The following is a 60,627-nucleotide window of genomic DNA, read 5'->3' on the forward strand; positions in this document are numbered from 1 at the left end:
CCCATGTAATACCATCCCCCCCCCCAAAAAGCCCATGGAGGACCCTCCCCCCACACACAAAACCAAGGAGGCGCTTGCCATGGAACTACGCAGCCCGAGCCATGGGAAAAGGGAGGGGGGGAGAGAAGCTGGCGGAACAGCTTCGCGCATGCGCGGCAGGTGTTGCCTTCCCTCCACTCCTCCCCCCCCCCTCACCCCGTCGTGGCTTCCCGGCGTCCCCCGCGCGCTGTGGCGTTGACGTCACCGCCGCCCGGTCCCCGCCGCCATTGGAGTTGGAGGGTCTCTCGCTCCATCCCGGCGCCGGGCCAGCGGGGGGTGGGGGGGACGGGACGCGGAGCGAGCGAGGGCGGGCGGGGATGTGAGGAGAAGGGCCGGCAGGCCGAGGAGCGAGCGCACCCCCATCCCCCCTCGTGCCTGGGGGCCTTGCCTGAGGAGAGACCCCCCCACACCCCGGCGGGACGCAGCGGGGACCCGCCCTCCACGCTGACCCGGCCCGGTCCCGCGCGCCCCCTCGCAGGCCCAGGCGCTGCCCCCGCCCCCCCAGGAGGGGCCCGGCCTTCTCCCCGTGCTCCTCCCCTTTGCGCGGAGGGGCCCCGCCCCCCATCACGGGGCCCTGTACATGAATTATGTCTGCCACAAGCGTTGACCCTCAGGTAAGTGGTGGCCACCTCCCTCCCCGGGCCTGAGGGCTTCCCCCCACCCCGAGTGGCCCTGTTCTCCTTCCTGGGCTCCCCTGTTAACTCTCCCATACTCTGCCTTCTCCCGGTCAGTGGCCTTGTCCAGGGAAAGCTCTGGGTAGCCCTTAATAACAACCCTACCCGCCCCCTCTCTCTAGACTCCCCCCCCCCCCCGTGGATATTCCCCACCCACCCTGTTCCCCATTGAGCCAAGAGCGTTTTCCAAGACTAACTTGCTGGCTTGTTTTTATTTTCCTCTTGGCAATCCTGCGCATGGCATTGCAGCGACCGAAAGGACAAGATAATAAAGGTAAGGCAAGAGTTGGGATCATTCCACTTAAGTTTTTTACTGGTGGAAGCAGAGGAATCAGGCAGGCCATGATGCGTGAGCCAATAGGTATTAGTTTAAAATTTGGGGTGAAATATGGAGAAAAGTGAGTGTTTTTTTTTTTTAAAGAACCTAATTCCTAAGGGTTTACATGCCGTTAGTGTCACTGTTCATGAGATTGTACAGTACTGTTTAATAATAAAAACATTTAAGAAAAGCAAATTGTTAGTTATTTTTACTCTCTAGGAGATTCATTTACTTAAATTATTGGTTACTTTTTAACCTAACTTTAATTTTCTACTGTGTAATTACTCTTCTGTTACTGAACTAGTTTTGGCAAATGAGAGTTTATAGATCATGACAGGTGTCATGCAGGTTTTTCCATTAAATAACTTCAGTCTTAAGCAAACCAAGTTTTCTCTGATAATGTGATATGCTTTTAGGGACCTCTGCAGTACAGTGTGTCAAATTAAACTTCAGAAGCAAGTTGTCTTTTAAGTAAATGCCCTTCTTTATAAACTGTTATGCATGTTACTATAACTGCTACCAAATACATAACTGTTTAAGAATAGAAAGGAATCAGATATTCCCATCACTTTACGTGGGCACACTTTTCAGTGTTGAGGTTATTTGATTTTTGCTTCATCAGTGTGTTTCAAACAACTATAGTCCCAGTGAGCTCTTATTTTTCCCATTTTATAAATACAGGCTTCATATTATGCATGCATTTTCCTGGCAGAATCTTCTTAACATTATTTTTCTCTTACAGACTTCTTTGAAATCTTAACTTTTAGTTTTAGTATAATATTTCTTTTTCCTGTAGCAATATTTTTAGTTTAGCCCTCCTGTAAAAGTCTTGAGCTACTATCCAAAGACTTAATGAATACAATGTGACTTATGCTTCAAAACAAATGATGGAAATTAAGAGTAAAGTGTAATAATTTATTTATATAACACCTTTCGGCTGTGGAAGTCAGGATGATTTACAAATATTATTAATAACTGAGTCTCAAATAACTCTGATTTAGTGAAATTTCACCCCCCTTTTTTGAACAGGAAAACCAAGGCTTGAATTTAAAATTTGTAAATACTATTTGGATATTAAACACTTAACAGCCACCATTTTACTGTTCTACCTCTGATATGATTTATCTTTACTTTTTAAAGAGGCTGCTTAGCTTTTACAGAAGATCTTGCTATGTCCTCCATTTCTTCTCATGAGCTCTTGTCAAGCATTGTCTGTTTGGTTTTAAAATATTTTATGGGGAAAGTATAAATAATGTTTACTAAAATTGCGAGATCCTCTGACTGTCATTCAGATCTGTTTTGTAAGCAATAGTGACATTTAGAGTGCATGTGGGAGTTTTCATTCTGGTGAAATCTGACCTCTTTGCCTCCAGGGATTATTAACAATGCCACAAGAAGGAAGAGAGAGAACTTATTTTTGTCAAGTTACTCTAGGGTGATTTTCTTTATTGAAACGTTGTCAGGCAATATTATAATGTGTTGCAACTTTTTGTTGTAGTTCAGAATGGTTCATTGCACCAGAAGGACGCAGTTCATGACAACGATTTTGAACCTTACCTTTCTGGACAGTCAAATCAGGTTAGTGCATCTCTGTTAATTTTGATGACTCTTTTTTTATTTTTTTATAAAGGGGTGGCGGGTAGTGTTGTAAAACAAACACAAATATGCCTTGCTTATGCCCAGATGGATCATGGTTTTAAAAGGAAGTAGAAGCTATAGTGCATGAAGTGTTACTGAGTAATGGCACTACTGTTTTAGTTAAGAATACTGGTATACATATAAATTAATAATATATACATTAATAATAATCTGATTTGCTCACATGTGGAAAGCAAGTTAGTGCTCCCATCTCAGTTTTTGCTGGGCACTTATAAAGTGATACAATTCCTGCAAAATCTGACATAGCTGGTAACCTGCCAAGGGCCCTGCACTGTCAGTTCTTTAATAGACAGCTTACTCATTGTTGCAGTCATTGGAGTTCTGTTTCTGTAGGACTGGTGGAAATAATGGTAAGTGACCACCAGCATTTATTTGAAGCTCTTAGAGATGCTATGACAAGGACTCAAACTTTAAGGCCAGAAGGGACCATTGTGATAATCTAATCTGACTTCCTTCACATCACAGGCCACAGATCCTCTCCCACCCATTGTTGTAGTAGTGGAGTTACTAATCTCTAGTGGAGTTACTCAATTTCTCAAATCTTACCTCTTTGCAGAGGCATTATCTAGAGATGATTAATGACAGCTGAACTGCTTGAGGGCGTTGTAAAATTAATGTAGATTATACATTAGTATGTAACCCAAACCAAAAGTATAAATTAAATTTTTGTTATGAATCCTATGACACGTGGAAATTTTTAAAACAATATAATGAAAGATTAAATGTGAATAAAAATGTAGAAGCTGATTTTAAGAAATGTACATTGAGCTTTAAAAATAATGCTTAAAGGTTTAAATGCCCACAAATGTAGGAAAATAGCTTTCTTCTATCTTTCCTTCTCTGTGTAAGAACTCCACACAATTGTGCACACTTTTTTACCAAAAAAATGTGGGTTTCCTGTTTGGAATAGTAGTGATTCTTCAATGTGAAAACTGAGCTACAATATTAATTGTAGTTCTTGATACTAATATCAGGCCTTTATTGGTGGGCATTGCAGTTGTGCAGCATTCCAATACAAAAATGAAGACACTAGTCCAAGCATACAGCCAGATAGAACCAGAAGATCAGTCATAAATGGTAGACCAAGGAAAATATCTGAAGGTACATAATCTGTTCCCAGTTAACACAAAGGGTTAGCAAAGAAAACTAGAGGAGGGACTCTAAAAAGGTCAAGGATAAAGCTGTTGAAATATACTGAACTAAAAGACTTCCTTCATGATTTCTCTTACACCCTCTGGCATAAAGCCAAACAAAATAGACTGAAAGCTTTGTTGAGATGTCTGGTGAAATTATTCTGCTAAGATTCATGTGGAAACTTTCCACACTTAATGCGTAGATGGTGAGAGTCCAAGGAATTTGGTTAGGATGGCTCAGAGAACATACATATTTCTGGAACAAAACACCTGTTGATTTCAATCAGTTATAGTCAAGGGCCCTTCTAACTAGAGCTATAAAAGATCTGAACTGTCACAGTGTATGGGGATGATACAGATCAGCTAAGAATGAGAGTCTGAAGTGTTGGTGGTTTAAAAAAAACAAAAAAAAAACCCACTTCCATTTTTGCATTATTGGTGCTTACATTTTTGAAGACAGCAATAATACTGTGGTGTAAAATAAGACATTGATGTTAGTGTCAGAGAAATTAATGGGTCTCAGAAAATGTCTTCATGTGCTGAGTATTTATTCCTTTAGTTGACTCCAGGAGGTTTTGAAAATCCAGGCACAGGAAACACTACTGCAGAAAATACAAAACCAGAATTGAGTGTGTTTTTGTCTTTTAGTGAATTTTCTCAATTGTTAAAAGGCTTAGTGTATACCTCTTAACATAAGAGCTCTGTGGATTAATTCTTTACATGGTGATTTCCCCATGATTTGGGATGCTGTAGGAGTCATTAGGAGGACAACTTGAAGGATGCTCACTCTGTTCACTGAATCAGATTTGGTATTCAGCACTAGTCTTTTTAGCAAGAAATTTCTGTGTAGGTTTCAGAATGAGTTTATAGAATCATAGAATAATAGGACTGGAAGGGACCTCGAGAGGTCATCGAGTCCAGCCCCCCGCCCTCAAGGCAGGATCAAGCTCCGTCTACACCATCCCTGACAGATGTCTATCTAACCTGTTCTTAAATATCTCCAGAGAGGGAGATTCCACCACCTCCCTTGGCAATTTATTCCAATATTTGACCACCCTGACAGTTAGGAATTTTTTCCTAATGTCCAATCTAAACCTCCCCTGCTGCACTTTAAGCCCATTACTCCTTGTCCTGTCCTCAGAAACCAAGAGGAACAAATTTTCGCCTTCCTCCTTGTGACACCCTTTTAGATATTTGAAAACTGCTATCATGTCCCCCCTTAATCTTCTTTTTTCCAAACTAAACAAGCCCAGTTCATGAAGCCTGGCTTCATAGGTCATGTTCTCTAGACCTTTAATCATTCTTGTCGCTCTTCTCTGTACCCTTTCCAATTTCTCCACATCTTTCTTGAAATGTGGCGCCCAGAACTGGACACAGTACTCCAGCTGAGGCCTAACTAGTGCAGAGTAGAGCGGCAGAATGACTTCACGAGTTTTGCTTACAACACACCTGTTGATACAACCTAGAATCATATTTGCTTTTTTTGCAACAGCATCACACTGTTGACTCATATTCAACTTGTGGTCCACTATGACCCCTAGATCCCTTTCCGCCATGCTCCTTCCTAGACAGTCGCTTCCCATCTTGTATGTATGGAACTGATTGTTCCTTCCTAAGTGGAGCACTTTGCATTTCTCTTTATTAAACCTCATCCTGTTTACCTCTGACCATTTCTCTAACTTGCTAAGGTCATTTTGAATTATGTCCCTATCCTCCAAAGAAGTTGCAACCCCACCCAGTTTGGTATCATCTGCAAACTTAATAAGAGTACTCTCTATCCCAATATCTACATCATTGATGAAGATATTGAACAGTACGGGTCCCAAAACAGACCCTTGAGGAACTCCACTTGTTATCCCTTTCCAGCAGGATTTAGAACCGTTAACAACAACTCTCTGACTACGGTTATCCAGCCAATTATGCACCCACCTTATCGTGGCCCTATCTAAGTTATATTTGCCTAGTTTATCAATAAGAATATCATGCGAGACCGTATCAAATGCCTTACTAAAGTCTAGGTATATGACATCCACCGCTTCTCCCTTATCCACAAGGCTCGTTATCTTATCAAAGAAAGCTATCAGATTAGTTTGACATGACTTGTTCTTCACAAACCCATGCTGGCTATTCCCTATCACTTTATTACTTTCCAAGTGTTTGCATACGATTTCCTTAATTACCTGCTCCATTATCTTCCCTGGGACAGACGTTAAACTGACCGGTCTATAATTTCCTGGGTTGTTCTTATTCCCCTTTTTATAGATGGGCACAATATTTGCCCTTTTCCAGTCTTCTGGAATCTCCCGTCTGCCATGATTTTTCAAAGATCATAGCTAAAGGCTCAGATACCTCCTCTATCAGCTCCTTGAGTATCCTGGGATGCATTTCATCAGGACCTGGTGACTTGCTGACATCTAACTTTCCTAAGTGATTTTTAACTTGTTCTTTGTGTATCCTATCTTCTAAACTTACCCTCTCTCTGCTTGTATTCACTACGTTAGGCACACCTCCAGACTTCTCGGTGAAGACCGAAACAAAGAAGTCATTGAGCATCTCCGCCATTTCCAAGTTCCCTGTTACTGCTTCTCCCTCCTCGCTAAGCAGTGGGCCTACCCTGTCCTTGGTCTTCCTCTTGCTTTTAATGTATTTATAAAAGGTCTTCTTGTTTCCCTTTATGCCTGTAGCTAGTTTGATCTCATTTTGTGCCTTTGCCTTTCTAATCTTGCCCCTGCATTCCCGTGTTGCTTGCCTATATTCATCCTTTGTTAGTTGTCCTAGTTTCCATTTTTTATATGACTCCTTTTTAATTTTGAGATCATGCAAGATCTCCTTGTTAAGCCACGCTGGTCTTTTGCCATATTTTCTATCTTTCCTACACAGCGGAATTGTTTGCTTTTGGGCCCTTAACAACGTCCCTTTGAAATACTTCCAACTCTCCTCAGTTGTTTTTCCCTTCAGTCTTGCTTCCCATGGGACCTTACCTACAAGTTCTCTGAGCTTATCAAAATCTGCCTTCCTGAAATCCATAACCTCAATTGTGCTGGTCTCCCTTCTACCTTTCCTTAAGATCATGAACTCTATTATTTCGTGATCACTGTCCCCTATACTGTCTTCCACTTTCAAGTTCTCAACTAGTTCCTCCCTATTTGTTAAAACCAAATCCAGAACAGCTTCTCCTCTGGTAGCTTTTTCAACCTTCTGAAACAGAAAGTTGTCTCCAATGCAGTCCAGAAACTTATTGGATAGCCTGTACCTTGCTGTGTTAGTTTCCCAACATATGTCTGGATAGTTGAAGTCCCCCATCACCACCAAATCTTGGGCTTTGGATAGTTTTGTTAATTGTTTAAAAAAGGCCTCATCCACCTCTTCCACCTGGCTAGGTGGCCTGTAGTAGACTCCTAGCATGACATCACCCTCGTTTTTTACCCCTTTTAGCTTAACCCAGAGATTCTCTACACAGCTATCTCCTACGTTCATCTCCACTTCAGTCCAAGTGTGTACATTTTTAATATACAAGGCAACCCCTCCTCCCTTTTTTCCCTGTCTGTCCTTCCTGAGCAAGCCGTACCCTTCCATACCAATATTCCAATCATGCGTCCCATCCCACCAGGTTTCTGTAATACCAATGATATCATAGTTGTATTTATTGGTTAGCAATTCCAGTTCTTCCTGCTTATTACCCATACTTCTCGCATTTGTATATAGGCATCTAAGATACTGATTTGATCTTGCCTCCCTGTTGTGCCCTGACCCTCCTTTCTCCTTGCCATTATAGGCCGTAGTCCCCCCCATTTCCAACCCATCTCCCAGTCCCGCACATTCAGCACTTACCTGTGGGCTTTGCTCACCTGCCCCCGACAAACCTAGTTTAAAGCCCTCCTCACAAGGTTAGCCAGTCTGTGTCCAAACAAGGCCTTCCCGCTCCTGGAAAGGTGAACTCCATCTCCGCCAACCAGTCCTTCCTGGAAGAGCACCCCGTGATCAAGGAAGCCGAATCCCTCCTGGCGACACCATCGTCGCAGCCAGGCATTCACCTCCAGGATGCACCTCTCTCTGCCCGGGCCCCTACCTTTGACAGGAAGGATAGAAGAGAATACCACATGCGCTCCAAACTCCTTCACCCGTACTCCCAAAGCCCTGTAGTCACACTTGATCCGCTCAGTGTCACACCTGGCAGTATCATTTGTGCCCACGTGGATGAGTAGCATGGGGTAGTAGTCAGAGGGCCGGATAATCCTCGACAATGCCTCCGTAACATCTCGGATACGGGCCCCTGGCAGACAGCAAACCTCTCGAGATGAGCTGTCAGGGCGACAGATGGGTGCCTCCGTTCCCCTCAGAAGAGAGTCTCCAACCACCACTACTCTACGTTTCCTCCTCGCAGTGGTGGCAGGAGACTGCTCAACCTTGGTGGTGCAAGGCCTGGTCTCCTCCACTGTGGGGGGTGACTCCTTGTCTCCTGCTGAAAGTAAAGTGTAACGGTTATTTAGAAAGAATGATGTTATGGTGAAGAACTAGAAAATAAGCTTCCACTGGAAACTTAGTAAAGACAACTGTTTTTCTGTCAAGCTATAGTTAGGATTCTAAACTTGTAGTCTTTCAGTTTCTTTTCATGAATCTTAAAATACTCATAAGACTAAGGAAGGAGTCAGGACTAAGGCTCTTTGATTCTTGCTTATTTGTGACAATAAGTTGTATGTATCACTCTTTAATGCTTTTGAGTTTTCCTTTGAATAAATTAGGAAAAATGTTAACCATTATATTTCTTTCATTGAAACATTCTTAGTAGTAACTAAAGCTGTCAGACTTAAACTGAATGCATAGAAGCATCTGCCATTAAGATGAACACTTGTCTACCTAAAAATACCGCCTTTTCTTCTTTCTCTCTGTTTTAATGACAGAGAGAAATTTCAAAGGAGTCATGTTATCTTATTCACATTTGTCCACTCTTTTTTACATGTATATTTGCTATAGCTGAAGTAGACCACGGAGGGGGGAGAGAACTTTTTCCAGTTGTGCTTTATGCATATAATATCACTGTGTATAAAGATTATTCTTTCCATTATATACTCAATTTCATCTATTTGGTTACTGAAGCAATTAGGAAAAGAAAAGAAAACCAGAAAAGCAAAATTTATTGCAAAACTGCAACAACTGACCAGGGAAGCTCAGAGGCAGGTGTAGAACTTAAAAATCTTCAATGTGAAGGTTAACCTTAAATTTTAGTGTGAATGTAAAATACACATATTTGCAAAATCTGACTATCGGAATAGAAGTGACAAATCAGAAGAAACCCTTTCATATTTGATCTTGTGTAGTAATTTATTTTATTTCCATATACTCTCATGTAATATAGTTTTCATGGTAATTTCAAGTGAATGTGAGAAGCCATAGAACTAACTATCCTTAGAGTCTCTTCATTCTTTTGGGGAAAAGCAATGATTTTTTTTTTGTCCTTACTTTTGTGGCACTAAATAGTTTTTTCAAGACCTATCTTGAATTAACAGAAGCAAATACACTAGGGGTATGGTATGTCTATACAGCAGTACTAGGGGTATGGTATGTCTATACAGCAGTGCTAAAGTCGAATTGAGCTATGCAGCTTCAGCTATGTCAGTTGCATAGCTTAAGTCAAAATAGCTTAACTCGGCTTGTGGCGCTGTCTATACAGCAGGAAGTCAAAGGAAGAACAGTATTCCTTCGACTTCCCTTACTACTCATGAAATGAGGGTTAACGTGAGTAGGAGTGTAAAGTCCTCCAGCTCAACATTATTTTGAAATAAAGGCTTGTACTGTAGATGCGCGTTATATTCCTTTGGAATAATGTCAGTTATTCCAAAATAACCCTGCTGTGTAGCCATAACCAATCATGCCCTTTGCTCTGTAGTTATGGAATCTTCTCTATGAAATCAGTCTCAGCTCATTTTAATACCCGTCTTTTTCTCCTCTTTTCCAAAAATGCATGTTGTAAAATTCCTAAAACATAATTTTCTTAACATTTTTTGTATGTTTGCAGAAATGAAGTTGGTTTTGGTGTTCTTTCCTTTTTTAAAATAGATGTTTGACTCAAACAAATTTAAGGGTCAAAGGTTAAAGAAAATAATTTTTAGCAAAAACAAGTTTAAAAAATATTTTCTTATCCTTCATAAACTAAGGATCTGTTTGTCTCAGAATGCTAATTGCTGCACAACTTGGCTTAGCCCCTTGGCACAAAATGCTAATGCAGTGTTTTGCAGTCTAATGCTTCTCTTGTCTTCAGTATGTAAAGTATCAGGTACATAAAAAATATACCCTTCTTCGAAGAACTTAATTTTTTGTATGCATTGTCGGGGTGGGGAGAGAAATGAGGGAGAATATTCTTCTCTTTCAGTTTATCCAATATTTTGCCGCCTTCTGCCTTGTTTCATTTCTCAGGTCTCAGCTTTTTGCTTTGGCATATTAAGTAAAATGGGTGGCTTCCACTGTCCATTATTTTTAAGTGTTACATCTACATTTTTTCCTATTAACTTTTAATTTGCTGCAGTTGAAGCCCCAGCACTGACTTTCAAACCCATTTGGCTAGGACGTGCTATAGCCTGTTACCATGCCTAGACTTATTTGCAAGAGAGGTAGGTCCACAAGAGATGACTTGTGAACAAGAACCAAGAAAAGACTTGCATCACGTTGAATATTGTTATTATTTTAAGTCTCATTTCTCTGTAATTGTTAATAGTGACTTAGTCTTAAATTTACTACAGATTTTTAATCTTTATTTGTACTTCTCAATTATTATGTGATGAGGAGTAAAGAGAGTAAAAAGAACCAAGTCATTTGAACACTTGGTAAGCGAATAGAAAGGAAAACCTTGAATGCCAGATCCTAAAAAGCAGGCAAGGAGGTAAAGGGGACACATGATGAGTCGGTCCCTGGAACAGCTTTAAGGCAAAAATCTGTGCTGCTACAATACAGTTGATTTTTTTATAGGGTTCTAAAAGATGGTCAGGCAGATTAGGGAAAAGCTGGTAGGAGGTGATCCAAGCATCTGTAACTGGACTTCTATGTTGGGCAATGAGACCTTTGTGGGAAAGATTAATCGGGCTGTCTTGGACAAAACCTGAGTGCTTATGTCAGATGCAGAATTTGTTTGATATGTTTGTTTGTGACATACCAATACACTCTAAACTGAAATGTCTTGACACAAAGTGTTATTTAAGCAAGCCTCCAATCTCATCCCACTCATTTTTACTTATGTCCTCCATCTGGTCTCCCACCTAAGTTTTCAGAAAGAGAAATCCAGTGGACTAGTTATTGCATCTGTCAGCAGTTCACTTATGTTTTACTTTTTGTTAAAAACAGAAAAAATATCTCCCTTATTTCTTGTCTGTTAGAAATTATGAAGCCATGGTAACAACTCCATAGTCAAGATTGTAACCAGCTTTTTATTATTTGTTTCACCTTAACAAGTTAAAACCGCTGTACTTAACATTTCTTCTGCATGGACTTCTGCCAGAAGATCTTTTTATAATATTTCTCAATCAGGAAAAGGAGTCAATAAGATGGTTCTGAAAAATTGGAGGTATTGTTCTACTGCAGTGTTTCTCAACCTTTTTGTGTAAAGTACCCCTTTAAAAAATAAAATAAAAGTACCTCTCGTTTTCCCCCCCTCCCCACTGTAACCCAATGCCCTTCTCCTCCCCCAGAGCCAAGCACCCCCAGCCCTCCTGCTCTAACCCAATGCTCTAACAGAATGCCTCTCCCCTCTCCTCTCCCAGAGCCAGGCACTGGACATATGGTAACCCTACCTTTGAAGTGCCCACTCCCGCTACCCGGCCCTGCCTCAGCAGCTTGTCTGCAGGGAACAAGTGGCCTGCCAATGCCGGAATCACTGCCTGGGGCTGTGCTGTCCCACCCCAGCTTGGTCTCCCCCTAGCGTGGTGCCTGGGGGCAACTGCCCCCCCCCCCCTCGCTACACTATTGATGGGGTCCTTTGGAGCAAAGCTTATTGTGCTGCTTCACCACCTTTTAGCTCCCTTCCACCGCGCCCTTCCCCGATCCCATTTGCTAGGCAAAATCCCAAACATTTTTTTCCAAATTGCGCTTGTGTTGATGTACCCCCCCCAGACTTCTCTCATGTAGCCCTAAGGGTATGCGTAGTACTGGTTGAGAAACACTGTTCTGCTGTACCAGTTTCCTAACATCTCTTAATGGTCTCTCTACCTGTTTAATCTACAAACTCCATATTAACTACTTGGCCACTGAGAGGACTGTGGAACCTAAAAACTGAGTGTTCACTTAAGTGCAAGTCTAACATTCTGCATCTGTGATTGGGATCGGATGTCCACTTTTCATGCGCGTGGCCAAGTTTCCTGCAATCCCATAAAGTTTATTTGTAGCCACCAGTCCTAGCTCTTAGTGTTCTGTGCTGTTATTTAGCCCTAATTTACCCCCTAAATATCCTCTCTCAGCCCTGTAAGCTGTGGAAGTGTTGGTAATGCTGCTAGACAATGTTGAGATCCCATACAATTCTCTCGTTTGGAACCAGCCAGGTCCTGAGGGTGTTGGACTAGAGAGGTTCAACCTGTACAAACTATTGTGTAACTCTTCATATTCAAATCTTCAATCTTGCATGGTTTCTAGATCCTATTAATTTTTGAGACTTGGTCTTGCTGCATTTCATAATTTTTCTATAATCATTGCATACTGTTGATCTGCAGTGTAGTAAAAGTGAGTTTGAGGTTATGGGGTCAACTACTATTTATCTGAGAGTGGTAGTCTTAGTTTAAAACTCTGTGGCAAGTGCAGAAAGAGAATATTCCTATACAAGAGAAGCATACAAGATGCAAAGGTATCTTAAAGTCCATGGAGTAGTGAGTTGTGTAACTTGGAGTTTGAAAGAAAGGTTACTAATAATTTTTCTATTTAGTAGTATGCAGATGTTTCAGTTATTTATGAAAGTGCATATATCTGAAATTATTTTTCTTTTCTTTAACAGAGTAATAGCTATCCATCAATGACTGATCCCTATTTGTCCAGTTATTATCCACCTTCTATTGGGTTTCCCTATTCTCTCAGTGAAGCACCGTGGTCTACTGGAGGAGATCCTCCTATCCCATACCTTACTACCTATGGACAGCTCAGTAATGGAGACCATCATTTTATGCATGATGCTGTTTTTGGACAGCCTGGGGGTCTGGGGAATAACATCTACCAACACAGATTTAATTTTTTCCCTGAAAATCCTGCTTTCTCAGCTTGGGGAACAAGTGGGTCCCAAGGACAGCAGACTCAAAGTTCAGCTTATGGGAGCAGTTACAGCTACCCACCTAGCTCACTGGGTGGTACTATTGTGGATGGACAAACAGGATTTCATAATGATACTTTAAATAAAGCCCCTGGAATGAATAGTATTGAACAGGGAATGGTTGGACTTAAGATTGGTGGAGATGTAACAACTTCTGCTGTGAAAACAGTAGGTTCTGTTGTCAACAGTGCAGGAATGACAGGTGCTCTCTCTGGTAATGGTGGATCCAGTGTGAACTTGCCAGTATCTAAACCAACCTCCTGGGCTGCTATTGCCAGCAAGCCTGCAAAACCGCAACCTAAAATGAAAACAAAAACTGGGCCTATAATTGGAGGAGCTTTGCCTCCACCTCCTATAAAACATAATATGGACATAGGTACTTGGGATAATAAAGGTCCTGTAGCAAAAGTTCCTGCCCCTCAGCAAATCCCATCTCCTCAGTCTGTCCCACAGCCACAGCAACAAATTGTTCAACCTATTCCAGCTCAACCTCCTACATTGACCCAGCCACAGTATCAAAGCCCTCAGCAGCCACCCCAAAACCGCTGGGTAGCTCCCCGCAACAGAAATTCAGCTTTTGGCCAAAGTGGAGGAACTGGTAATGATAGCAACTCAACTGGTGGTACACAGCCTAACTCTGTTCCAAGTGGTGAATCCCATCCCGTTCTTGAAAAACTGAAAGCTGCTCATAGCTATAACCCGAAAGATTTTGAATGGAACCTTAAAAATGGACGTGTGTTCATAATAAAGAGCTATTCTGAGGATGATATTCATCGTTCCATTAAATATTCAATTTGGTGTAGCACAGAACATGGCAACAAACGCTTGGACAGTGCTTTCCGTTCTATGAATAGTAAAGGCCCAGTCTACTTACTATTCAGTGTTAATGGTAGTGGACATTTTTGTGGAGTAGCAGAAATGAAATCACCTGTGGACTATGGCACCAGTGCTGGCGTCTGGTCTCAGGACAAATGGAAGGGGAAATTTGATGTCAAATGGATCTTTGTGAAGGATGTGCCCAACAACCAGCTCCGACACATCAGACTGGAGAACAATGACAACAAACCAGTTACAAACTCCCGTGACACACAGGAGGTGCCCTTAGAAAAAGCAAAACAAGTGCTTAAAATTATTGCTACTTACAAGCACACAACCTCCATCTTTGATGACTTTTCCCATTATGAAAAGCGCCAAGAAGAGGAGGAGGTGGTGCGGAAGGTAAATTTGCTTTTTTAGAAAAATAAAAATTGACATGCATGGAAAAATGTGAATGCTGCCATGTGTGTGTGTCGGGTGGGGGGAGGGAGCTGAGAATTTCTGAGTAAGAATTCTAAAATATTTGTAATATGTCCAAACATGGTTTTTCTTAAGTGTGTTTAATACCAAAACAAAAACTTGTGCTTCAGTTCTGTTTGTAGTTTTCATAGTCTCAAGTAACATTTTATTTTTAAGACAGAAATTAAATATACAAGTAAAGTATGTTGCATCCATTTCTACTGGAGTTGGAAATTTTATTTTGGAATTAAGGGGTATAGAGAGGGTATGACTTTTTCAGAGTTTGCCCAGATTGTTGATTGTCACCTTACAGCTCTTACAGCTTTTTTGAATGAATAGGTATCAGTCCAGTTTCTAGTCAGATTATCACAACTGGCACCTTTGGTTGCATCTTCAGCTAGGAGGCTAAGGTTTGAATAGTCACTGAACTATTCTCATCCCATTGACTAGAACAAGAGTTGAGGAAAATTATAGCGTGAGGAAGCAGTAAAGTGTTGGGAGGTTGGAAACCTCCAAACAGAATTCCATGGTAACTAGCCTGTTTAAATATGAAAGTGTGATTATGAAAAGACTAGTTATCTCCTTGACCTTTGCCTCAAGTGTAGTTCAACCAGGTCCAGGAATGGGACTCAACTGTAACATCAAAGGACTTTGTATTTACACTATGGGTTGACTAAGTAGGAGGTGTTGGAATGTAATGGTTTGATACTGATGTTAGTGATTCAGTGTATAGTTCTCTCTACAGCTCCTTGGAATTGTGCAAGTTAGCTAATTCAGCTTAGTGCATTTACATGCGCTTCAAAATAAGCACAGGCCAAGATGTAGTGCCCTGAGTAAAATGGAAATTGCACTAATATGAGGCTTTTCCTTTATCACCATTTAAATTGCTTAAAGCTGTTTGGTTAGAACCTACCCTTACAAATTCAGGCAAATTCAGATTTAAGGTTTCATTTGATTTTTAGCACCACTTTTTTAATCTAGTCATTTTATAGTATATGCACATGTAAATTTGAGGCCTGTAGTACTTAGCCTTGATGGGGAAGACCCTCAGTTCTCTGACTTTGCTTTTTATATCCTCTGTGGGATTTTTAGAGCAGATTTTTTTTATCCACATCCCAGCAAGCTATTTGCCTGCTGAAAATTGTTTCTTCTCACTTTTTCCCCAACCACAACCTTGAAAAGGAGCAAGCAATTTGAAACAGTGGGACAGAATACAGGGCTGGGAGTCAGGAGGTTTGCATTGTGTTCCTTAACCACAGGTGAGATGGCTAAGGCAAATCACTTAGCCCACCAGGATAATGCTAAGATTTTTTTTTTTTTAAATCACCACCATCATCCTGCAGTGCGTCTTTGTTTCAACCACTCACTCAAAGTAGTTTCAGGCCCCTCTTCTCAGGATTAAATATTTTCTCTTGAACTCAATCGATCCATGCTAGCTTTATGAATGGGATCATATAATGGCACGTGAGTTTAGCTCTTTTATAGTAGCTCACTATACTGGCACCGAACTATTGGACTGTCCCCACCTTGGCATTACTTTTAGTGTGGATTTACATTTTCTACTTCTGTTTTAAATTAAATATGTAACCAAAAGTGCTTATCCAGAGTACTACTTTCTAACAGGATCAAATTCTCAACAATTAGTGCGTATTTTCTGCTTCACTTAATATTGAGGGAATGTTGGGTTTCAGTTTAATTACTAATACATTAGATTGATGGTTATATTTTCAGAAGGTATCATGTCTTTGATATATCTGAGTAGCTTTCAAAATTGAACTGTTTATAAACAATAGGAACAGGCTGAGGAATAGGACAGATGATACAGTGAAAAAAATACTCAGACCGTGTGGCAGTCAATGTAAACTATATTCTGAGGTATGAATCTATTTTTAACCTAGGTGTAAACAAATTTTGGCAGTACAGTAGCTTGCTATAAGATTTTCCTTTTAAGGTAAATGAAGAGTCAATTTTTTTATTGTTGAATAGCAGCTGTTGTTGAAATTTAACATAGTCGATAACGCTGTTTTCAACAGACTTTTTTTCATTAGAATTTAAAGCAAATATATACAGGAATCTTTTTTTGCCAAGTAAAGTAATTTTCTGTTATGGCCTTAAGGATTTGCTTTATGTTAGTAAATATATACATGTATGTCACACTGAACTGTAGAGGGGTTTCGGACTGCTGTATCCCTTTATTTATCTTATTTGGTTTAATGGTTAAATCGTTTAACATTTATATTATCATAATTGCATAAAGATGGCTTTTTTAAAATCTGCAATTCAAATGTGTTTCTCCTCTTTTACCGATAATCAATGATTTTATGTAATAAAGCTGCTGGTACCTTAATATTAAATCCCTTTTAGATAGTTTTCCCCCAAATATGGACAGTGTTTCTTTTTCAGTTTAATCATCAAGGGCATGGGCAGAACATGTTTCTTAGGCGTTAATCACCTCTTTACTGCTTATTCTCCAGCTAACATCAATCTGCATCTTACTAACATCTTACTTTTAATGGTAATTATAACATGTCAAATGAGGATTATGACCTCAGATAAAGACTAAGCAGCATAATCTAGTTGGGTAACATTTATCAAAGTGCTCAAGATTCATCCAGGATCCTCTGCATTACTTGAGACCTGAATTGTCCTCTGTTGGATCAAGGAAAGATGTAATCATTCTTGTAGCCCTATATGCTGTGAAGGCAAGATGAGAGGGAATAATGGAAATGTACTGGTGCAGGTCCAATAGCCTAAAACACTAGATGTGGAGGAGGCGGTGTTAGTTGCTATTCCACCCTGTATAGCAAGAGAGCCAGGGATGGTAGGACGTAGATTCTCTCTTGCTTACTACCTCTCAATTTTCTATTGAAAGCCAGTTTACTGTTTTTTGTGCCAAGTGAGGGTGCTAATTTCATCCTGGGTGATCTGAGATCATACGTTTACATTTTTTAAAAGATTAAAACGTCATAGTATATGGGCAAAATTTTCTAAATAGATTTTGTAAATTTAACATGAAGCATTAATAGTTCATCAATCATCCCCAGTAAATAAGCTTATTTTAAACTCCACAAAAATCTTCCATCAAAATAAAATCTGGATGTGACATGACCAAACAAAAGAATGTTTGTGTGCTTTTGTTTTTGAGTATATCTTGTTGGACACAAATTTGGGGTAGAGGGCATTTCTGTTGTAGAAGATCAAAATAAAACCTTTACAAACATCTTAAACCAATGATCCTAGCAGGCTTGGCAGTCTGTTAGCAACACAGTATGCCAATACCTTGGGGATCTTAGTTTAGGGACTCAATACTGCAGATGGGGAAGATCTGAAGTGTGCAGGAAAGGAAGTGCATTCCTCTCCAAGAAGGCAGTGTCATTATATGTCTCTTAGTTTTCCAGGTGCCCACTTGGGCCTTTTGTAGGATTTAGCAGATGTTAGCTGGGATGTGATAAGTCTAGTGTAGGCCTGATAGTGTGTCTTTAAATGTTTAACTGGTAACAAGTGAAACACACTGAGTTATCTACAATAGTGTTAGCTAACACATCACCCTTTCCAAATTCTACTCTGGACATGTTGGATTTACTGAAATAGCAATAACAAGAAGTTCTGGGGCAGCTGCGTGTCCCACATCTTGTTGGAAGGTTCACTGGTATGAAAGTTTTTCAGGATGGAGGATACATGGCATTGGAGTGCATGCTTTTTACTCCCACCCCCAACTGCAGTTCATGACAATTGCATTTTTAAGAACAGTGCCTATAATATTACACTTCTTTATTTAATTATGCTGTTGTAGAGTCTTCTTTATAGTGTACATTCTAGTGGTAGGAAGGAGGAATGTCAACTAAGATTGAATTGACTCTTTTTATTGGCTGTTTGTTCCAACTTTCTCTTCTTTTTCAGACCCTTTATCTCTGTTTCACTCCTCCCCTGACCCTTTCACATCACTTGCATTTTCATTTTGTCTGTCCTTTCCTAACTATACTTACTTTAAAAACTCTACAAAAATAATGAAACTAACATGCTATTTGCTACCATCTTATTTGTTCACTCTGCTTGTGCAGCATACCCTTTTCCCCACCTTGTGTGTTTTGTCTGTTCAGATTATAGTCTTCAAGCAGAAAGTGTCTGCTGCTCTCAATTTGGACAGTGCTGAGCACAACGGGGCCAAATCTAAATTGGTCCTGTTTAATAATTATAATAATCCCACTGACCCTGGTTTGGTAGAAGGGTTGACAATTCTGGGAACAATAAGTGTAAAACTGTATCTGGTGGTTATTGTGTGGAGTTTGGAGGCCTTTTCTTCATTCTTTTCTGCAGTTTTCACTAGAGTTGTTAACAGGTAACCAGTTAAATGGTTATATGGTAAGCATAACCTTTAACTTTACATTTGATGCTTACTTGGACAGTGGTTAACCTGTACCCAGGAACAGATCCCCTAGAGCAGAGGACTGCTCAAGCCCTGCTGGGCCTGCCTGCTTGAAGGAGCTAGGCTGGAAGGGCTGCTCCAGCCCATCTCCTTTAGTCAGTTAACTGGTTTAAACGTATTGCTAGCACTATGTTTAACCAATTAAATGGAATTTTACATCCTTAGTTTTCACTGTAGCTGGGAAGTTAGTTGTTTTTCTCCCCCAAATTATTCAGATGAGGAACTTTTTCTTTCTCGGCTTCTCTGTTTTCATTAATGAAGTCACCTCCACGTTTTTCACGCTTGCAGTCAGGCCAAAGAACAATAGAATTGTGAGAACTTGTAACTAAGTTTCCATGAAGTAGCATGGTTCGCTGAGAAATGTCTCATTCAGCTGTGATGCATTAGTGTATCAGCCTGGGCTACAGCTGCCCTTCCTAAAAGGAGGCTCCAGATGATTCCACAAGACAGGAAAGCAGTGGAGGCAGGGAAATGTACACAACAGATCTGCCCTGTACTTTCACATTACCTTTTGACTACTGGCAAAGTAAAAAATGGCTCTTTGAAAACTATCTGCTTTGAAGTGTAGGGCTGGAAGCTCAGGAAAATAGCCTCTTCTCTGCTCCTGTGGTGCTTGAGCTCAGAACTTATGCTGCTTCCTTCTGCTAAATCACCAATGGATGTTTTAAGGCACTTGTTGTTTTTTGAAAGAAACAGGGACTTGGGAGTGAAACTGGTTGTTTTTAAAATTGCCAATTGTAGTTACTATTTAAATTGGGGATGTTAAAATGCATGTGTTCGTGTAAACATATAACTGCTGAAGTTTCCAGCGGTTGCACGTTTACACGCGGAAGGGGGAGAGCGAGCACGAGTGCTTGCCTGTCCCCACCACTTGTGAAGCAGTGAGAGGCAGCTTTACTGGAGTCAGTATGCGCAGGAAGCCAGCTTCAAAGCTGGTTCCCCACATGCACCGGCTATCACCTGGCCCCTTGTGCTGCTACCTCTGATACAGAGGCAGCAGCAGCAGTTGTGGGGGCAGTAGTCAGCTCTGCAAGAGCTGATTTGAAAACCAACTCTTCCCCCTGCTGCTGCCTCTCTGGGAGGCAGCAGGCAGCTCCATGAAAGCCAGCATGGATAGGGACCTGGTTTTCAAGCCAGCTGCCCACACACTGGCTCCCTCCCTGCCTCCTCCCCAGGCTGCCTCTGATAGGCTTGGGGTTGGGGCTGCATGTAACCAAGAGGGTTCACTAATGTGAACATGCCTAATTTAAGTCAGCAAACAAGAAATGTTGGTTTAAATAGACTGTTTAAATCCTGTTATGTATGTGTATTTAAGTTATTCTCATTGGTTGATAACCACCAAAACATGTAGATTTGCAACTAAATATATCCATTGCTCTATATTTGGTACTACTTTCTGATAAGGTTGAGGCTACACTATATTCATATGCATTTATGTAAGCAGCTACATAGTTTAGTATATGTTTGTTCTAGGGATGTAAGCAGCTAGTCGACTACCCAATAACCATATGCTTATCAGGTAGTTGAGTAGTGACTCGACTATTCACTCCTCCCCTTGCTGCTTCTGTCAGAGAGAGGCACCAAGGTGGGGAGCTGGTGCTGGGGGAAGCTGGCTTAAAAGCCGGATCTTCCCCCCACATCCCTCCAGCACTATCTCCATGGGGGGTGGGGCAGAAGAAGCAGAGGTGCAGTGGGGAAATGGCGTGAGCAGGGACTTGCTATGTTTCAAAGGGAGAGGCGGGACCTGAGGCAAGTGGGGACTGCTTGAATCCCTGCTCGCCCCGCATTCCCTGCACCGCCTCTCCCTTCGAAATGTAGCAGAGATGGAACCCCAGACAAGCGGGGATTGCTTAAGTCCCCACTGCTCTTCTGCTTTTTAAGTGTTTAAAAGGCAGAGGCACAGCGGGGATAGCGAGTGCCCCACCCCTTCTCAGGTAATTGAGTAGTTGATGGAAATTCCATTGACTACTTGATTAATCGAAATTTAACATTCCTAGTTTAGTCAGTTTCCCAGTCTAGTTTATTCAGTTGTTTGTTAGAAAATGGTGAATGACACCATTTCTTATTTAGTAGATAATTAGTATTTTATTCATGTATGTCAAGCTATATTTAGGTGAAAAATATATTTGTGCATTTTAATTGAATTCCAAATTGTTTTAAGGTAGTTAACTATTAAACTACCTGATGGAAGCCTAAGAATAAGGTTTATTAACATGTTTTGCATTAAAAAACAAACTATGCAAAGGAAGGAATAGCTTTTGTTGCTTGTCACCATGTCAGTTAAGATTTTAAAACTAGGAGACTTCATTCTCTTACATTTCTTCTCGTTCAGCTCCTGGTCAGTTTTTCAACTTTGAGCTAGTCATTGAATTGATCTAGTTAAAAACAAAGAATATATTCTCTCCACACCTGCAGATGAGACTGCCATTGTCAGAAGCTGGCTTAGCGCTTTAAGAAACTCTTGTTCTGGATCTCAGCTTCTGTCATCCAGTTCAGTCATTTGACTTCTTTTAAAGTTTTGGCAGTAATAAATCAGGCTAGTTGGTGTGGGGGTTTTTTTGTTTGTAATCTAAAATTATTTTAATAAGCTACAGTAAATATCAGCCTTTAATATAGAGTACAAATTTAAATTAAGGTTTTTTTGAATATTTAAATTCCTTGATTTTGTATTTTTATCCACCTTGTGTGGGAAACCAGCAGATGACAAAAACAAAATAGAAACCTAATTTATTTTATTCCCTTTTCGTAGAAGGGAGAAAATAGATTGGAGACATAGTAGTAAATGTCAGAACCATAAAGTGGAGAAAGGCATCTGTCATTAAAAGACTGGAATGTTGAACCACTCTCTTGATTAAAGCAGTTAAAAAATATGTTGGAAAACATAATATATAATTATACAAATAATTTTAGTCCCAGGCACTGTGCCTATAATTTTTCCCACCTGTGTGGAATGAATTTTGTGCACCAATATGGAAGTAATGTGTGACACAACACTTCCATGTTATTGCTCATAGCACAATTCATGTGGTGAGGGTGGGAATGCCAAGGGGTTTGGTGTGTTTGTGCGGGGGTGCGGGGGTTCAGAGGGTTGTGGTTGCGGGGTTAAGGGTTCTGGGAAGGGGCCAAGGTTGAGGTTTTCAGTTATGGGCTATACTGGAGCTGCGATAAGGAAAAAAGACTCCCCCTCAGCTCTCTCTCCCTGTATTAGCTCCAGGGCTGGGGAGAGCAATGTTTCCTCTAATTTTTTCCATCCATGAGCAGATTTTTTCCATCAATGTGCAAAATAAATGTTGCATGCACTGAGGCATGTGTGAATGTGCACCACCAGGAGAAAGGCAAAAACGTAGCTGTGAATCCTCTGCAAATCAGCTGGGTGGCGTTGGAATGTCTCCTGAGCAGCTGCACAAGCACCCAACCTACAGGGAACACTGCAGTAGAGGTGCCTCTCCCTGGGCTGCAGTAGGTCTGTGCAGGGCTGGGTTGGGTCAGAGGAGAGGCTCATCTCCCATGGCTGTGGTAGGTCTGGGTCAGCCTGGGTTGAGGCCAAGGGAGGGGAGCCTCTACCCCAGCTACAGCAGTTGCATGGCTGGGCTGGGTCAGGGTTGCCTCCCTGTGCAATGGCGGGTCTGTGGCTTGGGGAGAAGAATCTCTCCCCTCCACAGCTCTGAGCACCTGCATAGCAGTTAATGGCTACTGGGTTGCCATGCATCTTAGAGGGAACTTAGGCCCCAGGCCTTAGTCTCTTCATTAACCGTATGTCATGTTGGTTACAACTCTTGCAATTAAAAAACAAACATCACTTCATTGGCAATTGATAATTAAGCCAACCAATGAGAACAAGTCTCAGGAGTAGCCATGTACGCTGTTTTTAAACCTATAGTTCAGTGGCACCTTAGTCTCTATAAAATGTGTTAGTCTAACAATGAGAACAGTGTGAAGAGGAGGTTTTTAAACTATAACCCAGTGGTGGGAAATCATTTTTGAATGGGGGAGGGCCTTGGGCAAAAAAATCACAAATTTCTGAAGTGGTCAAAGGCCACCCTGAAAAGGGTTGGGCCTTGGGCAAAAGGGGTGGGGCCAGGAGGTTTCCCATGCTCCCCTGCCCACAGACCCTGATTGGCTTGCCAGTGGGGGGAGCATGTGAAGTCTTTGTCCCTGTCTCCCGCCACCCCTGTCCTCCCAACACCTAGAGAGAGCTGCCAAGTCCCCCGTCCCCAGGTCTTGATTGGTAGGAGAGTGGCAAGGCAGCTGCAGGCCAGATCAAATGGCTCAACAGGCCAGACGCAGTCTGCAGAGGCTGTCTTGCCCACCTCCGGTATAAGGGATTTGAGTGCAGGATGGCCTGTGAGGTCTGGGAGGGAGTTTGGGTAAAGGAGGCAGTTGTGACCTAGAGCACAGGATTAAGATACTGGGGTTTGGGTTGTGACCAAGGGCAGGAGGGGATTGTGATCTGGGACAAGGGATTGGGGTACAGTGTCTGGGTGGGGTTATGGGCTCATGAGGGGGCTAGAGGGTTTGGCTTATGTGGGATGGGGGTAGGAGTGAGAGGGCAGAGGGCTTGGGGAGGGAGGGGATAGGATGCCTGAAGCAGGCTCTGGCCTGAAGTCTTACCTTTGAGACTTCTGGCCAGAAGCCCAGCGTGTTTCTCAGGCAGGAGCCTGCCTTGCCCCCACACAGGCAGCAGGGCCATGTGCTTTGTGAATAAGAACCTGAGGGAAAGGGGGAGTGGTTTTTTGGTTGTTGCCTGTTTTACAAACAGACAGCTTTCATTGGCCAAAAATTGGCCAATGGGAATGTGCTGAGGGAAGGTGCAGCCATGAAACACCAGTCCCCCTCCTCTCCTGGCTCTCAGTTTGTGGAACACAAACATCCCAGCATCCACTTTTCTGAGCGGTGTGCAGGAGAAGGGCAAGCGAGGGAGTCTGCCTGAGACTCCCCACTGTGTCTGTGGTCTGGATCCGGTGGCTTGGCGTCCTGGATTCGGCCTGCGGGGGGTGTTTGCTCAAGCCTGCTATAACCTTATCTGCTTTAAGTAATCTGTAGAATTGATAAATTTTCACATAGTTTAATCCTTATCAGTTTACATATTTTACACAGCAAAAGATAATTATAAATGTTCAGGTCTTGATCTGATGCAGCTTGTAGCCTGAAGACTAAAACATGTTTTAACCCAGTTACAAATGCAGTTTGGTTCCATTCTCTTTAGCTGTCATGAAAATTAGAATAGTTGTTCAACATGGTAGAATTTCTACATAGATAGCCCTTTAACATTCTGTTTGGAGAAAATGTGGAGGGGATCCAGTGGAAAGGCTTTAAATTGAAAAGTCAGATTTGGGGTTGAGTAATTTATGCTAAGGTTATTTGCATTCATCTTATGCTTATTTTGATCTTTTTTACTTTTAAAAAATTAAATCCTTCCAACAGTCTCTGCACCCTGCTGGAAGCTGCACCTTTCATGTCTTTTTGTAGCTGATATAAAGGCTTGTCATAGATGCGACTAAACTCAATTAGTCTATCCAATAGGGCTTTTTAACTTTTAAGGACTTAGAATACTAGAATACTAGAACTGGAAGGGAGCTTGAGAAGGCATCGCGTCCAGTCCCCTGCCCTCACGGCAGGACCAAGCACCATCTGGGAGATGACAGGTATCTATATAATCTGCTCTTAAATATCTCCAGAGATGAAGATTCCACATCCTCCCTAGGCAATTTATTCCAGTGTTTAACCACCCTGACAGGCAGGAAGATTTTCCTAATGTCCAACCTAAATCTTCCTTGCTGCAGTTTAAGCCTGTTGCTTCTTGTCCTATCATCAAGGAGAACAATTTTTCTCCCTCCTCCTTGTGACCCCCTTTTAGATACTTGAAAACCACTATCATGTCCCCTCTCAGTCTTCTCCTTTCCAAACTAAACAAGCCCAATTCTTTCAGTCTTCCCTCATAGCTCATGTTCTCTAGATCTTTTATCATTCTTGTTGCTCTTCTCTGGACCTTCTCCAATTTCTCCACATCTTTCTTGAAATGTGCCCAGTACTGGACACTGGACTCCAATTGAGGCCTAATCAGTGCAGAATAGAGCAGAAGAATGAATTATTGTGTCTTTCTTACAACACTCCTCTTAATGCATCCCAGAATCATGTTTGCTTTTTTTACAACAGTGTTACACTGTTAACTCATATTTAGCTTGTGGTCCACTATGACCCCTAGATCCCTTTCTGCAGTACTCTTTCCTAAACAGTCGCTTCCCATTCTGTATGTGTGAAACAGATTGTTCCTTCCTAAGTGGAGTACTTTACATTTGTCCTTATTAAACTTCGTCCTGTTTACCTTAAACCATTTATCCAGTTTGTCCAGATCATTTTGAATTATGACCCTATCTTCCAAAACAGTTGCAATCCCTCCCAGCTTTGGTATCATCTGCAAACTTAATAAACGTCCTCTCTGTACCAATATCTAAAGCGTTGATGAAGGTATTGAACAGAACCAGTCCCAAAACAGGCCCCTGTGGAACCCCACTTGTTGTGCCCTTTCAGCATGACTGAACCATTAACAACTGCTCTCTGAGAACGGTTATCTAGCCAGTTATGCACCCACCTTATAGTAGCACCATCTAGGTTGTATTTGCCTAGTTTATTGATAAGAAGATCATGCAAGACCATATCATATGCCTTACTAAAGTCTCGGTATACCATGTCCATTGCTTCTCCATTATCCACAAGACTTATTATTCTATCAAAGCTATCGGATTGGTTTGACATGATTTGTTCTTTACAAATCCACGCTGGCTGTTACCTATCACCTTATTTTCTTCCAGATATTTGCAGATGAATTCCTTAACTACTAACTCCATTAGCTTTCCTGGCACAGAAGTTAAACTGACTGGTCTGTAGTTTCCTGGGTTGTTCTTATTTCCCTTTTTATAGAAGGGCACTATATTTGCCCTTTTCCAGTCTTCTGGAATCTCTCCTGTCTGCCAGGATTTTTCAAAGATGATAGCTAAAGCCTCAGATACTTCCCCTATCAGCTCCTTGAGTATTCTAGGATGCATTTCATCAGGCCCTGGTGACTTGCAGACATCTAACTTATCTAAGTAATTTTTAACTTGTTCTTCTTTTATTTTATCTTCTAAACCATGATTGAGTTGTTCATCTGAATCAATGCTGTATCAATAGTCACTCCAAATAAAATGTAAAGTCTGTGTGTCTTAATGCCTTATATTTTACATTATGCAGATTATTTGCTTTTAGGAATATGAATGGTTACAGGGGGCAAAGCTATGAAAACGAGCCCTATATATTAACATATTTTAAACCTACTTTTTAACTTTGTTTTCCTGTAAGTAGAGAATGACACCAGTCTCAAAAGTTAAAATATTTGTGTCTACAATTTTTTAGTTATTAAAAACAGGGAAGATATGGTAATCCTAACTAACTAAAAAACTAAAGAAAAAGTCAAACTAGCAAAGTTTAGGTATTAAAAGACCCCTTCGTTTCTTGTAAGAGTAAAATGGTATTTTTGGCTTCTGATAGAAGATATCCACTGCTCTGCTGACTGGAGCTCTGAATTTACACTCATATAAGCTTTTGCAGGGATATTCTGTGAATTTCTCTGTGACAGAGACAGTTGCTTAACAGTTGTGCTTATTGCCACTTTCTCCTGTGTTTTTGTTCCTGAACTGCCCTGTGTGATCCCTTGCTCACTGCCTCCACTGAAGAGTGGAGAACTTAACTCCTTCTGTGTCTTTGGGAGATGTTTTTGCACAGTTTGAGACCTTTTTCTCTCTACATTTACTTCATTTGAGGAGTGAACTAGGTAAAGATTGCCCTTTCGATAATTGAGTGCTATATAGGGCTTTTCCTTTAGCTCCGTTGCTCTTCCCCAGGAGTGGTGAAACTTCAGTGAACCCTTATCTTCTTCATTCAGCATCATCATAACATCCTACAAGTCTTGTGTGCTCCATCCAGCAACATGTTCTGCACCAGATTCTTGAAGTTTCCCAGAATGGCTTTCAAGTAGAGTGTAGTAAGTTTGGTAGCAGGGATAGAAAAGAGATTTCTCATATTTAGATTCTGTGCTGTAGCGCTCACCTGCTACCACTTCTGGGCTTGAGTGATTGCCTTAGCTGCATGTACATCAGTAGAAACTGCACAGATGCAAAGTTGTATCCATATCTGCAAAAATGAGCCGCAGATATCCTCATCTGCAGATACCTGGAGATATAAAGCTGATACCTGCCTATTTGTAGGGGTCTAGACGTTGCTCTGCATGCATTTAGCCACTCAACTTGAAGTTTCATGCATTTATTTGATTCATGTATTTGTCAAATATATAATATGATAAATTATTGCTGTTGTAATATTTTAAAAAATATGTAAGACAATTTTTGGCTGCACCAGTAATTGTATTTAACAGCTAAAAAAAAGTGGAATTTTTTATCATTAAAAGTTTGTTCATGTTAAATATTTGGTTTTTTTCTGACCTTTTTTAAAACTTTGTTTATTCTTTTTACAGGAACGGCAGAATCGAAACAAACAATAAGAATAAACATATACAGGTTGATATATATAATAGAACTGATATTAAATTCAACTATGAAAAACAAATCTTAAAATGTATTCTGGTGCTATATCCTGGCATCAGGACAAACTAAAGCTTTCAGCTCCAATGTATCTTCTTGTGCAGGGGAAATTAAGTTGTTGCATCTTTAAGTACATTGTAGTTTATTTTTGCCCAAGTGGATCTGCATTAATTTGTATTTTTCTATGTAAGATGCTGTAGAATCCATTAATAAAGGTGTATCTGTTTTTATTTTTGAATTAGTAAACAATTATACTGACTTAATATGGAAATATAAATAACCTTCCTAAAAATGTCAGTGTTTCCCAAACACTATTTTGGCACAAATTATGTTCCTATTTTGATATTCACCATAATTTTGTAGTATGACAAAACTTCTCTTCAACCCAAGCTCTGTTTCTTCATGGCAATCTTTAAGAAACCATTGAGTTTTGTCACTTTGAGACTGTTGTTTGAGGGAGATACTGCATTCAGAATATTGAAATAAAAAATTCAAGTTAAGATCACTTTTTAATTTAATTGTACAGTTATACTTTAAAAAATGCTAACATGCCACTTAGTTTTTTTTTCTGTCAAAGAAAATTAAAATTTGTCAGTGAAGTTGTTTAATTCTGAAAATATTTCCCTTTAATATTCTGTTAATCAGTGCTTCAGTGTGTATTTGTTATACCCATATCCAGCAGAGAGGGAGTAAGATGCTTTCTCACCCATAATTCTGCTCTATTGTTTTTGTAGCTTAATAAATAATAATGTAAATGCTATCAACATTGCAGGGGTTTGGACAATGTGTTTAAACCTGTTTCAGCTTTCAGGTGTTATTAGTTAATGGCAGATCATTTTTAATCTTTCCCTTTCTTCCCCCTCAAAAATTCCTAATGCCATTTAAAGTTTTTATACCAATAATGCTGAGCTTTAACGTAGAAACTAATAGTCTGGACAATATGATGGATTATGCCTCAGATGTTTAAAATCAACTGTGTATGTCTAATTTTTTTCTGTTGGATGAGTAAAAAAAAATGTTTTAAGAAACTGAATTTGCTGTCATGTTTTTGTGGAATGAGGGAATTGTTGAAGAACTCGACACCAACTGGAGTTTCAATTAAGCATGAAAATTGTGCTTATGCCTGTTGCTCTAGCACACTGAATCTGCACGTGTTTATTGTAGAGGATCTTTTACTATATTAGAAAGCAAATATCGTCTTCTGAAAACTATTTACTCCAAAAGGACCTCTGATTTTAAAGTTTAAGCTGTATCATTTAGACTTGTATTTAGAACGTATAACTTTGTCTCTAGACTGTCGCTGCCTGTAAAGGACTCATGGACAGCATCAGATTAACTTTTTTCTTCTAGGAGACTACAAGCCTTAATAAACAATACATATTTAGCAAGTATGATGTCATTTTCATTTTTTCCTTTACGCTCAAACGCCTGCCTGTATTTTATACATGCTCATGAGGCACAAGACCAATTAGAGTAGTTAGTGTACTGGTAGAATAGTCAACATCTGAGTTGGTCAAACCACATTTTCTCTGGCAGCGATCTTGCTTGGAAATAATTTTAAGAATATGTGTAAGCTACTTGGAGCATTATTTCCTCTAATGTAGGGTTCTTGTGCATTTATAACTGACAACTTTTCTTATATGGCAGAGAAACTTAATACAAGTTTTAAAATCAGGAATTCACCAAGTTAAGCTTTTGTATATAACTGTATGGCTTTTGGCAGTGTTGAACTGCTCCTTATGTTCTAGGATTTAACCTGGTGCATTTGGAAAAAAAACTTCTTTTTCTTCAAAGTCTGTTCTCTAGCCTTCTTGACATCCTGATACGGCACAGATCTGGCCTCCTCTTTCGCATCAGTTGGACTCCTCAGCCAAGCATTCCACAACCAAAAGAGGTGCAGTTCTCTTTAGTCACTGGCCAGCAGTCTTGACAATGGTAGCATGCATTTTGTTTCCGACCAAAAATGTGTCACTATTACTGCTTTGGTGCTGCTGCTGCTTGCCTAAAAATGAATATTTAGTCTCTTAAGGAATAAAACCACTGTAATTAAGCTGGCTCAGCCTACTGTCCCTTTTGTGGGCATCCCAAAACTACCACCTAAGCAACTATAATAGGCTTCTCTCCCAGACATTGCAAAGGGGTGCAATTATAACCATTATGCTATGCAGTCCTTGGAGTAACTGGCTCAGAGAGAAAGCTTGAACAGCATTGATTCAAATCATTGCTTTCATTTTTTCCATGACCCAATACTAAATTAGCAATACATTCTAAAAATAAAATAGAATAAATATCAAAATAAACTAGTTTTAAAATAGAGCTATCAAGCCTGTATTTTAGGTTAATGTATCCTCATTATGTATTGTTTTATTTCACCACTCAAAAATAACATTGAAAAGGCAAATCCTCTTATCTTCCATCATTTAGAATAAATCTTAGGCTATGTCTACACTGTTTTTTGCAGAAGAGGAAATACAAATGAAGTGCTCATTAACAAATCTCGCGCTTTCATTTGCATATTCTCTTCCAATCCTTTTTGTGGAAGAGGTTTTTTCAGAAAAAAGTGTAGATGGTGCCATTTTTTGGGGGGGAAAAAAAACCCTTTGCACGAGATCCTGTAAACCTCATTTTTTGAGGACTAAGGGATCTTGCACAAAAGGGTTTTTTCCCTGAAAAATAACCCTGTCTACACTGCAGTTTTTTCACAAAAACCTCTTCCGCAAAAAGGATTGGAAGAGAATATGCAAATGAAAGCACGAGGTTTGCTAATGAGCGCTTCATTTGTATTTCCTCTTCCGCAAAAACCAAAGAGTGTAGATGTAGCCTAAGAGTTATTCTAAAAGGTGAGAGAGAACTCTTAGCAGACACATTTCTGACTAATTTTGTTCTGTTAATTCCAGTAGTAGTCCTAATGGAACTTGGTATACCTATTTATCTTGAAGTTTGCACTTAAATGTAATTCCTTCAATGAGACATGTTTTAAAGTGATGTAGAATAAATATGCAGTAATAGTCCTGTTCTGTAGAAAGTGTGATATTAAAGTTGAATCACTTGCCGTGCTAATATTTTAGTAATGCTTGAAAGTATTTTTGCTCAAAAAAAGTTTTGTTTACTTGTATTTCTCTGATGCAACAGTCAATCAACCACAGCAGTACATCTTGCATGTCCTAAAACAGTGGTGATAATTATAGGCGTCACAGCATTGTCAAAAAGTGATTCATGACCAAAAGTCCGATACAATTGTAAGATAACATTACCAGCTTTTCAGATGCTTAACTTTCATGGTGGATACACTTGGTACTGAACACTGATGGCTTGATACAAGCCCAAGTTGTAATGAGAAATGACAAGAAACAAAACTAACTTGATGTTGCATTAAGATTGAAACAAGATGACAAAATAGGGAAATTAAGGTCAACAGTGACAGCTTTTATCCTCAACTTAATGTGTTTGTAAAGCATGGTGGCAATGTAGCTTTTGTTTTAACCTGACATTTAGGAAAGGAGTGCATGGGTGAAGTACCAGTCCCACAATTTTTCTCTCCTGACATCCCACTAATCCCGTTTTTAAAAAACTTGTAATTGTAGTTTTAAGGCAACTTCAACAAGCTTTTATCAATAGCATTTTTAAATTGAATTCTACCTGACCTTTTCCTTTCTATTGACTTCCTACACTTTAGCCATAGATTTACTCATCCATGTGCTACAGAATTAAAGCTAAACGTAACAATGTGTTTTTCTTTGCATTAAACACATTGGAGGCAATACATGTTACTTCACACAAGTTATCTTTTTCAGTCTAATCATGTGCAAGGCAGTGATTTTCAAACTACGGGTTTGCGACCTGGTATTGGATTGTGGAATGTCAGGCGCTGGGTCTCATGGTGCAGGGGATCAGTGGAGGTGCTAAAGCAGCTACCTACCTGTCCTTGCACTGCAGACTGTGCTGTGCCCTAGAAGCGGCCAGCAGCAGGCCCGGCTTCTGGGGTGCAGCATGATCTGCAGTGCTAGGAGAGGCTGGAAGCCTGCCCTTAGCACCCCCTGCTGCACCCTAAAGCTCTCATCCTTAACTCCACCCTGGCACCCATACTGTAGTCAAGTTATGTTTGATTGTAGACTTCAGTTTTCTTCAAGTGGGTCATGAGAAAAAAAGTTTGAAAACCACTAGTGTATCATTTCTTTCCAGTCTAATCTTATGCAGAGAGAATTTCAGCTACTGTGGGCACTAGAATAATTTTAGCTCTGAGTCCATATGTAAAATGGCAAAGAAGTTGTCACCCCTTCGTGCATTAACCTCCACAAAAAAATCTCTTCTCTCCCCCCCCCCCCCAAAAAAAGACCCCCTGCTGTTGTGCTGTTTGCTTGTGCAGGCACATTTATAAGCTATGGTACAGAAATGGGATATAATTTTATTGAAAATGAAAGAGCTGAATAACCATGAAAGTAAAGCAAGAACATGAAGACAAAGCAGTCTATTTCTCTCACAGCTAGTCTGACCAAACTGGTGGTGGGCTGTAATCTGCCAACCTTGGCAAACGGGTTTCCAAGAATATCTACAGAGGTGAACTGTGTTCAGTCTGTTTAGTGGAATGATCTTGCAATTTTTAGAGAAATACTGCTGTTAATCCGAATTCAGCTCCGAATACGCACTCAAATAACGGAAAGAGAGCTTCCTGTTCTTAAACTATATTGTTCTGGAGAGGTTGATATGGTGGTAGAATTAAACTTGCTTCTTGACATATTGGTGTCCTGCGTGATGATACTGAGCTCTTGCATAGCACTTCTCACAAATAGATCTCATTACAAAGGTTAAGTGTTGTCTCCTTTTATAGATGAGAAAAGCAAAGCACAAAGATGTGAAGTGGCTTAACCAAGCTGGTGACTCAGCCCAGGACAGAGGCAGGGGGATGGAATCCCAGTTCTCTGATCTGTGATGCTCTGCCTTATATACTGAGCCATGCTGTGCCTGTCATTCATTCTAGGAGATCCCACTGTATATTTCTCAGCACCTGCAACGACTGAATTTTTCTCTTGCTTGCATTTGGATATTTTAGGGGGAGGGATAGCTTAGTGGTTTGAGCATTGGCCTGCTAAACCTAGGGTTGTGAGTTCAATCCTTGTGGAGGCTGTTTAGGAATTTGGGGCAAAAATTGTCAGGGATGGTACTTGGTCCTGCTGTGAAGGCAGGGGACTGGACTCAATGACTTTCAAGGTCCCTTCCAGTTCTAGGAGAGAGGCAATCTCCATTAATTTAAATTTAGTCTTAGTGGCTTCACCTCCATAAGAAAAACAGAATTACATTCCTACCCATGAGTTTTGACTGCTGTTTTTAATTGCTGGTGTGGGGTAAATGCAGAGCAGGAGTCTGGGAGTTGAGAGGATGGATTCCATTCCTAGCTTGCTCACATTTATTGTGTGATTCAAACAATTTATTCCACCTTTTTTTAAAAAAAGGTTTTAAATGAAGATGATCCTAGTGATCTTTTACTAAACTCTTTTGGGAAAGTCAGGGAAGTCCTCCGTACCTGCAAAAGGATTCCATGTCGTATTCTAACTCATTCTGGTTCCCCCCTTGTAATTTTCCCTGCTCCTTCCTCCATATATAATTACCTGAAAAGTGAGCATTTGACCACATGAAGCAGACATTGAAAGATTAATGCATAGTTTGTTCAGCAAATAGAACCTTTAAGAGCTGATGTTTGAATTACTGTTTACCACATCTTGTTCAGTTGTTTTTAAATCCATTTTATTGCTGTCTGTCATCTTACCCTTACTTGGCTTATAACATGTCAAAGGAACTCTTTTTACCTGGAATGTTACCATGGCAATAGACTGTTGGTAATGTGTTCTCCAAATAGATTCCTAATTCAATGTCAACCCCCCCTTATTAATGTAGTTGAGAGTCTTTAGTCACATGTTTTTCCCTTGCAGAATGCTGGGCTGAGCATAACACATTTCTTTTTAAAAAAAGAAAAAAAATACAGAGGTACAGTTTGCTCTTAACTCTGCCTTCCTGCAGCTATGCCCTGTTAACCCGTATACCTTTATCAACTCCACGGTTGCTGTAACGTACACTAGCAAGCATACAATCCTTTGTGTCGGGTTCCCCCCCCTTAACAGAATAGTCAGCACCCAAAATTGTTATCTTATGTTCAGAGTAAAAATAAAAATAGGTAATATTCTAACAGACAACTTGTAGCAACCAACATAAGTTGTTAAATCTTTATTGCTCAGGTGTACAAAGGTTTGAACAACCCAGGGAGTGACTCATGACATTTTTCTTAATGGGTCTGTGCATACTGTAATCCTGCCAGGGTACGTTTACCCAGCAGCATTATTTTAGAGTAACTGATGTTATTCTGAAATAACAAAAAGCATATCTACTTTGCAGACCATTATTTTGAAATAATGTTGAGCTGGAGGACTTCCTCCTATTCCAATAACCCTCATTTTACAAGGAGTAAGGGAAATTGAAGGGAGAGTTCTTCCTTCAATTTCCTGTTGTGTAGACAGTCCAAAAGCCTAATTAAGCTATTTTGACTTAACCTACACAATTGACATAGCTGAAGTTGCGTTGCTTAATTCAAGTTTTACCCTGCTCTGTAGATGTACTCTTCCCCCACAGATTGCACATCTATGCAAGTGAAATGAACATGTTTGATACTGTTCAAAATTTGGCTCCTTTGAAAACTTACTGAGGGCCATGGACTAGAGTGACTAAAAATTAACCTTTTAAGACCATGTTGCAGCAAGGAAGTATGGATTTTCCCAGCTGTCTGTGCACCTCAGTTGTGGCAGTAAACCCCAATGCCCCAGCATCCTCAGCTTTGCCAGTGCACCCAAACTTGCCTGCACCTCAGAGCTCTGCCAGTGTATCGCAACCCTGAACCCACAGCTTTATGAGTAATAGACACCCCACCACTGAAGTTGCTAATCTGAATCTTTGTTAATCTATGCAATAGAAATTTAGTAACACGTATTGTCTTACCTGCAACCCTAGCTTCTTGGTCCTCCCCTACCATGCACACATCCCTATTTTATTCATCCTCTACTCATAACCCTTATCCCCTTGCAGTCCACTCTCCTCCTGGTCCCCCACTCCTCCACCCTCTAATGCCTGTTCTGTTCCAAGAAGTGTTGCCAGGTTTAATATTTAACCTACATACTTTGATTACATTCCCCCAATCTGAAATTGCTACCCATGAGTCACAAATTGTAATAAACTCCAGCAACTCAATTCAGAACTCCTCTCTGTCAAAAATGAGAGCTTGTGATTGGCTTGTCTTTATATTAATAACAATGAATTCACAGCTATCAAAGTCTGTGAATTTTTCCATCTTTAGGCTATGTCTGCACTACATGCTTCTTGTGCAAGAAGCCTTTTGCGCAAGAGTTTTTGTGCAAAAATGTACTGCGCAAGAGCATGTCCACACCTCAAAGCACATCGCAAAAATGATGTGCTTTTGCGTAAGAGAGCATCCACACTGCATGGACACTCTTGCGCAAGAAAGTTCTGTTGGCCATTCACAGAATAGCTATCAGAGCACCTGTGCTTTTTCCCATAGCATCCACACTTGCCTTTTTGCACAAGAACTCTTGTGCAAAAGGGAATTATACCTCATAAAAGGAGGTTTATCTATGGCGGAAAAAGCCCTCTGTATGGCCATTTTACTCTTGATTTCCTTGCGCAAAAGCGCATTTGAGGTGTGGACATGCCACGGCTAGGTCTAGACTGGCATGAAAAGTTTTCCGTTAAAAGCATTTGCGGAAAAGAGCATCTAGATTGGCATGGATGCTTTTCCTCAAAAGCACTTTTGTGCAAAAGCATCCGTGGCCAATCAAGATGCGCTTTTCCGCAAAAAAGCCCCAAACACCATTTTTGCGATCGGGGCTTTTTTGCACAAAACAAATCTGAGCTGTCTACACTGGCCCTTTTGCGCAAAAGCACTTTTGCCCAAATGGGAGCAGCATAGTATTTCTGCAAGAAGCACTGATTTCTTACATGAGATCATCAGTGTTCTTGCGGAAATTCAAGCGGCCAGTGTAGACAGCTGGCAAGTTTTGTACACAACTTGCCAGTCTAGACACAGCCCATGGGTTTTTGTGCAAAAACCTTACAGTGTAGACGTAGCCTTAGTAAATACCTCTTAATAGAAGGCAGCATGAGCAATCCATGATGGTGAATGGGGGTGGGGACTGTTATTCATGTATGCCATATACCCCAAATTTGGGTCATTAATGCTACCCTGCACTGCCATGAGGCATGACAAATTGCAAAGCTATCCAATCAACTGTTTGTGTCTTAGAGCATTTACAAGAGTTGAGCTTTAAAGCATATGCAACGCTAGCCATTGTCCTACTTTAGTGTGCAGCGTAAAATGTACAATTACAAAAATACCATTCTCAATTTGGGCCCCCAGTGATTTGGCAACTGCTTAGCATTATCTTAGGTAGCACTCAATAGATTTACATCATGGAACCATTGTTCATCAACAATTTGCTCTCTAGTTTGGGGTGGGGAAGAGAAACCCATCTAGCAACTTTTTTTTTAAATGACTATTATTTTGGGGGCTTATATCTCCAAGAGCCTCTGGTTCCAAATTTGAGTCCCTAATCCTGCCCTGCAACTCCTGAGGCACCTCAAATACAAAAGAAATCTGACTAAGCATGTTGATGTCAGAGGACTTGTAAAGGCTGACCTTTCGTGTCATGACGCAACATAGGGTTGGTCTTTGTGTCTTCTGGTGCAGCTGTGCCACCATCCCAAGATGCTACAATGCCTAGAGAGAACTACTCCCGTCACCATAGTCAATCCACTTCAGAGACTTCTCCCATTGATGTAATGCTGTCTACACAAGGGATGAGACTGGTCTGACTTTGTTGCTCAGGGATGTGGATTTTTCAGGTTTGTACAGGTTGAACCTCTCTAGTCCAGCACCCTGGAGACCTGATCAGTGCCAAACCAGAGACTTTGCCAGACCACAGGAGGTCAACACTTCCACTGCTTACTGGCCTCTTAGGGTGCATCTACACTGCAACGTTATTCTGAAATAACTATGTGAGCGTCTACACAGCAATTCCACTATTTAAAAATTATTTCAAAATAACAGACGGCTTATTCCGACTTCTCTAAACATCATTCTACGAAGAATAGCGCCGCTTCCAAAATAGATATTTCGGAATAGGAGCAGTATAGACAGGGAAAAGCTATTTCAAAATAGGGGGCCTCCACCCCTTCCCAGGGTGGCCATTCTGTCTATACTCAGCCAAACTCTACCCCACCCGCCTCCCTTGGAGCCCTTAAAGCTACAGCCTCTGCAGAAAGGGTTTGTGGCTAGCAGGAGGCCTGACACCCCTGAGCCACCCCGCAGCTGCACCTGCCTTGCTTTTCCCCCAATATGAGCCACTCTGCTGCTCCCACCCAGTGCTCCACTGCTCCCAGGGAGCAGTCAGCTGCCAGGGGCTGAGAAAGATGTGCGTCTTCCTAGTCTGGTGCAGAGATCCTGGACCTTACTGAGGTGTGGGGTGATGAGACAAACCTCCAGGATCTCCGCACCAGATGCAGGAATGTGGACGTCTATGGCCGGATGGCCGACAGCCTGGCCCACAAGTGGGCACATCTGCACCCAAGAGTAGGTGCAGATGAAAGTCAAAGAGCTCCGCCAGGCATATGCTAGGGCGAGGGAGGGCAACTTCCACTCCTGGGCAGAGCCTCGCACCTAACCTTATTTTCAAGAGCTAGACCGCATCCTGGGGGTTGGCAGTCCTTCCCTCCCCGCCCTGCCCCCGCCAGTTGTAGACTCCAGGCTCAGGATACCTATCGTCATCCTTGCGGAGGGTGGGGGGAGATGACGAGAAGGAGCAGGACCCAGACAAGGCCAGCCTTTCCACCCAGCTGACCCAGGAGCCAGAACCCCTCCCTGTGGATGTGTCCCAGGCTATGTCCAAGGCTGGGGAAGGAACATCATGTGAGTGCCATCAATTTCCCTTCACACTGGGGGTGGAAGGGGTGGGTGGCGGGGGGGGGGGGAAGGGAAGCTGGGCACTTTTAGCTTGGTCCTTGCTGCCCACAAATCATGCAGCAGCCTGTGAATGTGGGAGCAAGTGCCGTGCTGCTCCTGGCCACACAGTCCCAAGAGGCTGCCACAGAGGACCCTTGTGCTATTGGCCAAAGGGTGTCTGGAGAGGCCTGGCATATTCACTCTCCCTCCACAAGCCATCTCTAGAAGGAAGCTGGGGACACACACACACTCACTCACTGAGCAATCCTGCACATGGCCATGCCCACACTCTCAGGGCAGCACCTGCTCTCGAGGACATCTGGGCCCACTGGCCAGAGCACACATGGCCTTGCTCCAAGCACATCACCTGCGCCAAGAACTGTCGCTCTCAGCTCACAGATGGGGGCCAGGCTTCAGGCACAGTGTCCCCTGGGATGAGTTACCATCTCCCTTCATTCTTCACAGCTGGGGCAGCTGCAAGGGGGGTGTGGTCAACACCACCCAGGACAACTTCCTAGACTCGAGGCACCCACAAGTGCCACCAACCCATGAAAAAGTTCCAGAAGCAGCACCTGGCAGCACTCGGATCCCTGGAGCAGACCATCGACCGCAGGCTCCAGTAGGACATCCAGTAGGACAACCTTTGCCATCATTGTGAGACCTGGCAGGAGCTGCTGGCGCAGGGCTGCTCCCTGTGCGTGGACGTATACTCCCTTGTCCTGAGCATGATGCCTGCTCCTGCTCCAGCCTCTGCTCCTGCTCCTACTGTTGTTTCCCCTCCCCCCCACTTCTCCTTCAATACTTCCCCCCCGACACCCTGTGGATACTGAGGCCCCCACACCTGTGGCGCTGGGATCAGTAGAGCCAGGTGCCAGCCCCAGCACCGAGCTTCTTCTCACCCCTCCTCCCCCTTCCAGCTTCCTCCTCCCTCCTCCAAGGTTCTCTCCCCCCTTCTCCTCCCTCTGTCCTCCCCTCTCCCAGGTTCTCTCCCCAATTTCTTTGACCCCCTAATCAAAAAATACAGAGGTTTTAGTTTCTCAAAAAACAAATGTTGTTTATTTTTTCACCAGGAAAGAAGGGAAGGGGAGAGGAAGGGAGGGGATACTGGAGGGAAGGCAGTAAGGGGTGAAGCAGAAGCCCACAGTAGGGCGGACCAGGGGAGAATATCACTGGTCCCTCGAGGAGAAGCTCTCCCTCAGGGCCTACCAGATGCGTAGCCCTGATGCCCTGTTAGGCCTTCCAGATGGCAGCTGTACATAGCTGTTCATGGGCCCTGCCAATGCAGTCAGCCTCCGCCTCCCACCCTGGCAGGAATGACTCCCCCTTTCTTTCACACATATTGTGCAGGACACAACATTCAGCCACCACATGTGGAATGTTGTACTCCCCAAGGTCCTGTAGGTAGGGCTTGGTCCCTCATTGAACTGTTTTGTGTTCTACTCCAGGTGGCTTAGGTTGGGTTTATACTACAGGGGAAAGTTGTATTAAGATACACAACTCCAGCTACATTATGTAGATGGAGTTGATGTACCTTCATTCAAGTTTCCATGCAGTCCCCACAGTGGGAGGTTGATGGGAGCAAACACTCCTGTTGGCTTCCCTTACTCCTCGCAAGGAGCAGGAGTACCAGAACCAACAGGGGTGCACTCTGAGTTCAATTTACTGGGTCTTTTCTAAACCTGCTAAATCAAATTCCAAAAGATTGTCCGTGGTAGTTTCGATCTTTCATGTAGTGAAGACAGGGCCTTAAAGATTGCATAGAGAGCAGAGGTATCAAATAGCCTGTCATGAACCGTTCCATGCAAGAGCTTCCTCAAGTCCACAATTGTGAACAGTGGCAGTGGGGTTTAAGAACTGCTAATGTTGAAACCTTTGCCATCAGTGAGATGTTGCAATGGCAGTAAGAGATTTAATAATTTTGAGGGTAGGAGTCACCAATGAATCATGAATTCTGGAATTATATAAAATTGTGAAATTCTGTAGCAACTTTGTTCACTGAATCCAGTAATAAAGATACTCAACATTTTTCCTCTGCCCAAAATATGCTTGCCTATTATACATAGTTCATTTTAACATACCTTATGTCACCAAATTAAATCACTTACGGTAAAACCTGTGTTATCCGGCATACTCGGGGATTAAGGCATTCTGGTTATCTAAAAATTCTGGTTATCTGAGGGTCCCATCAACCTAGGAAAAACCAATAGACAATAATAGTAAAACTCAAGTTTTTAATAGTGGTAGTTTTGTAGTGTGAGGCAGTTGGTCTCACATTTCTATTTTGAGTTAAAGATGATTAGTACTTCTTAAATAAAAAATTGTTACACCTATCATGGTAAATCAAGCCAGGCCTGTGCGCCTGAAGATGTGACAGTATTGTGGCTGGGGGAAATGCCTATTAACAAAGTTTTTTGGTTAACTGAGTGCTGGATAACAAAGCTTTCACTGTACATTAATTTTTTAAATAATATTTATCGTTTTATGTATAACATGTAGCAAGAAATATCATGTACAATCTTTGGAAACACCTTGTTGTTTGTAGTGATGTTTTTCATTGACAGTGCATTAGCCAAGAGAAACTCAAATTAAAAGAAACAATTAAGAAAATATATCTATCTGTTGCAACAGTCATATAAATATGGAATATTGTACTGGACTGAGTTTGGGGGCGGGGAATAAGTTTCCCTGTTCTCTTGTTTTATACATTTGACCTGTAAAATGTGAAGTGTGATTATGACACATATTTAATAATGATTCTTTGTTTGAACTGACAAGTAATGAAAGAAGAGTTCCTGATTTTAACCTTTCAGTTAAGTCAGTGCATCCTTCATTGTTCCATTAGTGCATATTCAGTTCATATAACACTCAATCTTTAAAGTTATCTTCAAGGTCACAGATATTGGGTTTTGTGTCCTTAAAAGCTCTTTCTAATTATGCTGTTTCAAAATTAATGGTGGGGAGAGAGAAGTAAGGCAGGAGGAGGTGGGGAGAAAATTTGTATTTTACCAGCTGGGACTAAAGAGCAGATCCAAAACATTTCATGGTGTAAAATAAGGAAGATACATAATGAGTTCTTATGGGAAATTTAATCTACCAGTGATGAGTAAAGAACTTGATGGGTGATGAATCCATGAGTGAGTTATCAAAATGTTTTCATTCATGAGCAAGACAATTTCAGATTCCTCCTTGACATGTTAAGTCTACTGGGGACGGGGGAGTGGGATCTACCCATCTACCAGTTATTTTCAAGCTGAATAGTTTTGAAGTATCTGAGGACTGGAGACAAGTCCTGGAAGAAGTGAGATTGGTAAAAAGAGTAAGATAAATTATAAATATAATCAATAGCAAGTTTAAAGTCATAATAGAGACAACCACATGGACACTTCTTTACATAAGTACATAAGAACGGCCATACTGGGTCAGAGCAAAGGTCCATCTAGCCCGGCATCCTGTCTTCCAACAGCGGCCAATGCCAGATGCCCTCGAAGGGAGTGAACAGAACAGGTTATCATCAAGTGATCCCTCTCCTGTCTTCCATTTCCAACCTCTGACAAACAGGGGCTTGAGACACCATTCCTGCCCATCCTGGCCAATAGTCATTGATGGACCTAACCCCCGTGAATTTATCTAGTTTTTTTTCTCTTTTTTTTGTTACATTTCAAACACATCTTGGTAGTGATGCAATGACTGTGGATTATGTTGCTGTGAGAAGCCCAGGTTCGGGGACCTATATAAAAACTTCTTCTGTTATGGTGGTAATTACTTAGTCGAGCACTTCTGGGCAATGTGCTAAGCACACTGCTCTTAGTCACCTAACAAGTCGTGAGAACAAGACTTGAGAATGATATAACAAGTCTTGTGGATAAGGAGGAAGTGGTAAATGTGGTATACCTAGACTTCAGTAAAATATTTGATATGGTCCCACGTGACTTTTTTATCAATAAATTAGAGAAATACAACCTAGATGGTGCTCGTATGAGATGGGTGCATAACTGGCTGGATAACCACTCTCAGAGACTAGTTATTAATGGTTCACAATCATGCTGGAAGGGCACAACAAAGAGGTTTCACAGGGATCAGTTTCGGGACTGGTTCTGATCAATATCTTCATTAACAATTTAGACATTGGACTAGAGAGGATGCTTATTAAGTTTGCAAATGATATGAAGCTTGGAGAGGTTGCAAATACTTTGGAGGATAGGGTCAAAATTAAAAATGATCTGGACAAACTAGAGAAATGGTCTGAGGTAAAAAGGATGAAGTTAAATAAGGACAAATGTAAAGTACTCCACTTAGGAAGGAACAATCAGTTTCACACATACAGAATGGGAAGTGACTGTCTAGGAAGGAGTACAGCAGAAAGAGATCTAGGGGTTATAGTGGACCACAAGCTAAATATGAGTCAACCGTGTGACACTGTTGTAAAAAAAGCAAACATGATTCTGGGACATTCCCTTGGACTTCAGATCCAGGCATTTTTCAGTTAGTCATATTTTTGCTCACAGATTTAAGCCATTGGAACTCATGCCAAAAAATCCTCAACTGGGGGACAATGGGGCACGTTGCAAATCATTGGTGTGAAATGTCAGTGGAGGAGGTGCGAGGAATTCTCTTCCTTCATGCAGTGTCATTACATATATATCAGTAGGGTAAACCCAGTCACACCAGGCCTATATGCAGTGGGGGGGGGGTGCAAAAGCACCCCCCATAGTGCCTAAGTAAGCATGCACCAGCCAGCCAGGGGAAGGCAGGAGCAGTGCGCTGCCCAAGCCTCCCTCTTCCATGCTCTGACCAGTGACCATCCAAAGAAAGGCTGGGGCTGATTTCCTCGCTTACTTAGGGGACTGTGCAGGTGCTTTCACACCCATGTGGTCCACATTTACCAAAAAAGCTCCCCCCCATCACAGAAATTCCTGCATATGGGCCTGCGCACCATCCTGATCACCTAGCGGTTATAAATGAAAGATGGCTACAGCTGCAGCTCATGTACAAAACTTATGCCCAAATAGATCTGTTAGGCTCTAAAGTGCATTTCAGAGGGTATGTCTACGGGGTTCGAACTAGCCGTTCCACGAGGAGTACAGCTAGTTCGGATTAGAAGCCTAATCCGAACTAGCTACTCCGTGCCGCGTGTAGCAGTGCGGCATGGGGTTCGAACTAGCCGGCATTTAAAAATGGCACCGGCCGGCTTCATGCAAATGAAGCCCGGGAAATTCAAATCCCGGGCTTCATTTGCAACTGCAGATGACTACATTACCCCCACTAGTTCGAACTAGCAGGGTAGTGTAGACATACCCAGAGTTATTCCAAGGCAACCAACTTTAGTACAGTTTGTATAGAGGCAGAAGGCACCTCTGGCATAGGCTATGTCTAGACTGCAGGCTTCTTTTGGAAGAAGCTTTATTCGGAAGAGATCGTCTGAAAAATCTTCTTCCGAAAGAACGCGTCTACACACAAAAGCGCATCGGAAAAGCGATCTGCTTTTTCGAAAGAGAGTGTCCAGACTGACTGGACGCTCTCTCGCATAAAAACCCACCCGGAACCAATTCAGGCAGGGATTTAGGTCAACAGTTGCTTCCGAGTGCAGGTGCCGGAGGCTTGCAGAGACACGCGCTTAAAGGGACCCCCCTGGATAGCCATTTCTCTGCTTCTGCTGTGTGCTTGCCTACCTCTTCGGGGGCAGCAAAGCTCTCGCAGTGCCTGCTGTGGTTGCCCTGCTTTTTTGGATGCCGCAGCCAGAGCTGCTCCTGGCCATGCGATGGCCCCCCACGGCCATGCTGCAGTTTTTGCAGCACTTTGTGCCAGCTGCTTCTTGGTCCTGACCGAGCTCGACCCCAAGCTCATTCTGGGGACCCTCTCTCTGGGTGCGGGAGCTACACTCTGGCAACCGCACACCACAGTGGAGAGGCGTTTTTGGAGGCTTGACACCAGTTCGGACTGGTGGGACTGGCTGGTCATGGAGAGGTGGGACGACCAGCAGTGGCTCCAAAACTTCTGCATGTGGAAGGCCACCTTTTTGGAGCTGTGTGCCTGGCTCGTCTCCACCCTCCAGAAATGTGACACCCACCTGCAGCCCGCTATCCCCCTGGAGAAGTGGGTCGCAATTGCCATCTGGAAGCTTGCCACCCCCGACAACTACTTGTTGGTGGGCAACTAGCTGGCATGGGGAAGGCCACAGTCGGGGCCCTCCTCTTGGTAGTAAGACAGTGTGAGGCTGCAATCTCTGTGGGGAGGGAAGGGGAGACTCCTGGAAAAGGGGGATCCTAGGGAAAAGGGGCTGTGGGGATGGAGTGGGGGTGAGAGGGAAACCCCATCCTCAGGGTGTTGTGAAGCACTGGAATGGGTTACCTAGGGAAGTAGTGGAGTCTCCATCCCTAGAGGTTTTTAAGTCTTGGCTTGACAAAACCCTGGCCGGGTTGATTTAGTTGGAATTGGTCCTGCTTAGAGCAGGGGGCTGGACTTGATGACCTCCTGAGGTCTTTTCCAGCTCTATGATTCGATGACTCTATGATCCCACCCACCCACAACCCTGCTGCTGGGGGGGAGGGCGGAATGGCCTTATAGGGGGTGGATCCTGGGGGTGTTTGGGGGAGGGAAGGGGAAGCGAGGAGAGGGGCACGGGCTTGGGCACCTCCCAAGGGCTCAGGCACTCTCTCTCTCATTTGGAAAAAGGCTTCTTCCTCGTTACCAATGCCAGGAAATCCCCTTTCTTCTTTCGATTTACTTTTGAAAGAATGTGATTGCAGTGTGGACATAACTCAGGTGTTGTTGGAAAAATGGCCCGTTTCCCGACAACACTCTGCAGTGTAGACATACCCTTAGGAACTAGGACAGGTCTTGGATTGGTTTACACATGAGTTACAACTGGGGTGGGCAAATACCGGCCTGCCGGCTAGAGCCTGCCTATCAGGATTAGCCCCGCAGGAGGCTTCCAGCTCTCACTGGCTATGGATCACCATTCCCAGCCAATGGGAGCTGTGATCATCTGTACCTGCGGCGGTGCAGGTAAATATACAAGCAGCATCCCACCAGGGGTTAACCCTGGGGAACTGCTGCTGTTTTATTGTCCACCCCGAGTTACAATGACCAGCAAGTCTCTAAGAAGGTGAGATTTATAGGCTGTACCTCTGCCTGTGCTGTTCTGTGGCTTTTAAAGGCCTGTAAGCAAAATACATTGTATAGAGTAAGAAGGAAAGGCATGGAGCTGGTGATTAACTTGTTTCTGATCTAATTGCCTCGCTTCTAATGCAGTTAAACTTGCAGCCTGCTCAGACTGAAGGATGCTAGTAGAGTCTTTCCACAATAAAAGAGAGGACATGCTGTCTCTTGTAAATTATTCCTTTCTTCAAAGAGATCTTATCAAGCCCTGGAAATAAAAACCAGCCATTCTCGGTAGGGATCGTACATGTAATGTTTTGGTTTGGTTTGCATTTTGAAGAGCCCGGTGAGGTGACAAATAGCACCAGCTTTTTCTCTATACAGAGAGGTGAGCGACTGTATTGCCACATTCTCTAGGGGTCAGTTTTTAAACTGATGCAAATTGACATCACTCAGTGGACTACTCTGATTTATACCAGCTAAGGATCTGGCCTTGTACTTTACAGGAAACCTCACTGGAGGGGCCTTGTGCCTTGCTTGAATAACTAAAAGAATGTGAAAAGAGGAAATGAATGTAGCAAAAAGACAAAATGTGGAGGAGGATGCAGTCCAAAAGGTTCATCCTCTACCTATATATTTTAGAAATGTGCAGCTGTCTGTCTGTTTCTCCGTGAGTCCATTCAAGAATCCCTGCTAAATGGTAAGAGCTGGGGCCACCAAGTTTGTATGTGGCTTCCTCTTATCATAACTTAAAGCCAGGGCAGAGTTTGACTATTTACCATCTATATGTTTTGTTAGTCTTTAAGGAGCTACTAGACTATTTGTTGTTGTTGAAGTTTTTCCCGTTACAGACAAACTCGGCTACCCCTCTGAAGCTTTTTTCCGTAACATTGAAAAGGAGTGGGGGCACAGACAGAAGAGACGCAATACCGAGAGTGGCCACTGAGGGCAATAGGTGCAGGGAAGAGCTATACTCCAGCGTGACCACTGGGGGCAGCCACACCACTAAGAGAGTGGCCAGCTGGGTCTGGGGCTCTGCCATCTAGCCTGCCGCCAGGTCAAGTAAGTAGTCCCTCTGCGCTAAACCCTTCCCCCATGCCCCCAGCCCTTGGCTGCAGTGTTGGGGGAGGGAAGGTCTCTGATGTCCAGGGGCAGCTGGGGGGAAAGAGGAGGCCCCTAATAGCCATTGGGGACTGGGAGGAAAGAGAAGTTTTTGCCAGCTGGGAGGAGTTTGTGGGGAGACAGAAGGCCCTTGCTGGTTGAAGGATCCGGGGGAGGAGAGAAGGCTTCTGACAGTGCAGAGGAGAGGGGGAGAGAAAGCCCCACCAGATGGGACCCCCCCAAATCCTTCATCACCCCCAAACCCTCACTCTCGTACCCTCACATCCCCAGCCCTTGTCCTGAGACCCTCCTCAATCCCCCATCTGACTCCTGCATCCCCCATAATCCCAGCCTCCTACCCTGTTCCCCCCATATCTCCAAGGCCCTGCCCTGACTCCTGCACCCCCACACTGCCCTGAAAGACCCTTGCCCTGAAGGACCTGGGCCACAGCAGGTAAGTCTTCTGAGAAATAAAATAAAACAGAAACCATCAAGAAACTCTTTTCACATTCTGTAAAGCCTTAATCAGCAGAGCATAAGAAGATGGGCAGCTGGTTATGCTGTCAATAGTAAATAAAATGATGTCTTACTAGAAGCCATCCAGAAAAGGGTAGTTCTACAAGAGTGATAGAAATGTAGCCGTGTTAGTCTGGGGTAGTTGAAGCAAAATGCAGGACAATGTAGCACTTTAAAGACTAACAAGATGGTTTATTAGATGATGAGCTTTCGTGGGCCAGACCCACTTCCTCAGATCAAATAGTGGAAGAAAGTAGTCACAACCATATATACCAAAGGATACAATTAAAAAAAATGAACAAATATGAAAAGGACAAATCACATTGCAGAACAGAAGGGGGATGCGGGGGGGGGGGGGGGGGGGGTGGGAAGGGGGAGGAAGGAAGGTAAGTGTCTGTGAATTGCTGATATTAAAGGTAGGGAGAGTGGGATGTTTGTGAGTTAATGGTATTACAGGTGATAATTGGGGAAACTGTCTTGGTAACTCACAAACATCCCACTCTCCCTACCTTTAATATCAGCAATTCACAGACACTTACCTTCCTTCCTCCCCCTTCCCACCCCCCCCCCCCCGCATCCCCCTTCTGTTCTGCAATGTGATTTGTCCTTTTCATATTTGTTCATTTTTTTTAATTGTATCCTTTGGTATATATGGTTGTGACTACTTTCTTCCACTATTTGATCTGAGGAAGTGGGTCACGAAAGCTCATCATCTAATAAACCATCTTGTTAGTCTTTAAAGTGCTACATTGTCCTGCATTTTGCTTCTACAAGAGTGGGTTTTGTCACATGCAGGAGCTTGCAGAAGACCAAAAAGAAGCTGGGATGGTAGGCAGGGGTATTTTTTCTCTTGCTTACAACCATTGAAACAAAATGCTGGCACACAGTCAAATCTGCACCCCCAATCACTGATCATCACTAAAACAGTTAACATTGACATTCAGATTGGCCCTCTGGTTGAGCTGAATGGGAGCAGTTCACACCTCTCAGAACCTTTGTTTCAGTGTCTCTTGTTACAGACTCAGGCCAATGGTATTGCATCAAGGAAGAAAGGCGTTGTTATGTACCTGAGACAAACTGGACTGTCTCCACGCAAAAGAATAGACACAAATCAGACATTAAGAATAGCAAGATCCAAAAGCCGCTGGGGGGAGCATTTTAACCTGCCTGAGCACACAATTTCAGACTTGCAAATTTCCATTCTTGGAAAAACTTCAAGAACAGACTGCTTTGAGAAATGGCTGAGCTGGAATTCATATGTGAATTTGGCACCCTGGACCACAAACATGTGGAGTGATTCTCCCATCATAGTAGGTAACTTCCCATTCAGGTACTCGCAACTTCTCACTGCTATTGGAGATAAGCTACATCTATTCTGACTTCATTAGCATTGATATCACACTTCCATCTCTGTATCTTTTTTTTCTTTCTTTTCAGCATATGAGGAAGTGAGCTGTAGCTCACGAGAAGTTATGCTTTCATACCCCAATAAATGCACACCTGATTACAGAGCTCTGTGACTTTGTCCTCACCCACAACTACTTCCAATTCTGAGACAATTTGGATCTTCAAATCAGCAGCACAGCCATGGGCACCCTCATGGCACCACAATATCCCAACGTCTTTATGGCTGACCTTGAACAACATTTCCTCAGCTCTTGCCCCCTAAGTCCTTTACTCTACTTATGCCACATCGATGACATCTTCATCATATGGACCCATGGGAAAAACTCTTGAAGAATTTCACAGGGATTTCAACAACTTCCACCCCACCATCAACCTCAGCCTGGATCAGTCCGCATGAGAAATCCATTTTTTTACAAGTAGCCACAGCATTTTATTTTTATTTTATTTTTGTAACTTTCCAGCACAGTTCCCACAGTATCAGCATAACAAAATACATTACAATTGGATGTTGGATTTGACAAAAAGGAGAGCAAGTCTGGACAGGCAGTGCAGACTCTGTTTGAGGCCACACCTCCACTTACTGGAGGATCGACCCTCTGGGGATCGATCTTCCAGGGTTCAATTTAGTGGGTCTAGTAAAGTCTAGTACAGATTTAGCGGGTCTAGTCAGTGCCAGCATCCCTCACTATCATGAGGAGTAAGGGAAGTTGATAAGAGCATTTTTCCCATTGACTTCCCACTGTGGAGATGGTGCCAAGCTCGGCTTAAGGTAGGTCAACTCCAGCTACATTATTTATGTAGCTGGAGTTGTGTACTTTAAGCTGATCTTCCCCTGCAATGTAGACCTCACCATAGAAACCATAAACTACTTCCAGCATTAGCAATTCTGTTTACCGCAAGACCCAACCCTAGGCGCACACACACTTCTATTTTCTTTTTCTAAGAAAAGTTACTCTGACATTAAAGTTACAGTTCAGGTGGCTGGCCTAACAATTGCATTATGACTTTCTGATGTCTTTTGCAGGCGGATAATAATGAAATCTGATAAAGACCATGCTGCATCTTGGCGAATTCCCTAAGAAAGCATTTATCTTGCATTTCTTTCCAGGCAGATATTTTGATTTAGGCTTTTGGAGATTACGTTCTGATACCAAGTTCTAAACCCTTCAGTGTGATTCGTTACTGAAAATGTTTTAAGTGCAATTGCTGGGATTGGGAAGGATTCTTCAGTTGTGCAATTTAGCTTGTGAATATTTGCAATCCTGCCAGGGGAGGTTAAGCTCTGATCAATCTCACTTTCTCAGCTAGGTCCCTTCATCGCTGGTCATAGGCACAAATGTTGAACAGGTCTGTCTCCATCACCTTTCTACGAATCTGTTGATATCCCTTATTTTGTTAGTTATTGCATGAGCTTTCTGGTCAAGATTTTCTAAATTAACGAGTAATTTTAGTGGTATCAATTGTGGTTTGATTAACTGAGATGCCCGAAAAAGGCTTGATTTTCAGAACATACTGAGCAACCACCCTCTGAGAATCAGGCCTTTTATTGATTAATCAATTCCAAGGCAGGAGAGACCATAGTGATCATCTAGTCTGAGGTTTGGTGTGAGGCAAACACTGTCTGCTAGAAGTGCAGGACCCTCAGGACACAGCCAGAGCTCTGCCACAGTGGGAACAGGATAGAGTTGCCTTTGTTTGTACTTCTTCTAGTTCTGAAAAGTGCTTTCAAACCCCATTAGAACAGAACAATGGGGGAGACTCAGGGCAACACAACTGCAAAAATCCAACAACTGTATGAAACTGTTGAGAGCCATATTTATGCAAGGCCAGGGCGAGGGGGGGTCATGATGCCTTGGCTGTAAAATGACAGCTCCCTACCCTTGGGAGTCCAGTCACTCACTCACTATCTAACCCTGCTGGGTTTTATTCTGTGCCAGGTGAACTGGCTTTGTTGGTCTCTCACAGGAGCTCCTTCCGACATAGAAAGGTATCATTAATACCTGCCCACTTGGCCTTGGTTTTGGGCCAATTTCCCATGCATTAAGTCATTAAGCCATTCATTTATTCTGAGACTCCCCACCTCAATCATTAATCTTCTTTGTGGAGCTTTGTCCAATGTTCTCTCCAAGTCTAAATAGGCGACACCCACTTTGCTCACTCAGACTGCTCTAGCGGTAATATCCAATTAGCCATACAGCTTTCCTTCCCTTAAGCCTCATTGGGCCTCTTTACTCCAGCAGTGCCTCTGCATTTTATCCCTCAAATGTTCTCTAACCCTTCCCCCACTGATGATGTTGAAACTAATTGGCCTGTAATTCCCTATGGCATCTCTAGAACCTAGTCAGTCATTGTTCTGTCAGTGACTTTCCCATCTGCAAGGGCTTCACCTGAATTTAATGGCAAGGTGATGCCAGTGAATGAAGCAAAGTTTTGCATTTGGACTCAGACAGTAGAAGCCCACCACCTTCGTTATTTATTTCTAGTTGTTTGGGGCAGGCAGATCCACAAAGATCCCTTAGGGTGGCTGCACTGAGCATCATAGGGCCTAATTTTTTCAGCAGCTGGCTAACCACAGAAACAGCACTGTAATCCACAACGCTGAATTAAGTGTCCTGGCTCCCTGCACAACAAATGTGGGAAGACAGACACCTTAGAACGCATCCTGAAATCAGGAAGAGAAGGAGGTGGGTTATAACTTTTACCCAGTGGCTAGAGCATTCAGCTGGAATGTGGGTGCAGCAAATTCAGTTCCCCCTTTTCTTCCCAAGAGGGCAAAATGATTTGAACAGGAGTCTTGCACTTCTCAGTTGAGATGTTGTGCAGACCAGGACTTTAACAGGATTCAAAAATATAAATTCATGGAGGATAGATCCATTGATGGCTATTAGCGAGGATGGGCAGGAAGGTGCCCCTAGACTGTCAGAGTCTGGGAATGGGTGACAGGGGATGGATTACTCGATAATTCCCTGGTTTGTTCATTCCCTCAGAAGCACTTGAAGCTGGCTACTGTCGGAAGACAGGGTACAGTGCTAGATGGATTTTTGGTCTCACCCAGTATGACCGTTCTTAGGTTCAGGAGAGTGAACTTTGGTATAGTCTGATACAGGATGCCCTCAGTCTCTCCTGATCCTATTCCACTAGGAATAAATAATGAAACCACTGGACTGCAGAGTCTCTCATGCCTAGTGACTATTTCTCTATGTCACTGGGGTCTGAGACAGAGGGAGAGAGAATGTGAATGATCCCATAGGCCAGTGCTGAGGACACGTAACACCCTGTGTCTGGAACCCCTGCTCCAGTCACTCTTTTGTTCTATTATTCACAATGGAACAGCTTCAATGACGGATATTGAGAAAATGCCATATCCGATTATTCCATAATTCAGTGGCAAGAGAATTATTCTCAGAGGTGGGGGCCCTCTGTTCAGATCCTTTCTCCCTCTCCAGCTGAGACTCGAATCTTGGTCTTTGGCATGCCAGGCAAGTGCACGAGCCACAGAACTATAGGATATGCTCATACAAACATCGCAATCACAATCAATGGCTGAAATCAAGCTTGACTCAATGGTTATACACTATGTCTTGGCCTTGTCTATGCACAAGAGCTGTATTTCTCTAACAATATCATTATTCCTCTATGGGAAGTGGGAAAAGCTACATTTATACCAGGAAAGTGATAGAGATGTAGCCGTGTTAGTCTGGGGTAGATGAAGCAAAATGCAGGACAATGTAGCACTTTAAAGACTAACAAGATGGTTTATTAGATGATGAGCTTTTGTGGGCCAGACCCACTTCCTCAGATCAAATAGTGGAAGAAAGTAGTCACAACCATATATACCAAAGGATACAATTAAAAAAAATGAACAAATATGAAAAGGACAAATCACATTGCAGAACAGGAGGGGGATGCGGGGGGGGGGGGAGGAAGGAAGGTAAGTGTCTGTGAATTGATGATATTAGAGGTAGGGAGAGTGGGATGTTTGTGAGTTAATGGTATTAGAGGTGATAATTGGGGAAACTGTCTTGGTAATGGGTGAGATAGTTCAAATTCTTGTTAAGTCCTTGTTGGCAAGTGTCGAATTTTAACATGAATGACAGTTCAGAGGATTCCCTTTCAAGTGCAGATGTAAAAGGTCTTTGTAGCAGAATGCAGGTGGTTAAGTCATTGAGAGAGTGTCCTTTCTGGTTAAAATGGCAAGAAACTGTTTTCTCTTTGTGATCTTGTCTGATATCTGTTTTGTGGGCATTAATCCTTTGGCGAAGTGTCTGAGATGTTTGTCCAATGTACATAGCAGACGGACACTTTCGACACATGATAGCATAGATTATATTTCTGGGTGCGCAGGAATATGTGTTCTTGATCTTATAACTCACTTGGTTAGGTCCAATAATGGTATCAGCAGAATGAATATGTGGACAAAGCTGGCAACGGGGTTTGTTGCAAGGGAAGGTACCAGGGTTGGTATTAGTGTGGTATGTCCTGTGGTGGTTGGTAAGAATCATCTTGAGGTTAGGTGGTTGTCTATAGGAGACTATGGGTCTGTCTCCCAGAGCCTCTTTGAGTATGGTATCCTGTTCCAATATAGGCTGTAGTTTATTGATAATGTGTTGGACAGGTTTAAGTTGGGGGTTGTAGGTGATGACAAGTGGTGTTTTATTGTTGGTTTTCTTGGGTCTGTCTTGAAGTAGATGGTGTCTAGGTATTCGTCTGGCTCTTTCAATTTGCTTTTTTATTTTTCTGGGTGGGTAGTTGAGGTTTATAAATGCTTGGTAGAGATCCTGAAGCTTCTGGTCTCTGTCAGTGGGATTAGAGCAGATGCGGTTGTATCGAAGGGCTTGGCTATAGATGATGGATCGTGTGGTGTGTTCTGGATGGGAGCTGGAAGCATGTAGGTAACTGTATGAGTCGGTGGGTTTTCTGTAGAGAGTGGTATCTAATTTTCCATTGTTGATTTGTACGGTGGTGTCCATGATGTGGATCTCTCATGTAGAATGGTCCAGGCTGAGGTTGATGGTGGGGTGTAGGTTGTTGAAATCTCTGTGGAATATCTCCAGTGTTTCTTGGCCATGCGTCCAGATCATAAAGATGTCATCGATGTACCGTAGGTAGAGGAGGGGTGAAAGGGGACGGGAGTTGAGGAAACGTTGTTCTAGGTCAGCCATAAAGATGTTAGCATACTGTGGGGTCATGCGTGTACCCATGGCTGTGCCGCTGATCTGGAGGTATAAGTTGTTCTCAAACTGGAAATAATTGTGGGTGAGAACAAAGTTACATAGGTCTGCTATCAGGTTGGCAGTAGTGTCCTCTGGGAAGAAACACTGGATATCAGACAAGATCACAAAGAGAAAACAGTTTCTTGCCATTTTAACCAGAAAGGACACTCTCTCAATGACTTAACCACCTGCATTCTGCTACAAAGACCTTTTACATCTGCACTTGAAAGGGAATCCTCTGAACTGTCATTCATGTTAAAATTCGACACTTTCCAAAAGGACTCAACAAACATTTGAACTATCTCACCCATTACCAAGATAGTTTCCCCAATTATCACCTGTAATACCATTAACTCACAAACATCCCACTCTCCCTACCTCTAATATCATCAATTCACAGACACTTACCTTCCTTCCTCCCCCCCCCCCCGCATTCCCCTCCTGTTCTGCAATGTGATTTGTCCTTTTCATATTTGTTCATTTTTTTTTAATTGTATCCTTTGGTATATATGGTTGTGACTACTTTCTTCCACTATTTGATCTGAGGAAGTGGGTCTGGCCCACAAAAGCTCATCATCTAATAAACCATCTTGTTAGTCTTTAAAGTGCTACATTGTCCTGCATTTTGCTTCATTTATACCAGGATAACTGCATCCACTCTCTGGACATGTCTTCACTCACCATGTCAGTGATCGACTTTCTGGCTTTTGATTTAGCAGGTCTAGTTAAGAACCATAAATCGAATGCTGAGGGCAGCTCCAGCTGGTGCCTGTACTCCTGGCAGTCATGAGGAGTAAGGGAAGCTGATGAGAGTGTTTGCTCCCATTGGTCTCCCACTTTGGGGACGCCACAAAGTTTGACTTAAGGTAAGCTGACTTCTGCTATGTATTCTACATAGCTGGAGTTGCTGACTGGGGGAGCCTAGCTCTGATAGCTTTCTTTGATAGCTTAACCAGTCTTGTGGATAAGGGAGAAACGGTGGACATAGTATACCTAGACCTTAGTAAAGTATTTGATACAGTCTCACATGACCTTGTTATCAATAAACTAGGGAAATACAACCTAGATGGGGCTACTATAAGGTGGGTGCATAACTGGCTAGATAAATATTCTCTTAGAGTAGTTATTAATGGTTCACAATCATGCTGAAAGGGCATAACAAGTGGGATTCCTCAGTGATCAGTTTTAAGTCTAGTTCTGTTCAATTAGTTCTGTTCAATATTTCTATCAACGATTTAAATATTGGCATAGAGAGTACGCTTATTGAGTTTGCAAATGATAGCATGCTTGGAGGAGTTACACATGCTTTGAAGGAAAGGATCATAATTAAAAATCTGAACAAACTGGAGAAATGGTCTGAGGTAAATAGAATGAAGTTTAATAAAGACAAATGCAAAGTACTCCAAAGAAATTTAAGAGGGTCCAGAGAAGAGCAAAAAAAAATGATTAATGGAATAGAAAACATGACCTATGAGGGAAGACTGAAAGAATTAGGTGTGTTTACTTCAGGAAAGAGAAGACTGAGAGGGGACATGATAGCAGTTTTCAAGTATCTAAAAGGATGTCACAAGGAGGAGAGAGAAAAATTATTCTCCTTGGCCTCTGATGATAGGACAAGAAGCAATGGGCTTAAACTGCAGCAAGGGAGGTTTAGGGTGGACATTAGGAAAAACTTCCTAACCATCAGGGTTGTTAAACACGGGAATAAATTGCCTAGGGAGGTTGTGGAATCTCCGTCTCTGGAGATATTTGAGAGCAGATAGATAGATATCTATCAGGGATGGTCTAGATGGTGCTTGGTCCTGCTGTGAGGGCAGGGGACTGGACTTGATGACCTCTTGATGTCCCTTCCCATTCTAGTATTCTATGAATCTATGATTCTGCCCAAGGCTCTGCCTCTTCCAAGGGCATGGAACCAAATCCCCACACCTTGCCCAGAGGCCCAGGAAATCTGTCACCAGCTCTGTTCAGAGCTGTTAGCCCATGGTACCACAGCTATGCTGTTATTAGCATGCTAACTCAGCAGAGAGCTAGCATGAGTTTGCCAATGCAAGCTAGGAATCACACCCTTAGGTCGTAATGTAGACATAGCCAACTTTAGTACAAAAAATCATGTGTCTATAGTTACACTGGTACAAAACCTATGTGCAGACCAGTCTGCCACCTATCTTGTCCATACCCTGATCAGCATGAAATGAGCTTGGAAATTTCAGGTCGCTTTGTCTTAGGAATGTATCCATGTCACAACTAGCCTCATGCCTCATCTTCACTGCTAATAAAGGTGTGGGTTTTTTGTGGGGGTAATAACACACATGAACAGTCCTGAGGTAAAAATAAACTGATGACATTTTATCATCATTATTCCCTCACTCATGATTCACCTTTCCTAATTTATCTTATCATGTCTTCACGGTGTTTTTACCTCAGGGTAAGTCACACAGGTTAGTTACCCCAATGTAAAAAAGATACCCTAGTTAGCAGTGAAGACAAGACCTTACCCAGAACTAACCAGGCCCTGAGACTGAACTAGCCACTGACTGATACTGGTCAAAACAATTCTAATTAAAAATGTTTTGTGGAAAATTTTCATTTAAATTCTATTTTTTGGACAAAATCTCGAAAGTTTCCAGCAATTCTGTTTTTAACCCAAACCAGATTTTGGAGACCAAAAACTGAAGGGAAGAAATGTCATTCATTGGGGGAGACGGGGTCATTTACACAAAATAAATATTTTCATCCAGAATTAGTAGAAAATTTTCAAAAAATTGAAATTTCATATGGAAAAATAATTGCCATTTTCCAGCCATCTTGAGCTTTGGAACCTTGACATGACCATAATAATTAAGTCTTGGGACCTATTGTCAGGCTGTGGTAGGGAACTAATTGTTGCTGTTACTCCCATAAAGTACCTTATCTGAAGACAGAAGGCTTCAGGAGCTCAGGTCAGAACATTTAATGATTTTTTTTAAAAATAAAACAGGATTCAAATAGCTGCCTCTATGCAGACATACCTATGCAACAACTAGTTTTCTAGGGGTATGTCTACACTGCATACTTATTTTGGAATAAGCTAGTCCCGAAGAAATATTCCAAAATAGCACGTCTACACTACAGGAAAGCCTCAAAATTAGTCCGAGGTAGGCTCCCTAATTTAGAGTGCCAGCAAGCAGTAGGGAGTAATTACTTTGAATGGCCCTGGGAAGAAGCTATTTCAAAATAGCAGCAGTGCAGCATCTACACTACTGCTATTTTGAAAATGAAATTTTGGAAGAGGCATTATTTCTTGTGGAATGAGGTTTACAGAAGTCAGAATAAGCTGTCCATTATTTCAAATATATTTTGAAATAATGGAATTGCTGTGTAGATGGTCACATTGTTATTTCAGAATAACGGCTGTTATTCCAAAATAAGGCTGCTGTGCATGCCGCCTAGCTAAAGAGGAGCAATGGTGTGCTACATACAGAATTTTCTTTTTTTAATTAGTACTAAAGAGCTGTTTTTCTTTCTCTTTTTGCTTTTGTCGCTATTTCTTCCTGAGTTTCTTTAAGCTGAAACTCTCCACTTTTACAACTGGAACATTTATTATAGACCAGTGAAATCCCAGTTGGAAAACTTTCCAGCTTGCAAGTAGATCATGTGCCCTTTCTTCTTGTCCCACGGTACATCGTTTGTCACTTGCTGTTCTATTGTCACCCTGCCTCACAACCTGCAGAGAGCTGATGTCAATGATAAGAGCAGCAGAAGGTGCTGAGCTGACGTTGGGTAAGAGACTGTGACAGCCAATCTGCCAAAAAGAATTGAAAGAACATGGAAATAAATGCTATAACATAGCTAGGACAAATGCTTTTATGCAAAAAGGCATGGTACCTGGCACGTGTTTGCATACATACAAATGCAACTAATGACTGATGCAAGCTGATGGTTAGAAAGAACTATATAGGATGTTACTGCCAGAAGCAAATTCCAAAATCTTTAAAATTTACAACCCAGTGATGAAAAAATTAAATTTGTATCTACAAAGTCTTGGCAATTTTAGGTGTATATTCAGTTTTCTGAGAATGTCAGAGACATTTCAAAGAAGCTTTCCTTTCCTGAGGTTTCTTGCTACTCCAGATGGTCTCTCTGTTTCCTGTCTGAATCTTGTATGTATTAAAATAGGGCTAGATAAATTATGAGTGCATGGTCTGATCAATGTATCCCTGTTTTTCAGTACTGGAATAATTTGTGATCCTTGCCAATGTGACTCTTGTTTTTAAGGGTTTGGCAAACAGATTTGAGAACAGTTTTTATTCTGATTGGCAAAAAGTCTCAGAAGGGGAAGCCGTGTTAGTCTATACCTTTGAAAACAAGAAGCAGTCCTGTGACACCTAGGGTATGTCTACACAGCAAAGTTATTTCAGAATAACAGCCGTTATTTTGAAATAACTTTACTAGCATCTACACAGACAAACTGCTATTTCAAAATTAATTTGAAATAGCGGAGTGCTTATTTAGAATTCGGTAAACCTCATTCCATGAGGAATAATACCAAATTTGAAATAGCTATTTCGAAATAAGTGCTGTGTAGACTCATATTTCGAAATAGGGGACCTCCAGCCTTCCCAGGGTGCCCTGGTGGCCACTCCAGCCTCAACCAAGAACACTACTCTTCATCCTCCACTCCCCAGAGCCCTTAAAGGGGTAGATTCTGGCCACAGTACCTATGCCAGCTCCAAGCCTGCCAGCCCAGAGCCAGCAGTCACTGCTCCTGACCCAGTGGACCCAAAACATGAGCCAGCAAGCCACTGGCAGCCAGCCCTCCACCGCCCCCTAGGAGCAGTCTTCCAGTTCCCAGGAGCCTGCCAGGGCCCGGAGATCATGAACTTTATTCAGGTTTGGGGGGGGATGCCCCCAACATCCATGATCTCCACACTAGATGGAGGAACGTGGCTGTCTATGGCAGGATAGCTGCCAGCCTGGCCACCAAAGGTCACATGCGAACCCAGGAGCAGGTTCGCATGAAAATCAAGTTGGTCCGGCGAGACCCCCAACCCTGAAACCTGAGCTTCCCCTCCCCCTTCTTTCCCTTGTTTCCCCCTTCCAGCTCCCTTCTCCCAGGTTTCCCCCTCCCCTCTTTCACCCTCTTTTCTCCCCTCTCCCGCCTCCTTTCCCCAGTCTCACCAGAGTTTCATACCCTCTCTTCCCCCCAGTTTTGTTACATAAAGAGAGTTTGTGTTCATGAAAATATGTATATTTTATTTGACATCAGGCAGGGGGATTAGGCAGGTGTAAGTGGAAGGATGTGAGGGAGAAATGAGGCACAAACCCCCAGTGTAGCAGACTAGGGAGACTCTTAGTGCTCCTCAGGGTGGAAGCTCTCCCTCAGGGCCTCCTGGATACTGACAGCCCCCCGATGGGCCTCCCGGATGGCAGCCTGCAGAAAGTGCAGCCAGGCTTACAGCAACGCATCCATGAGAAGCACCAGAGTGCCCAGGGGCAGCTCTGGCTCCATGTTGCAGAGTGCTGTGGTGCCATGAGTGAGGGCAACCAGAGCATGCAGAGACAAAATGCTTTGCTGTCCCTCATCGAGGTAAGCAAGCAACCAAGCAGGGAAACCTGAGACCTGAAACTCCTGACCTGATGCCCTGCTGGTACTAGTTCCAGTCAGCCTTCAATGTCATTCAGCATCCACTCAATGTGGATGTGCCATTTCTAAATAGCAAAATGCTATTTCAAAATGCATTTTGTGTGTAGACACATTATTTTGAAATAACTTATTTCAAATTAACTATTTTGAAATAAGATATTTCGAAATAACACTGTAGTGTAGACATACCCCTAGAGAGTAACAAATATATTAGGTAGGTAAAACCCACTTCATCAGATGAGTTGGAATGGAAATTACAGAATCCAGAGTATATATAACACAGCAAAAGCAGTGACAGGTTGTACCTCCCTTAACTGGGACTCTCTGATCCGGCAATATCCATGGTCCGGCAGGACCACAGAAGTTCCTGGACCACAGACTTCAGGTATAGAGAGGTCTGGCCACAGGGCAGAAGCACAGCAGGAGGGACTGATGAGTGAGTCGGGAGCCCTGTATCTGGATGGGGGGCAGGAGAACAAGCAGCACAGGGGGGAGATCTGGCCTCAACCTCTGGGCAGTAGCAGTGGGGTGGCAGCAGCCATGCAGCTCTGCCCCAGCCCGGCAGCAGCCAAGAAGCTCCGGCCCCAGCTGTGGGGCTGGCAGAAGCCCTAGCTGGGTGGCACCAGTTTAGGATGGACCAGGCAGGGAAGTAACTCCCCTGGTCCGGCAAATCCCCTTGTTCAGGACCAGTCAGGTGCTGAAGGGGCCAGACCATAGAGATCCAACCTGTATCTGTCAATTGTAGCAATATATTTGTTAGTTTCTAAGGTGCCAAGGTGCTTGTTGCATTCTGAGTGGTGTTCAAGATCTATTCATCTTTCACTTGGAGCTGTTCGTGGCCAATGGGTGTTGGCACTCTAATTCCCAAGATATTGGATTTTCTCCCTGATGAGAGGGACTAAATTTTTTAAACCTCTGGATATAAAGTAACAAAAACGACGTAGTGAATAATGCACCAAACCACCATCTGGAATCTGAATAATTTATGAACCCTGTCTCTCTTCTTCACCCCCCATTAATCAGCTGAAGCTAATAGTCTTTAAATATTAGAGATCAAAGGTTTTTTTTTCAGAATTGCTGAGAACCCAGTAGTCCCCATTAAGAAAAATTGATATTCCCCCTATAGAAAATAATAGGAACTTTTATGTGCCAAGATCTTTTCAAAATCCACCTCTAGATAAGCAATTTCTAATGGAAGTGTCTTACTAGAAGCCATTAGGAATGGACCCTTTTGGGAGCTATTCAGGAATTTATCTGCTGCCTCTGTTGCCATTTGTCACTGAATGATCACACAATATACTTAGCTCACAGGGCTGTTGTGAAGTTCAGTTAACGTTTGTACACAACTTTGAGCATGAAAAGTTCTCCATGAGCACTAAATAGTATCATAATGAAATCAATACCAGTCCATCAGGTTTCTAAGTAGAAACCTGCTAAAATGTGAAACATCAACCTTCCGATTAGCAGAAAGTGTGGTTAGGCCTAGTTGATGGACAGAATAAGGGGATAGGTTGTTCTACCCAACACTCTCTTCTAAAGTCCTTGAAAAAAAGACTTTTCTGGAGGCGGGGGACCTGTCTGCAGGCGTATGACTACCCGAACTCTGAGTAGCTAGTGAGAAATCAATGGGTATTCATTAGGGCCAGGTCTACACTTAAAGAGAGCGTTGAATTAATATATGTAACTCCAGCTACATTCATTATGTATCTGGAGTCAACATACCTTGTTTCCAGTTTCCTTGACGTCACCACAGTGGAAGGCTTATGGGAGCAAATGATCCCATCAGCTTCTCTTACTCCTTGCAGAATCAGGAGTACTGGCCGCTGGTGGGGGTGTCCTCTGAGTTTGATTTAATGCATCTCAACTAGACTCGCTAAGTCAAAGTCCAGAAGAATGATTGTAGCAGCATCAATTTTCCATTTAGTGAAGATGTGGCCACAGTGCCTGAAAACCTTGAAATATTTGAGCTTGAATCTTACCATATTTCATCTCCCTTTTTGTACAATGGGTCTAGCACTACTTCCCTGTCTCACAGGGGAATTGTGAGGATAAACACATTAAAGTGGGTGGAGAGCTCCTCTGGTAGTAAGGGTCATCGAAGAACCATATATAGGATTTTATTCATAAAAACTTCTTTCCAAAAATTGTGTTTGAATAGTTGCACCACCATTCTTTCAACTGGCTACAGCTGGGGTTGTTTACTAAAATCATTCAAGGCCAGACCTGCAGTACATGTAAGTCAACGTGGCTCCGCTGAAATCAACTCATGCAAATCAAGGTAGTGCCTT

General features: G+C 42.5%; 1 protein-coding gene across 1 annotated transcript; it reads left to right on the forward strand.

Moving 5' to 3' along the window:
- The first annotated feature begins 226 nt into the window (after positions 1-226).
- On the forward strand, positions 227-28,770 carry YTHDF1 (YTH N6-methyladenosine RNA binding protein F1). Its single transcript, XM_075901062.2, has 5 exons — positions 227-653; positions 963-987; positions 2,531-2,610; positions 12,796-14,322; positions 27,315-28,770. The coding sequence occupies exons 1-5, from the start codon at positions 627-629 to the stop codon at positions 27,339-27,341; spliced, it is 1,686 nt and encodes a 561-aa protein (XP_075757177.1). The 5' UTR covers positions 227-626; the 3' UTR covers positions 27,342-28,770.
- Positions 28,771-60,627: the final 31,857 nt, after the last annotated feature.

The sequence above is a fragment of the Pelodiscus sinensis genome, chromosome 17 (genome assembly GCF_052426305.1).
Source record: "Pelodiscus sinensis isolate ZL-2025 chromosome 17, ASM5242630v1, whole genome shotgun sequence".
Taxonomy (NCBI): Eukaryota; Metazoa; Chordata; order Testudines; family Trionychidae; genus Pelodiscus; species Pelodiscus sinensis.

Coding starts and splice junctions, on each gene's coding strand:
- YTHDF1 (XM_075901062.2), top strand. CDS start 627: ATGTCTGCCACAAGCGTTGACCCTCAG. Junction 654..962: donor CCACAAGCGTTGACCCTCAG/GTAAGTGGTGGC, acceptor ATGGCATTGCAG/CGACCGAAAGGACAAGATAA. Junction 14,323..27,314: donor AGGAGGAGGTGGTGCGGAAG/GTAAATTTGCTT, acceptor TTCTTTTTACAG/GAACGGCAGAATCGAAACAA.